This window comes from Thalassophryne amazonica, chromosome 17 (genome assembly GCF_902500255.1).
Source record: "Thalassophryne amazonica chromosome 17, fThaAma1.1, whole genome shotgun sequence".
Lineage (NCBI taxonomy): Eukaryota > Metazoa > Chordata > Actinopteri > Batrachoidiformes > Batrachoididae > Thalassophryne > Thalassophryne amazonica.
Genome location: NC_047119.1, coordinates 72,772,323 through 72,844,411, shown reverse-complemented (window position 1 = coordinate 72,844,411; position 72,089 = coordinate 72,772,323). Strand labels below are relative to the sequence as shown.

General features: G+C 41.2%; 2 long non-coding RNA genes across 2 annotated transcripts; one reads left to right on the top strand and one right to left on the bottom strand.

Annotated features, from left to right (window-relative positions):
• Nucleotides 1-21,384: 21,384 nt before the first annotated feature.
• LOC117530135 lies at nt 21,385-22,741 on the bottom strand. Its single transcript, XR_004566191.1, has 3 exons — nt 22,578-22,741; nt 22,163-22,269; nt 21,385-21,443 (listed from the first exon to the last, which is right to left on the bottom strand). It is a non-coding gene; the product is annotated as an uncharacterized LOC117530135 (long non-coding RNA).
• Nucleotides 22,742-37,332: 14,591 nt separating this feature from the next.
• Nucleotides 37,333-59,936, top strand: LOC117529671. Its single transcript, XR_004566069.1, has 3 exons — nt 37,333-37,343; nt 38,014-38,017; nt 59,862-59,936. It is a non-coding gene; the product is annotated as an uncharacterized LOC117529671 (long non-coding RNA).
• Nucleotides 59,937-72,089: the final 12,153 nt, after the last annotated feature.

Sequence of the window (72,089 nt, the reverse complement as noted above, 5' to 3'; positions counted from 1 at the left end):
GGGATCAAGTCTGGTGGGAAATAAACTAATAGTATAAGATAAATTAAATACACTTGTAAATACGGTCAATAGTATTTTCCTTGATAATGTGTAAAAAGATGAAATAAGAAATATTGTAAAAAAGTGTGTAAGCAAAAGATCATCTGACTATGAAGATTTAGACATGACTGTAAAAAGTATAATAGAAACTGTTATTGAACCATTCACTTACATTTGTAATCTGTCTCTGTCAACAGGAATTTTCCCAGACGAAATAAAAATTGCCAAGGTAGTCCATTATATAAAAATGGAGACAAACATAATTTTTCAAATTACAGGCCAGTGTCATTGCTTCCACAGTTTTCTAAAATTATGGAACAAAGTTTTTGTGACAAGGTTGGACAAATTCATTGAGAAACATCATATTTTAAATAATGCTCAGTATGGATTCAGAACAAAACATTCGACAGCTATGGCAATTATGGAATTAACAAAGAAAATATCAATAACAAATATCACACAAATTACACAAAAGGAAAAATAGCGAAAGCCATTGCTGTTTTGCATAAAGTAAAATTTTCGTTAAATAGTTATGGTTTATTAACATTGTACAATTCATTGATTGTCCCATATTTAACTTATTGTGTAGAAATCTGGGGATCAACATGTAAAACGTATACACAACCATTATTTATTCTGCAGAAAAGAGCTTTAAAAATGATTAGCAATAGTCGTTTTAGAGATCCATCTAATCCATTATTCATTAAGTATAGGGTACTTCAATTTCATGATTTAGTTGATTTGAAAATATTACAAACAATGCACCAAGTTAATAAAAATATCTTACCAATAAACATTCAAACTATGTTTGAACAAAGAGTAAGTAGTTATAATTTGAAAGGAATAGAAGTCTTTAAAAAAACAAGATTCAGAACCAAAGTAAAGGAACGGAGTATTGCAGTGAATGGTGTAAAATTATGGAACATCCTCAACAAAGAAATCAAAGAATCAAGGTCGCTTAAATTATTTAAAAAACGTATTAAACTAGATGTATTAAGTAAGTATGAAACTATGAAATAAGTCAGTGGGTTGTGATAAAGTCTAAAATGTAATCTGTTAATAATGTCTAAAATGTTTTAAGTCTAAAATGTAACCTGTTAAAAATGTAGTCTTTTAAATAATGGCTAAAATTATGAAATAAGTCAGTGGTATATGACAAAGTCAAAAAAATGTAATCTGTTAAATAATGTTGAATAATGATGCTTAAAATTGAAAGATTGTATTGTAAAAAGGGGCAGAAAATATAAGACTTGTTCTTCCCTCTGCTCCTTTTCATTCAATGTCTTGTAATATTCATTTCTGCTTTTTCTGTTTTTCTTTTAAATGAATGGAATAAATATTGAAAAAAATATGGCATTCAGCCATGCATTTATTCATAATATTTGATTATTTATCTATTGTCCTCAGTACTTGTATATGAAACATTAGAAATTTTCTAGCCCCACGGTCCATCAACAGACATAAATGGCCAGCACATATTTTATATATACGAGGGCTGTCAATAAAGTAACGGTCCTTTTTATTTTTTTCAAAAACTATATGGATTTCATTCATATGTTTTTACGTCAGACATGCTTGAACCCTCATGCGCATGCGTGAGTTTTTCCACGCCTGTCGGTGACGTCATTCACCTGTGAGCACTCCTTGTGGGAGGAGTCGTCCAGCCCCTCGTCGGAATTCGTTTGTCTGAGAAGTTGCTGAGAGACTGGCGCTTTGTTTGATCAAAATTTTTTCTAAACCTGTGAGACACATCGAAGTGGACACGGTTCGAAAAATTAAGATGGTTTTCAGTGAAAATTTTAACGGCTGATGAGAGATTTTGAGGTGATTCTGTCGCTTTGAGGACTTTTCACGGTGCGAGACGTCGCGCAGCGCTCCCAGGCGGCGTCATCAGCCTATTCAAGCTGAAAACCTCCACATTTCAGGCTCTATTGATCCAGGACGTTGTGAGAGAACAGAGAAGTTTCAGAAGAAGTTGGTTTCAGCATTTTATCCGGATATTCCACTGTTAAAGGAGATTTTTTTAATGAAAGACGTGCGGACGGGTCCGCGCGTCGGGATGCAGCCGCCGCGACGCTCCGCCACAGGAAAAACACCTTTGTTGAAAGCCTTAAGGACAAGTTGGAACATGTCCTGCCTGTTAAACAATTTCTCATATACTCACTCCACTGAAAGCCATCAAAAGCCGCCTGGATTTTACAAATGGTTATCAACACGGAGGTGTTTTTCCTGTGCCGCCGCACCGCGTCGGCTGCGTCCCGACGCGCGGATCCGTCCGCACGTCTTTCATTAAAAAAATCTCCTTTAACAGTGGAATATCCGGATAAAATGCTGAAACCGACTTCTTCTGAAACTTCTCTGTTCTCTCACGACGTCCTGGATCAATAGAGCCTGAAATGTGGAGGTTTTCAGCTTGAACAGGCTGATGACGCTGCCTGAGAGCGCAGCGCGACGTCTCGCACCGTGAAAAGTCCTTAAAGCGACAGAATCACCTCAAAATCTCTCATCAGCCGTTAAAATTTTCACTGAAAACCAGCTTAATTTTTCGAACCGTGTCCACTTCGATGTGTCTCACAGGTTTAGAAAAACTTTTGATCAAACAACGCGCCAGTCTCTCAGCAACTTCTCAGACAAAGGAATTCCGACGAGGGGCTGGATGACTCCTCCCACAAGGAGTGCTCACAGGCGAATGACGTCACCGACAGGCGTGGAAAAACTCACGCATGCGCACGAGGGTTCAAGCATGACTGACATAAAAACATATGAATGAAATCCATACAGTTTTTGAAAAAAATAAAAAGGACCGTTACTTTATTGACAGACCTCGTAGACCAAGCAGAGGAACAAAATATGGAATCACTCAATTATGAGGAAAAAATTATGGAATCATGAAAAACAAAAGAACACTCCAACACATCACTAGCATTTTGTTGCACCACCTCTGGCTTTTATAACAGCTTGCAGTCTGAGGCATGGACTTAATGAGTGACAAACAGTACTCTTCATCAATCTGGCTCCAACTTTCTCTGATTGCTGTTGCCAGATCAGCTTTGCAGGTTGGAGCCTTGTCATGGACAATTTTCTTCAACTTCCACCAAAGATTTTCAATTGGAATAAGATCCGGACTATTTGCAGGCCATGACATTGACCCTATGTGTCTTTTTGCTAGGAATGTTTTCACAGTTTTTGCTCTATGGCAAGATGCATTATCATCTTGAAAAATGATTTCATCATCCCCAAACATCCTTTCAATTGATGGGATAAGAAAAGTGTCCAAAATATCAATGTAAACTTGTGCATTTATTGATGATGTGGGGAGACATGAGGGAGACAGACACCCTCTCTACTTTTAAGATTAGGCTTAAAACTTTCCTTTTTGCTAAAGCTTATAGTTAGGGCTGGATCAGGTGACCCTGAACCATCCCTTAGTTATGCTGCTATAGACTTAGACTGCTGGGGGGTTCCCATGATGCACTGAGTGTTTCTTTCTCTTTTTGCTCTGTATGCACCACTCTGCATTTAATCATTAGTGATCGATCTCTGCTCCCCTCCACAGCATGTCTTTTTCCTGGTTCTCTCCCTCAGCCCCAACCAGTCCCAGCAGAAGACTGCCCCTCCCTGAGCCTGGTTCTGCTGGAGGTTTCTTCCTGTTAAAAGGGAGTTTTTCCTTCCCACTGTCGCCAAGTGCTTGCTCACAGGGGGTCGTTTTGACAGCTGGGGTTTTTCTATAATTATTGTATGGCTTTGCCTTGCAATATGAAGCGCCTTGGGGCAACTGTTTGTTGTGATTTGGCGCTATATAAATGAAATTGATTTTGATTTGATTTGATGTAATGACAGCCATCTCCCCAGTGCCTTTACCTGACATGCAGCCCCATATCATCAATGACTGTGGAAATTTACATGTTCTCTTCAGGCAGTCATCTTTATAAATCTCAATGGAACGGCACCAAACAAACGTTCCAGCATCATCACGTTGCCCAATGCAGATTCGAGATTCATCACTGAATATGACTTTCATCCAGTAATCCACAGTCCACGATTGCTTTTCCTTAGCCCATTGTAACCTTGTTTTTTTCTGTTTTGGTGTTAATGATGGCTTTCGTTTAGCTTTTCTGTATTAAATCCCATTTCCTTTAGGCGGTTTCTTACAGTTCGGTCACAGACGTTGACTCCAGTTTCCTCCCATTCGTTCCTCATTTGTTTTGTTGTGCATTTTCGATTTTTGAGACATATTGCTTTAAGTTTTCTGTCTTGACGCTTTGATGTCTTCCTTGGTCTACCAGTATGTTTGCCTTTAACAACCTTCCCATGTTGTTTGTATTTGGTCCAGAGGTTAGACACAGCTGACTGTGAACAACCAACATCTTTTGCAACATTGCGTGATGATTTACCCTCTTTTAAGAGTTTGATAATCCTTTCCTTTGTTTCAATCAATCAACCAATTTTTTTTATATAGCGCCAAATCACAACAAACAGTTGCCCCAAGGCGCTTTATATTGTAAGGCAAGGCCATACAATAATTATGTAAAACCCCAACGGTCAAAATGACCCCCTGTGAGCAAGCACTTGGCTACAGTGGGAAGGAAAAACTCCCTTTTAACAGGAAGAAACCTCCAGCAGAACCAGGCTCAGGGAGGGGCAGTCTTCTGCTGGGACTGGTTGGGGCTGAGGGAGAGAACCAGGAAAAAGACATGCTGTGGAGGGGAGCAGAGATCAATCACTAATGATTAAATGCAGAGTGGTGCATACAGAGCAAAAAGAGAAAGAAACAGTGCATCATGGGAACCCCCCAGCAGTCTACGTCTATAGCAGCATAACTAAGGGATGGTTCAGGGTCACCTGATCCAGCCCTAACTATAAGCTTTAACAAAAAGGAAAGTTTTAAGCCTAATCTTAAAAGTAGAGAGAGTGTCTGTCTCCCTGATCTGAATTGGGAGCTGGTTCCACAGGAGAGAAGCCTGAAAGCTGAAGGCTCTGCCTCCCATTCTACTCTTACAAACCCTAGGAACTACAAGTAAGCCTGCAGTCTGAGAGCGAAGCGCTCTATTGGGGTGATATGGTACTACGAGGTCCCTAAGATAAGATGGGACCTGATTATTCAAAACCTTATAAGTAAGAAGAAGAATTTTAAATTCTATTCTAGAATTAACAGGAAGCCAATGAAGAGAGGCCAATATGGGTGAGATATGCTCTCTCCTTCTAGTCCCCGTCAGTACTCTAGCTGCAGCATTTTGAATTAACTGAAGGCTTTTTAGGGAACTTTTAGGACAACCTGATAATGAATTACAATAGTCCAGCCTAGAGGAAATAAATGCATGAATTAGTTTTTCAGCATCACTCTGAGACAAGACCTTTCTGATTTTAGAGATATTGCGTAAATGCAAAAAAGCAGTCCTACATATTTGTTTAATATGCGCTTTGAATGACATATCCTGATCAAAAATGACTCCAAGATTTCTCACAGTATTACTAGAGGTCAGGGTAATGCCATCCAGAGTAAGGATCTGGTTAGACACCATGTTTCTAAGATTTGTGGGGCCAAGTACAATAACTTCAGTTTTATCTGAGTTTAAAAGCAGGAAATTAGAGGTCATCCATGTCTTTATGTCTGTAAGACAATCCTGCAGTTTAGCTAATTGGTGTGTGTCCTCTGGCTTCATGGATAGATAAAGATGGGTATCATCTGTGTACCAATGAAAATTTAAGCAATACCGTCTAATAATACTGCCTAAGGGAAGCATGTATAAAGTGAATAAAATTGGTCCTAGCACAGAACCTTGTGGAACTCCATAATTAACTTTAGTCTGTGAAGAAGATTCCCCATTTACATGAACAAATTGTAATCTATTAAACAAATATGATTCAAACCACCGCAGTGCAGTGCCTTTAATACCTATGGCATGCTCTAATCTCTGTAATAAAATTTTATGGTCAACAGTATCAAAAGCAGCACTGAGGTCTAACAGAACAAGCACAGAGATGAGTCCACTGTCCGAGGCCATAAGAAGATCATTTGTAACCTTCACTAATGCTGTTTCTGTACTATGATGAATTCTAAAACCTGACTGAAACTCTTCAAATAGACCATTCCTCTGCAGATGATCAGTTAGCTGTTTTACAACTACCCTTTCAAGAATTTTTGAGAGAAAAGGAAGGTTGGAGATTGGCCTATAATTAGCTAAGATAGCTGAGTCAAGTGATGGCTTTTTAAGTAATGGTTTAATTACTGCCACCTTAAAAGCCTGTGGTACATAGCCAACTAACAAAGATAGATTGATCATATTTAAGATCGAAGCATTAAATAATGGTAGGGCTTCCTTGAGCAGCCTGGTAGGAATGGGGTCTAATAAACATGTTGATGGTTTGGATGAAGTAACTAATGAAAATAACTCAGAACAATCGGAGAGAAAGAGTCTAACCAAATACCGGCATCACTGAAAGCAGCCAAAGATAACGATACGTCTTTGGGATGGTTATGAGTAATTTTTTCTCTAATAGTTAAAATTTTGTTAGCAAAGAAAGTCATGAAGTCATTACTAGTTAAAGTTAATGGAATACTCAGCTCAATAGAGCTCTGACTCTTTGTCAGCCTGGCTACAGTGCTGAAAAGAAACCTGGGGTTCTTATTTTCTTCAATTAGTGATGAGTAGAAAGATGTCCTAGCTTTACGGAGGGCTTTTTTATAGAGCAACAGACTTTTTCCAGGCTAAGTGAAGATCTTCTAAATTAGTGAGACGCCATTTCCTCTCCAATTTACGGGTTATCTGCTTTAAGCTACGAGTTTGAGTTATACCACAGAGTCAGGCACTTCTGATTTAAAGCTCTCTTTTTTAGAGGAGCTACAGCATCCAAAGTTGTCTTCAATGAGGATGTAAAACTATTGACGAGATACTCTATCTCACTTACAGAGTTTAGGTAGCTACTCTGCACTGTGTTGGTATATGGCATTAGAGAACATAAAGAAGGAATCATATCCTTAAACCTAGTTACAGCGCTTTCTGAAAGACTTCTAGTGTAATGAAACTTATTCCCACTGCTGGGTAGTCCATCAGAGTAAATGTAAATGTTATTAAGAAATGATCAGACAGAAGGGAGTTTTCAGGGAATACTGTTAAGTCTTCTATTTCCATACCATAAGTCAGAACAAGATCTAAGATATGATTAAAGTGGTGGGTGGACTCATTTACTTTTTGAGCAAAGCCAATAGAGTCTAATAATAGATTAAATGCAGTGTTGAGGCTGTCATTCTCAGCATCTGTGTGGATGTTAAAATCGCCCACTATAATTATCTTATCTGAGCTAAGCACTAAGTCAGACAAAAGGTCTGAAAATTCACAGAGAAACTCACAGTAACGACCAGGTGGACGATAGATAATAACAAATAAAACTGGTTTTTGGGACTTCCAATTTGGATGGACAAGACTAAGAGTCAAGCTTTCAAATGAATTAAAGCTCTGTCTGGGTTTTTGATTAATTAATAAGCTGGAATGGAAGATTGCTGCTAATCCTCCGCCTCGGCCCGTGCTACGAGCATTCTGACAGTTAGTGTGACTCGGGGGTGTTGACTCATTTAAACTAACATATTCATCCTGCTGTAACCAGGTTTCTGTAAGGCAGAATAAATCAATATGTTGATCAATTATTATATCATTTACCAACAGGGACTTAGAAGAGAGAGACCTAAGTTTTAATAGACCACATTTAACTGTTTTAGTCTGTGGTGCAGTTAAAGGTGCTATATTATTTTTTCTTTTTGAATTTTTATGCTTAAATAGATTTTTGCTGGTTATTGGTGGTCTGGGAGCAGGCACCGTCTCTACGGGGATGGGGTAATGAGGGGATGGCAGGGGGAGAGAAGCTGCAGAGAGGTGTGTAAGACTACAACTCTGCTTCCTGGTCCCAACCCTGGATAGTCACGGTTTGGAGGATTTAAGAAAATTGGCCAGATTTCTAGAAATGAGAGCTGCTCCATCCAAAGTGGGATGGATGCCGTCTCTCCTAACAAGACCAGGTTTTCCCCAGAAGCTTTGCCAATTATCTATGAAGCCCACCTCATTTTTGGACACCACTCAGACAGCCAGCAATTCAAGGAGAACATGCGGCTAAACATGTCACTCCCGGTCCGATTGGGGAGGGGCCCAGAGAAAACTACAGAGTCCGACATTGTTTTTGCAAAGTTACACACCGATTTAATGTTAATTTTAGTGACCTCCGATTGGCGTAACCGGGTGTCATTACTGCCGACGTGAATTACAATCTTACCAAATTTACGCTTAGCCTTAGCCAGCAGTTTCAAATTTCCTTCAATGTCGCCTGCTCTGGCCCCCGGAAGACAATTGACTATGGTTGCTGGTGTCGCTAACTTCACATTTCGCAAAACAGAGTCGCCAATAACCAGAGTTTGATCCTCGGTGGGTGTGTCGTCGAGTGGGGAAAAACGGTTAGAGATGTGCACGGGTTGGCGGTGTACACGGGGCTTCTGTTTAGGGCTACGCTTCCTCCTCACAGTCACCCAGTCAGCCTGCTTTCCCGGCTGCTCGGGATCTGCCAGGGGGTAACTAACGGCGGCTAAGCTACCTTGGTCCGCACCGACTACAGGGGCCTGGCTAGCTGTAGAATTTTCCACGGTGCGGAGCCGAGTCTCCAATTCGCCCAGCCTGGCCTCCAAAGCTACGAATAAGCTACACTTATTACAAGTACCGTTACTGCTAAAGGAGGCCGAGGAATAACTAAACATTTCACACCCAGAGCAGAAAAGTGCGGGAGAGACAGGAGAAGCCGCCATGCTAAATCGGCTAAGAGCTAGTAGCTACGCTAAGCTAGCGGATTCCTAAAAACACGCAAAGTGAATAATGTGTAAATAATTTAGAGGTGATTCAGCAGAAGGAGTGCTTTAGTTAAGGCACGTAAAGATTACACTGGGAAACAAATCGTAATCTAGATAACTAGATCAATCTAACTGCGCAGATTAAACAGCTAACAGATACAGAAAAACACCGCTGTGCTCCGGAACAGGAAGTGATACAATACCGCAGTGAGAGCCAACCACTGACTGAACATTCTCCGAGGCCGGTGATTCCACAATTATTGCCAGGGGTTGTATATATATATATATATATATATATATATATATATATGAAAATAAAGAAATAAACTATTCATATAATATGTCTACAACCCCTGGCAAAAATTATGGAATCACCGGCCTTGGAGGATGTTCATTCAGTTGTTTCATTTTGTAGAAAAAAAGCAGATCACAGACATGACACAAAACTAAAGTCATTTCAAATGGCAACTTTCTGGCTTTAAGAAACACTATAAGAAATCAAGAAAAAAAAGATTGTGGCAGTCAGTAACGGTTACTTTTTTAGACCAAGCAGAGGAAAAAAATATGGAATCACTCAATTCTGAGGAAAAAATTATGGAATCACCCTGTAAATTTTCATCCCCAAAACTAACACCTGCATCATATCAGATCTGCTCGTTAGTCTGCATCTAAAAAGGAGTGAACACACCTTGGAGAGCTGTTGCACCAAGTGGACTGACATGAATCATGGCTCCAACACGAGAGATGTCAATTGAAACAAAGGAGAGGATTATCAAACTCTTAAAAGAGAGTAAATCATCACGCAATGTTGCAAAAGATGTTGGTTGTTCACAGTCAGCTGTGTCTAAACTCTGGACTAAATACAAACAACATGGGATGGTTGTTAAAGGCAAACATACTGGTAGACCAAGGAAGACATCAAAGCATCAAGACAGAAAACTTAAAACAATATGTCTCAAAAATCGAAAAATGTACAACAAAACAAATGAGGAACGAATGGGAGGAAACTGGAGTCAACGTCTGTGACCGAACTGTAAGAAACCGCCTAAAGGAAATGGGATTTACATACAGAAAAGCTCAACGAAAGGTATCATTAACACCTAAACAGAAAAAAACAAGGTTATAATGGGCTAAGGAAAAGCAATTGTGGACTGTGGATGACTGGATGAAAGTCATATTCAGTGATGAATCTCGAATCTGCATTGGGCAAGGTGATGATGCTGGAACTTTTGTTTGGTGCCTTTCCAATGAGATTTATAAAGATGACTGCCTGAAGAGAACATGTAAATTTCCACAGTCATTGATGATATGGGGCTGCATGTCAGGTAAAGGCACTGGGGAGATGGCTGTCATTACATCATCAATAAATGCACAAGTTTACGTTGATATTTTGGACACTTTTCTTATCCCATCAATTGAAAGGATGTTTGGGGATGATGAAATCATTTTTCAAGATGATAATGCATCTTGCCAAAGAGCAAAAACTGCAAAAACATTCCTTGCAAAAAGACACATAGGGTCAATGTCAATGAGCAGATCTGATTTGATGCAGGTGTTAATTTGGGGGATGAAAATTTCCAGGGTGATTCCATAATTTTTTCCTCAGAATTGAGTGATTCCATATTTTTTTCCTCTGCTTGGTCTAAAAAAGTAACCGTTACTGACTGCCACAATCTTTTTTCTTGATTTCTTATAGTGTTTCTTAAAGCCAGAAAGTTGCCATTTGAAATGACTTTATTTTTGTGTCATGTCTGTGATCTGCTTTTTTTCTACAAAATTAAACAACTGAATGAACATCCTCTGAGGCTGGTGATTCCATAATTTTTGCCAGGGGTTGTATAATATCAATCATTATCAAACCGGTTTCAAATTAGTAGTTTCATCATGATTATATTTATTAATATCTCTGCAAACAAATAAAAGCTTATCATATTCTTATTCTATCATATATGTCTATTAGTGGACCCACAAATATATTCATAATTAATCTAGGAGCTCCATAAACAGTTCATATGTATACATACATTATTACTTTACATGCAATTTCCCTGGTATCATATGGCCATAACAATAACCAAAGAAACTTGCATACTATTCTACAAAATAACACTTCAGTGAATTATATTGATATTGATAATCAGTAACTGCATTTTCTAATCCTAATTTTTTCTGTTTTTTCTTTGATTCTCCTGCTTTTGCTTTTGTCTTTGTCACTAATTCGGTTGTTGGTTCGGGCGCCAATTTTCCTGTGAATTGGAATTTCTTTTTTTTCAAAGTTTTAAATGATTACTTGAACCAGGATGTTTTATCTCCAATCTTTATGTGTGGTATCCTCATCGTTTTTCTGGTTTGACCCACAACAGGAACAACAATTCCCCATTTTAGCCATTCGGGGGTTTATCTCCTAGGGAGATCTAAACGAACGGATTGTTGTCCTCACACATGTAACATTCACACCAGTTAATTTTCAATATTTCCCATGGATAATATTGAGGGTTTAACCATTCCCAGACTTTCACGGTCCGACCACCACTTTTACCGACCCGACAGTTAATTTATATAGCGCTTTTAGTACCTATAAGAGGTTCCCAGAACTTTATAGGGTTTTTCTACGCAGTAACCCTCAGTCACCCATAATTTTACAGAGAAAACAGTACTCACTCTTGGTCGTCCTCTTGAACGCAAAGTTCAGATGTCGTCACCCTGGTGATCGTCGACCCGTGAGGGAGGAGTCTGCCCCGGAAAGGGTATTTTGGGATTTTCCCAGCCGTGGCCACGGTCTTTACGGAGTCCTGTCCTCACCGGTCGACACTCCTCAGGTTTGTTGACATTCGGCTCGAATGGACCAATTTAATATCAGGTTTAGACCTATAACAGAGTCAGATAAACCATTAGACAACAAAGAAGACACCAAGGAGACACTGTTACTCTTTCTCATGAGGAGAGAGGGCATCAGGAACTCTGACAATAGCTTCTCCCTCTCTGCTGTTTACCCCCTCACCTCAGCTTTTTATTCACTTACATACACAGGCGTTCATTAAAAACAATAGCACACAGTCTCTGCAGGGGGCGCTTCCTCAAGGAAGGCTTGACTGATAAGCAAAACAATAGCAGAATCTCTCTGCAGACAGGTCACACAATCATAGATATGCAAACAGTTTTACAGAGAGTTTTCAGTGAGTATTTTAGTGGTTTATAAAGCCCCTTTCACACTGGGGGTGTTCCCGGTTGCTCCTAGTTGCGCCGTGCGTCATTATGACGACGCTGCGTGGAAGCAACTCAGTGCTGAGATGTTGCAGCTCGGTGCCACAACAGCGCGAGGGCGCAAAGGAGGAAGCAAGTCGGGCGCCAAAAAATTAAACCTGTTTAATTTTTTTGGCGTCCTGTGCTTGATGCAGAAAGGAAGTGGTTCCAGCACAAGTCGGGGCAAAGAGGCGTAATTCGGGGCAAAGAGGCATTACCCGGCGTGACTCAAAGCCAATTTATGATTCCTGCTGTGTTCCACTGTTCCTGCAGTACAAATCACGCAGGATTGTTTTTATACCGTGTACTTAATGCAGTAAAAACTACACACTGAAGAAAAAAAATGCAGACTGATTGCCAGAAATATCCAGTAAAATGTCCGGACATCTCTAGGCCACTCATGGACGTTCGTTCACACGCGCACATGTGAACAATTAAAAGAAAAAAAAGTCTGGCTGCAGGCATTAGTTCCTTGTTCTCTGCTGAAACTCTCATATCACAGTTAAAAAAAAAGAACAAAAAAGGACCCAAGTCCTGAGACAGGACATGTCAACATAAGTAGAACTCCAGATATCTCCACATTTGCTTGACGGTCCGTTCATACGCGGTCAAAGGAGGAAAGAAAAGAAAAAAAAAAACTGTCTGCAGGTAGTTAGTTCCTTTCTCTCCTCAGACTCTCTCATCATAGTTAAAAAAGGACATAAGTCCAGGACATGTCAACATCGAGTGGAACTCCACACATCTCCACATTTGCTCAAGGACGGTTCGTGTGCGCGCGTATCTCACGGTCAAGGGAGGAAAGATAAACTATAACAGAACTCAGAGCGCAGCCCTGCAGCTGAGCACAACAAGTAGAAGAGAAGTCAGCGTGCACAGTCTGCACGCTGACTTCTCTGTGCAGAGAACCTGCAGGCTGCGTTCTCACCTCCTCTCTGCCCCCTGCTGCGCGCACCTGACGCAGAAATTCCTGTCGTCATGACGCCACAGGGAGCAACTGGGAGCAGCCCCGGTGTGAAAGGGGCTTAATAAACTGAAACTTGCAGGCAATGCACCATAAATGATTATGTGTAAGGAAGGCATTATAAATGATAACATGTATGTACAATTTTTCCAACACCCTTCACTCCTACTGAGGAGCTCCATTGTCCATATCACTCCTACTGAGGAGTCCACCACCCCCTTCACTCCTACTGAGGAGCACCATTGTCCATATCACTCCTACTGAGGAGTCCACCACCCCCTTCACTCCTACTGAGGAGCTCCATTGTCCATATCACTCCTACTGAGGAGTCCACCACCCCCTTCACTCCTACTGAGGAGCTCCATTGTCCATATCACTCCTACTGAGGAGTCCACCACCCCCTTCACTCCTACTGAGGAGCTCCATTGTCCATATCACTCCTACTGAGGAGTCCACCACCCCCTTCACTCCTACTGCGAAGTTCCACCCCTCCCCTTCACGCCTTTTGATAAGCTTGCACCGAACCTCAACTATTTGTTTGCCATTATGGACAGGAGGGGGATATCTTCAGAGCTGGTGGTTCTGCTGTGTTGTGAAGGTGGTGAACTGCAGCATGAAAGCATGCGCCAAGACTGGACTTCCAAAGCAGATGGCCACTCCTGAGTCTAGTTTGCCTGGGCTTTCTTCCTAAAATTTCAAAACACCTGAGGGAGCTCCTCCTGACCATTGCTCCAATGCACTTGCTCAGTGGATGGGTAAGGTTTGAGCTTACCTTTGTAAACACATTGGAGTGATCTGGCACTGTGTAAATTAAATCAAAATCTTGTCAGACATCATTATTTTTGTGGGAGAAAACACTGCATTTCATGGAAAATTAATATATGGAGTTGACGTCTTTATTGCAAGGATCGGTGGATGTGATGAGCTGATGTGAGAATGCTTTGGATGCAGTCAACACATGGCTGTTTTTCAAATCCATACCCAAACTGGCAACCGCACCTAGTTTGAGTGAAGTGAACATGAACCAACAGAAAATTGTCTACTGTGATTCTGTAATACAAATACTTTATTTTGCCTTGGAAAAACATGGCAGTACTGCATTCTGTGACTTACTAATAGTCCGTGTGTAGTGATATAATGAATGTGAAATGTGAAAGATGTGGAAATGATTTATTGACGATGCTTGTCAAACATTTTGCTGTTTTGTGCTGTGTCTGTCAGGACGGGCGGGAGCCCATCACCAGGAGCAGCTGGACAGACTCCCAGACAAGACTTAGGTGAGGAGGAAATCATGGTCTTTATTCCAGCATCAGTCAATCAATCAGCGTGGCAGAGGTACAAGCAGAATCAGGCTGAGATGCGGTCGTAAACAAGCCAGTCCCTGAGGCACGAGCAAACACCGACATCTGGGATGAGGCAAGAGGCATGGTCGAACATGCCAAAACAAAATTAGGACTGTGAAAGGCGCTGGAAAGTGTACGAGACAACAATCTGGTGGGGAAGTTAAGGACTGTGGGGTTTAACCCTCTGGGGCCGATGCCGTCGTGTACGACTTCTTGGTACACGTTTTACTAAATTATAATTAACTTTTAAATGATATAAGATAGAAACATACTTTTTTTTTGTTTTGCTGAAAAGTTAACTCTGCAGAGTTTCGGCCAGCCATCCACCATCTGTGTACTCCTCATAGAAGCTGTGTGATGACGTGCACAATGCGAGTGTCCAATTCACTCACAATTCACTAAAACACCATTGGTTCACTGTCACATGGTTTTCCAATATCCAATCGTAGGGCAGAACAGTCTCACATGGTATCCCAAAGATCGTTTCCAGGTATAATGTGTTACTCTGTGGCATGTGAATGCTTTCTGAATAGCTCCCTGTCTGCTGGCTCCATGCGTAAGTGCAGCGTTGCGCATATGAATGAAGGAGATCAGTATAAGAGGGTCTCTTACAACCTCAAGTGGTCGAACGAAGATTGTCACAGAGAAATTAGTTGGCCAGGGAATATTGTTGAATAAGCCTCTCTCGCTCTCACTCGTGAAGTGCCAATTATGTATTTGAATGAAAGGAGGGGAGAGGGTTGTTAACAGGGCCTCAAACTGTGAAGAGAGGTTGTTTACATGCTGAAACACATTCCAAGAGAGAGTCAAACTCTATTTAGGTAAAAAGTTTGTGTTGTAAGCTTTGTGTAATAGCTGACAAAAATTGCTTTGAGATGTGGCATAAAGACAAACAAAACCCATGGACCATTTTGTATATATTGTTCAAAATGTGCAATTGAGTTTATTTTAGAATGTTTATTTTTGTACATTTTTTGTACAAGACCCCGACTTACTTTTATGTGTCAAAATAGTTGTTTATTATAGTTTGCTGTGTTTTGAATAAATGTGTGAAAATTATTTTTCGCTTTATTTTTTCTTTTCTTATTTCTGATTGTAAACCTTTATTACACTTATGAAACACTACAATGGCACATATATTCTGAAAATACAGGTTGTCCTAAAAAAAAAAAAAAAAAAAAAAAAAAAAAAAAAAAAAAAAAGATATATACCACTTGATTGTAGGATGCAGGGTGAGCTTTTAACAGCAATTATAAAAAATTTATGCCAGGCCAGTGAACTGTCCAAACATCAGACCCCAGAGGGTTAAATCCATGTGGACTAATAAGTGTGAAAGGAGGGACAGGTGGTGTCAAGGAGGCACACATGAGGAACAATCAGGAAAGGGGGCATGGCTAATGAACAAAGATAGTACATTGTGCAAGACAGTGAGGGAGGACAACATAAGGTGGAGTGAAGAAAAGACAAAGATATGAGAACAGGTGCACAGAGTGGGAGTGAAAGGAAACACAAAGCAGACAGAGTCACAGAGAGAGACAGGGACACATAGCAGGTGCAGTGAGAACATAATCAGAGGGGTGTGAGGAAAACAGAATGATGAACAGAGACGAGTGAGGGATGAAGACAAAATGGCAGGTGTAGGACGTGGAATGAAACCGAGGTCTATAAACAAAACAGAAGAATTAATCAGAGGATAATGAGAAAAATAAATCCAAGGACAAAATGAGACAGGAAATGATTAATGACTGAAGAATACTATAAATGAAAACCAGATAACAAAACAAGTAAGCAAAGACTAAATGGTCAACAGAAAGCAAAACCTGATACTAAAGAACAACGGATAATAACAGAAATGAGAACAGTCAAAAAATAAACAGACGATAAAACAGATCCATAACATGAACACAACCGGCTGGAGAAAACTAGAATGGAACTGACAATGACAGAAGTATGACAAGTAACAAGAAACAAAGTAACAAATCATAACAAGAACAGGAACTGACCACAAAAAGAAAATAACAATTAATAAAACAAAGCTGGGGCAGATGAAGATGAACTAAATAAAGATGCCAAATACAGATTAACACCTGGATCAGGGACAGGCATGACAGAACCCCCCCTCAAGGCAGCCAAACCCTGGAGGCAGCCAAACCCTGGAGGCTGCCAAACCCCCCCCCCCCCAAACAAACGGCAGATTAGTGGGGGACCAAGGACGGAGGGCAAACAGTGACAGGACAATATATAGATGGCTTAAAAGACCGGAAACCCCATGGGCAACAGACAACATGACCAACGGCTGGGAAGGGAACCACAAACCAATAAACCATAAAACACCAGTAGGTGGCCGGACACCTGGTGGGATGCTGGCATAACCTGTAGTTATGCCATCATCCAAACCTACCAAGTTGGGATGCTGGCATAACTACAGGTCTGGGGGTGGCCATGAGGCTTCTCAAAACTCGTGACAGAATCTGGAACGAGATTACGGGGAGTACTGGACCCACAAGCAGAGTCTAAGGAACCTAAGGGAATGGACCCAGGGCTGAAACACCTGGGACCCCAATGGGAGAAAACCACATGCGAAAAGTTGGAACCGATTCAATGGAGAAACGAAAACAGTTGATAAAGTAAGAGAACCCAGAACATTAAATCTATTCAATAAGTGGAAAGAACATAATCAGCTTCCAAAATCTAATTCCAGACTTTGATCCAGTCCAACGAGCATGGAAACCAGTGATGTAAGGAATGCAGGACAGATCGAAACCATTTAAGCAAAGCACTAGGAAAAGCAGCAAAAATTAGCTTAAAAGAGGCATACAGGTGCATACTCCAAAGACCTAAGAGGTTCCATAGCCAATTGCATGACGTAGTACACATCTTAAGTAAAGAAATCTCAGCTGAGAATGAATTATTCCTGAACACCCTCTCCCTCAAAAAAATACAAAGCATAAACAGAGTCCTCCAGAAAAATCCAAAACATGATCTGAGCAGGAAAAATAATTTGGGAACCAATAAAAGGACTCGGAAACTGCCTTAGAGGTATTAAAACTCACTGGACGACACCACATTCCAGGAGAGGACCCAACAAATGAAATAATTCTGAAGCTCATCAGTATACATACGGCAATCAAAATTTTCACATCAACGTTACATGAAAACCGTCTCAGGCGCTGACGTGGCACTTTCAGCAGAAAACCGACAGATTCATAGGCATGAGAACAAATCAGCATAATCCAGATATAAAAAGAAAAATTACTGACCGTCCCCTTAATACTGTCCTCAGTAGTCGTCTTTGGGGAAAACTCAGACAGTGGGACTGGCTGAGGAGGCTCTGGGATGGCTGGACTACTTGTCTGTGTGCATATGATGCACATCCACAGGAGCTGCTGCTGGCAGAGAAGCACAGAGTACGGAGACGCTTCCTGCGGCTGCTGAGGGTGGATCTGCGGCAGAGAATGCAGAGACAGAGTCGACCCCACCCGGAAACTGAACATTCTTTGAATGTTCATTGAATGTTTGCATGAGAACATTTGCAAACATGGCATGAACATCGGATGAACATCATATGAACAAAGAATGAGGACAGGTAATGTTCTCATGCAAACATTCAATGAACATTATACAAACATTCACAAACATATGAACAGTTGAACCAGAACATTAAATGAACATTTGTAGAATGTTTGCATGCAAACATTACTTGTCCTCATTCTTTGTTCATATGATGTTCGTGGAATGTTCCTGCTCAATATATCTACAATTTTTTTGTGATTTTTCCTATTGAGAACTAAAAATGACGTAAAACAAACTTTATAAATGTTTTAAAATTCAACAGGTTTTATTCAAATACTAACTTGCAATGTATTCATGGAATTCACATATAAAATCAATAATGCAGAAACTTTTGAAATCACTTACAGATTTAATGATGGAATTCATCTTTACAGAATTAAACATCATGCTCAAAAATAAAGCACATAAAATGAAAAATGTTCAACTTTACAGAAGATTTCTTACATGGCATACCACCGACACTACTCCAAAAGATGTTCAGACAAAAGAATAAATCTTCGAGAAATAATAATGAAACCTAAAAAAAAAAATTAATCTATTGATCTACAACCAACTACACATTTTAGGAACAAAAATAAATTCAGCTTACATCTACATACAGTTAATAATACTTTGATATTTAAGAGCAAAACTGTGGACAGTTTTAAAACAAACAATAAATTTCCTGAGAAAATTCTTATGAAAAAATATTAATAGAGTTTTTAATCACAGATTTGAAGACTCAGTATGACAGTCAGATACGACAATGCAACTTGCTGAACACACATTTTTAAGAGCGAAACTGAACAGTTTAACACAAACACATTACAATCAATAAATTTCCTGAGGAAATTCACATGACAAAACACTAAGTTTTTATCACATAGAAGTACAGTCAGATACAATATAATTGAACAATTTTTAAAGCAAAATTGAACAGTTTTAACACAAACACATTCCAATAAAATTTCCTGAGGAAATTCATGATAAAAAATATACAAAAATAATAAAAAGTTATTAATTTAAATTAATGTTTGATCACCAGAGAAAAAGTTTATCCGGAAGTAAAATTAAATTTTATCAAAAATATTCCATGTACAAGGCAAATTAAATGCTGCTGCTAATCTGCTCATAATCTTTGATATTATGAAATATAAACACAATGCTAAAATACCCTCAACCATAGGAGGACTGTCTTCTTAATAATTACTTAATTGGTATCGCAGTGCAAAGTGTGTATGTATGTATGTATATACATACATACATACATACATACCATAGACTGCAGGATGTGTGCACACTGATGTCTGCGAGATGTCTTGTGTTATCAGGTTGTGAAAATAGCGTTTTCCGTTTTCGAAGTGTTTTTCAGTAGCTTTACATAATATATGATAGACATGTTAGAGTTACACGGAAATTAATCTGTTTCGTAGCAGATTCTGCCATGTTGCATTAGCAGCCAGAGAGAGACCAGACGTCACGGTGCCTCTCTACTGTGACTGAGTGTCAGAAGAAGTCGGCATGAGGAGTTTATTCGGACATTCCATTGTTAACGGACATTTTGTAATGAAAGAACGTGCGGGCAGAGTCGCATGTCGGGATGGACCCGACCGCGGGGGGTCGCGACAGGAAAAACACCTCCGTTGGAAACCTTAACGGGCAAGTTGGAACATGCCCAAGCTGTTAATTTCTCAGTTACTCACTTGTTGAAAGCCATCAAAAGCCGCCTGAATTTTACAAATGGTTTTCAACACGGAGGTGTTTTTCCTGTCGCGGCGCACACAGATTCGCCGAGTCCTCACGGAAACGACTCGGCGAATTTGCACGCACGTCTTTCATTAAAAAATGTCCTTAAACAGTGGAATGTCCGCATAAAGTACTCATGCCGGCCTCTTCTGAATCTTCTCTGTTCTCTCACGACGTCCTGGGTGAATTAAGCCTTAAATTAGGATGTTTTCAGGTCGAAAGAGGCCGACGACGGCGCCTGGAAGCGCTGCGCGATGTCCCGCTCCATGGGAAGTCCATACAGCGACAGAAACACCCCATAATCTCTCATCAGCCGTTAAACTTTTCACCAAAAACCAGCTAAATTTCTCAAAGAGTGTCCACTCGGATATTCCTCACAGGTCCAGAAAAAATTTTGATAAAGCAACGCGCGCCGTCTCGAGCAGCGTGTGAAACAAAGGAATTCAGCTGAGAGGGCTGAACCACATCTCACTCAAGGCCTGCCCACAGGGAAATGACGTCACCGACACGTGTGAAAAAACTCACGCATGCGCACAAGGGTTCAAGCATGACTGGTGTAATCGCACGTCATTCAAATCCATATAGTTAAAAAAAATAAATAAGTGTCAGTTTCTTATCTAATAAACCTCGTATTTGCTTGCAGAATTTTTCTCAGGTTAGTTATCAGCGAGGTATACCACACAGGTGAAAGCAGATCAGACAAAAATGATTAATCCTCTGTACCCAACGCTATTTGTGTAAAGGGCCTTTCACACCGCATGCTTTGGAAGTGTCAGAGGCATCACAAATCGGTCTAAAAAGCATTATTTTCAATGAAACACGTAGCTTTTTACAGGCGTTAGAAGTGTTGCGTCAAAAGCTGAGCTAAACAGATGCTTCTACCAGGAGTGTGCGCATTCCTGCTTGTCAACAGAATGACATTCAAAGTTCAACCCAATCCAACTTTTGGCGCTCTGAACTGTGACAAAGCTTCGCACTGTCCAATAGAAACGTGTTGGGTCCAAACATGGAAGACTCCTGGCAGAAACCACTGATATCTACAAAACAGAAACATGTCACAGGACTGCTCATTTATACAGAGCAGTTTTCTGAAGAAAAATCCTTGCAAATGTTTAACCCCAAAATTAATTTGATTGTGAAATCAAATTGCTATATTAAAGCTTTTTCTTGGTTCATCGACACATATACAACATGGCGATCATTCAGCTTTCCTCTGGGGGAAAAAAATAAATAAATAAATCAGAGTGAAAATCTCAGCCCCCCTGCTGCATGCGTCGCGTCAGGGCGTAGGGAGGCATTGACACAACATGACTGACGACACATTGGGAGTTGTTGCCTGACGCGTATAAAGCATGCAATGTGAAAGGCCCTTTAGTTGCTAGTTTCCATAAATACAGAATGTTTATAATACACTGTGTAAAAAAAAAAGAAAAAAAAAAGGCAAAACTTTATTGAAGTGAAGAGGACCTAACAAACAGAAAACATTAACTCACTTCTTTGAGTGACTTTACTGGAAGCCCCATTACTTCCAGGCACTGCTTGTAATTGGTTCAAGCCCACACTTCTGGTTTAGCTGGCCAACCTTCGGATAATCGTGTCAGCAGCGTCCACATTGTTCTCTCTCCTGGTATGTCTGGGAACCGACACTTTCAGGGATGGTCCAAGGATGTAGTGCATCAACTCTGTCATTCAGCTGTTCGATACTGTGAATGATGTCATTCTGCTTCTCCTGGAACACAAAATGTATATAGATCCACATGTTACAACCTTAATACAGAAGTTCCCACTTTTTTTTATTAAATCCTATGCTTCATAAATGATTAAGCCAATGCTGTTGACCTTTCATCATGAGCACGGACAAATCTGTGAATGAACCGAGTGATGAAAGTGAGCTATGGAAAAAAAAAAAAACTTGAAAGATCTTGACAAGGCCCTGGCGGGGTCTGGTGGTTGTCCCCCAGAAAAATGTGAAATCTCAAATGCATTCTGGTGCTTACTCAGGTCTATTCCAAAAGAATCTCCAAAAATTAATTTTTTTGTTGGCACAGGTCAGTTTTTCCACCCCAGATAAGGTGGTAAACCTCAGTAGTACAGCATAGAAGTCCTTATGTTTCAAGTGTATGGTACCATAGACAGTATGCACACACTATGCAAATGAAAGATTATGCAAGGGACACAATTTTTTATATAAGAAATTCTGAAACTTTATATTAGCAATAAATAAATGTTTATTGAGTAACAGGGCCTGTAAATTATTTCTTTAAGGAAGGAAAGTTAGCATATACAACTTCATTACTGACATAATTTGAAAATAGAGTAAAATCTATCCCAAATAGAACAGAGTATTTCTTGCCAGAAATGTTTGAATATTTTGCTTGCTGAACATGAATTTTAGAATCTACTGGCACAAGACACTATACAATCTTATTTAACCATTATAGTACAAACCTCTGCATAATCGGGCTGGTGCGAATCAACTGCAGGCAAACACTCAACCCACTGATCAGATGGAGGATTCACTGATTCAACAACTCTTATGGCAGCCGGCGTGGTTGCTGTTGGGGGGAAAACAAGCATTCAAAAATATTATCACAAGCTTATCTTCATAAAGTCTCTTTCTGGGCACTGACATGACTTAAACTTCAAATGCGTCAACATCTAATAAAACAGAGTATATATTTTAGTCATGTTTTAGTCAAAATATTAATTAGGCCTGTGCCTCTCTGTGGCTAACGTTAGCTCCATGCTAGTCAAAAATGTGTTGGTTTGGTTCCTATTAATCTATGGCTGGCATAATCAAGCTTCAAGGAAGTTTTGTTATTTCTGGCTAAAACGAATTTGTGCTCACATCAGGTTCTGTTACCTTCTTTTGATAGTCACAGCGTCGATATCACGGAACAAAGGCCCCGCCATTTGAAGCTAGCTGCTAACTCTTGGGTAGCTATGTGATGCTTCTTTGTGAGGAATCCCAGTCAACAAGCATCCAGCGTTAGTCTCCTCTTCTGCTCTCAGTGGTCTCTTAATCACAGTATAGAGACTGAACAGGCGAATTAACTTGTGGAACACAAACTTCTATTTGCTAAAACAGAACGGAGTTGAGTGCTATAACTCAGTCTTCTTCTTCTGCTCTGTTAAACAGCGGGTTTTAACCCAACTCAGTGCACTACTGCCACCAACTGGTTCGTGAGCAGCACTGCAAGCAACTGTGAAGCAGCAAGCATATTGTTAACAAAATAATTTAATAGTAAATAGATCTATGTACACAAACTACTTGAAATCAAATGAATTCATTTGAATTGTATCCTCTGATAATGTTGGTCAAACATGTTTTAAAATAAAGCACTACAGTGTTTCAGACGTTCTGACCCAATTATTACAGTAGTTTTGTGAGACAGCATTTCTCTGAGCTGATAAACCTGCTCTGACTTTATCTTTAACCACGAAGGAACCAAACACTTCTGCTAGAAATTTGTTAACTTAATTGGCAATATATGAATGTATAATGTGATTACAGGAAATTATACACAATGATCACTGTTGCTTTTTTATTTATTTTTTTATTTTTACCAGAATGAGTATGTTACATTTTACATACAGAAATGATTGTATCCAGGTCTTATAATTATATTGTGTACAATGTACATGTTTTACCCTGGATAATTATAATATCAAGCCTCACTGCAAACATGAATTAAGCAGCTGATATTAAAGGAATCAGAAAGCAAGAAATATGTTGTAACAATTATGTGGTAACAGTTTAAACCAAACACTGTTCGACTGTGATATGAAGTCATCCTCAAATGAGGCCTGAGTGAAACAGTAAATCGTGGACAAATGTTCATTCTGGAAATGTGAAATCGAGTTGATTTCTGCCACTGTAACGTGTGTGACTATTCATCTCATGTTCAGTGTGTTTGTTTAAAAACATGTTTGAACTGCAAGTTGTGAAGTGACCAGTAAAAAATATTATTTGTCTGTGAGCCGTTTTATTTAAATGTCAATGCTTCCTGCTCATGCATGTTGAAAACATTATTTTGTAAATCAATTTTTTTTAACTTTAATGTTTTTTTTTCCTTATTTTCAAAAATGCTAGAGATAGGGTTTTTTTTTTTTTTTTTAATTTGGCAAAATGTATGTAACTCAGGTCTGTGGGACGTCTGGATAATAAGCTGCTATTGCAATCTGTTTCCATAAAAAACATATTTTTGGTAGCTGACAATCACAGTCTGTAGTGATGTAAATTATTTTGCAAAAATTAATATTCCAATTAACAGAGTGCATGTTTATGCAAGTTGCACCAAGACATGTTTCGGAGTTAGCTCTGTCAGTTTATTACAGTAATTTTGAAATTATACAGTATATTCATTAGGCCTGAATAAATCATAAATCGACAAATTCTTGGTGACCATGGTAGAGTGCTTAAATTATTTCCTATTGTTCATTCTACCTATGTTTGCACACATAATTTAAATGGAGTCCAACATTAACTTTCTGTATGCTGTAAATAATATTTAATGTTTTCCTATAATGTGAAATTTTACACACACACACACACACACACATATATATATATGTATATATACATATATACACATATATATACATATATATATACATATATACATATATACACATATATATACATATATATATATATATACACATATATATACATATATATATACATATATATATATACACATATATATACATATATATACATATATACATATATATATACATATATACATATATATATACATATATATACATACATATATATATACATATATACATATATATATACATATATATATATATATATATATATATATATATATATATATATACACATATATACATATATATACATATACATACATATATATACATATATACATATATATATACATATATATATACATATATACATATATATATACATATATATATACATATATACATATATATATACATATATGTATATATATATATATATATATATATATATATATATATACATATATATATATATATATATACATATATACATATATGTATATATATATATACATATATATATATATATATATATATATATATATATATATATATATACATATATATACATATATGTATATATATATATATATATATATATATATATATATATATATATATATATATATATATATATATATATACACACACTTTTATTTAGAGGCAAGCTTTACACATACAACATGAACATTATGTGAATGTTGAACATTAAGCATACATTCTATGAACATTTGATTGATTTTTGCAAATGTTTCCTTACATGTTTGTCTAATGTTTGCGTCCATGCAAACATTAGACAAACATCACAAACGTTATATGAACATTTGCAAACTTGCTGAACAGTAAATGAACATTCTATGAATGTTCAGTTGATGTTCGCAAATTTTCGCCTCCATGCAAACATTAGACAAACATCACAAACATTACATGAACGTTCACAAACTTGCTGAACAGTAAACAAACATTCTATGAACATTTGTTTGATGTTTGCAAATGTTCCCTTCCGGGTGGGACTGCAAGTGATGATGAGGCAGAGCGTGCCGGTAATGACACAACTGACATTGCAGAAGCAGCTTTGAGTGACGTCACCAGTGAGGCGGCCGTGATGCATGCGGAAGCAGGATCAGTTGCTGGTTACGAAGTGGCTGGGCAAGCTGAGGACGACGGCGGTGATCGTGGGAAACACCGGGATGGAGTCAGCTGACGCCGCCAGGGTGTCCACCACTGTGCGTGAGGAGGCAGGGCTGGCTGTTGCCGTTGTGAAAGCAGCTGGACCGGCCGGGCTGATCGGCGGCACGTGTCATGTCTGCAGGTGCCGTTGCTTGTAGAGAAGAGACTCTTTCAGCAGCTGCTGTGGCTGGATCCACGGCAGAGCTGGTCTCGAACACAGGCTGAGAAAAGGCAGGAGTTTTGCGTGACGTCATCAGTGAGGTGGCCGCGATGCATACGGAAGCAGTGTCTGAGCAGACTGCAGGTGGCAGAAAGGCTGGACAGGAGAAAGTAGCTGCTGCTGGCCTTTGCGGCACTGCGCCGAATACTGCCGCAAATGCTGAGGAGTGCGCCGTGGCAATTTCAACTTCAGGAGGCAGGGCGCATGCCGCGGCTGCAGCAGGACCCACAGGAGACATGGGCGGCTTGACTTGGTCAGGGGACATGGACATCTCTGGGTTCCTGGGTGATGTGATCTCTGTGGCTGGAGCTCGTGACTCTGACTGTGGCATTCGCCATCTCAAAGGCACGGGGACTGGGGCTACATGGAGTGGCCGCACTGTGGAACCAGCAACCAGAAAGTACAGCGTGACTGGATCTTGCCGCGATGCCTCAGGCACCGCTTTTCATTCTACGTGGTGCTGGCTTTGGGGTTAGGGTTCTGGAACGTGGCTGGATCTTCTGACTGCTTTACCGGAACAAAGGGCAGAAGGTAAGCAGCTTTCTTCAGTGTTATTTCATGTCTGGGTGGAGTGAGGATGGCGTGTGAGAGGGTTATGACGCGCGGTTCCTCACAACAGGAGGCAGTGAGCTCAGACTCAAACAAAAAGTCCATGAGGTCTTCAATGCAGGAAGGGACCCAACCCTGCTTAAACTGTGTCTTTATATCTCTGAGCTTAGGGAATCTGGTTAACAGCTCTGGTTCGGCTAAAATGATCTTGTCGAGTGCCAAAAAATATGCACTGCTTGCCTTGCTTACTGTAGCAGTGCTGATAATCAAAAAATAAGTCCTGTATCTTAAATAAGGATGAAGCCATGTCCTGTAGAGCTAACTGCTCAGACTCCGTTCTTCATCTTCATCCAAATCCGTCCAGTCACACTCATCATCTGACGGCAGGTAGGCCTCAGGGTGCCTCATCCAATCTGGGAGCTTCTGTTCACAAAACAGATCAAACAAGCCCAGAAGCTCTGGGAAATAGTCATAAAGCCATGGGTTCGTATTAACAAGATCCCAGGATTGATCCAAAAAATCAAATTTCTCTTTGGGAGCGTAACAGTCATGAAAACAAATGAAGAAAAAGGAGAGGCCTGCAAAAATCTCAATCACCTCTAAATCGGGGAGAGTCCATGGCAGGAGTGGAGCCTGCGGAGTCCATGTTCTGGCCAGATTGTACTGTCAGGATGGGCAGGAGCCCATCACCAGGAGCGGCTGGACCTGCAATACAGACTCCCAGGCAAGACTTAGGTGAGGAGGAAATCCATCCATCCATTTTCTTCCGCTTTATCCGGAGTTGGGTCACGGGGGCAGCAGCTCAAGCAAAGCCGCCCAGACCTCCCAATCCACACACACCTCCCCCAGCTCCTCCGGGGGAACCCCAAGGCGTTCCCAAGCCAGCCGAGAGATGTAGTCCCTCCAGCGTGTCCTGGGTCTTCCCCGGGGCCTCCTCCCAATGGGACGTGCCCGGAACACCTCTCCAGCGAGGCATCCAGGGGGCATCCGGAAAAGATGCCCAAGCCACCTCAACTGACTTCTTTCGACGTGGAGGAGCAGCAGCTCAACTCCGAGCTCCTCCTGAGTGACCGAGCTCCTCACCCTATCTCTAAGGGAGCGTCCAGCCACCCTGCGGAGGAAACTCATCTCGGCCACTTGTACTCGCGATCTCGTTCTTTCGGTCATGAGCCAAATCTCATGACCATAGGTGAGCGTCGGAACGTAGATCGATCGGTAAATCGAGAGCTTTGCCCCCCTACTCAGTTCTCTCTTCACCACGACGGTCCGATACAGCGACCGCATCACTGCAGATGCTACACTGATCCATCTATCGATCTCACGCTCCATCCGTCCCTCACTAGTGAACAAGACCCCGAGATACTTAAACTCCTCCACTTGAGGCAAGGACACTCCACCAACCTGAAGAGGGCAAAGCACCTTTTTCCGGTTGAGAACCATGGCCTCGGATTTGGAGGTGCTGATTTTCATCCTGGACGCTTCACACTCAGCTGCAAACCACCCCAGTGCACACTGAAGGTCCTGATTTGACGAAGCCAACAGAACCACATTGTCCGCAAACAGCAGAGATGCGATTCTGTGGTTCCCAAACTAGACCCCCTCTACACCCTGGCTGCGCTTAGAAATTCTGTCCATAAAAACAATGAACAGAACTGGTGACAAAGGGCAGCCCTGGCGGAGGAGGAAATCATGGTCTTTATTCCAGAATAAGGTTTGGTACACATGTAATCAGTCAGCATGGCAGAGGTACAAGCAGGGTCAGGCTGAGACGCAGTCATAAACAAGCAGGGTTCTGAGGCACGAGCAAACACCAACATCTAGGATGAGGCAAGAGGTATGGTCGAAGACAACAGAGCAGGATTCGGAACACGGCAAAACAAAATCAGGACTGTGAAAGGCACTGGAAAGTGTATGAGACAACAATCTGGCGGGGAAGTGAAGGACTGTGGGGTTTAAATGCATGTGGACTAAGTATGACACGAGGGACAGGTAGTGTCAACAAGGTGCATGTGAGGAACAATCAGGAAAGAGGGCGTGGCTAGTGAACAAAGATACTACATTGTGCAAGACAGTGAGGGAGGACAACACAAGGTGGAGTTAAGAAAAGACAAAGATATGTGAACAGGTGCACAGAGCGTGAGTGAAAGGAAACACAAAGCAGACAGAGTCACAGAGAGAGACAGGGACACATAGCAGGTGCAGTGAGAACATAATCAGAGGGGTGTAAGGAAAACAGAATGATGAACAGAGATGAGTGAGGGATGAAGACAAAATGGCAGGTGCAGGATGTGGAATGAAACCGAGGTCTATAAACAGAACAGAAGAATTAATCAGAGGATAATGAGAAAAATAAACCCAAGGACAAAACAAGACTGGAACTGACTAACGACTGAAGAATACTACACTCAACAAAAATATAAACGCAACACTTTTGGTTTTGCTCCCATTTTGTATGAGATGAACTCAAAGATCTAAAACTTTTTCCACATACACAATATCACCATTTCCCTCAAATATTGTTCACAAACCAGTCTAAATCTGTGATAGTGAGCACTTCTCCTTTGCTGAGATAATCCATCCCACCTCACAGGTGTGCCATACCAAGATGCTGATTAGACACCATGATTAGTGCACAGGTGTGCCTTAGACTGCCCTCAATAAAAGGCCACTCTGAAAGGTGCAGTTTTATCACACAGCACAATGCCACAGATGTCACAAGATTTGAGGGAGCGTGCAATTGGCATGCTGACAGCAGGAATGTCAACCAGAGCTGTTGCTCGTGTATTGAATGTTCATTTCTCTACCATAAGCGGTCTCCAAAGGCGTTTCAGAGAATTTGGCAGTACATCCAACCAACCTCACAACCGCAGACCACGTGTAACCACACCAGCCCAGGACCTCCACATCCAGCATGTTCACCTCCAAGATCATCTGAGACCAGCCACTCGGACAGCTGCTGAAACAATCGGTTTGCATAACCAAAGAATTTCTGCACAAACTGTCAGAAACCATCTCAGGGAAGCTCATCTGCATGCTCGTCGTCCTCATCGGGGTCTCGACCTGACTCCAGTTCGTCGTCGTAACCGACTTGAGTGGCAAATGCTCACATTCGCTGGCGTTTGGCACGTTGGAGAGGTGTTCTCTTCACGGATGAATCCCGGTTCACACTGTTCAGTGCAGATGGCAAACAGCATGTGTGGCATCGTGTGGGTGAGCGGTTTTCTGATGTCAATGTTGTGGATCGAGTGGCCCATGGTGGCGGTGGGGTTATGGTATGGGCAGACGTCTGTTATGGACGAAGAACACAGGTGCATTTTATTGATGGCATTTTGAATGCACAGAGATACCGTGACAAGATCCTGAGTTCCATTGTTGTGCCATACATCCAAGAACATCACCTCATGTTGCAGCAGGATAATGCACGGCCCCATGTTGCAAGGATCTGTACACAATTCTTGGAAGCTGAAAATGTCCCAGTTCTTGCATGGCCGGCATACTCACCAGACATGTCACCCATTGAGCATGTTTGGGATGCTCTGGACCGGCGTATACAACAGCGTGTACCAGTTCCTGCCAATATCCAGCAACTTTGCACAGCCATTGAAGAGGAGTGGACCAACATTCCACAGGCCACAATTGACAACCTGATCAACTCTATGCAAAGGAGATGTGTTGCACTGCATGAGGCAAATGGTGGTCACACCAGATACTGACTGGTATCCCCCCCAATAAAACAAAACTGCACCTTTCAGAGTGGCCTTTTATTGTGGGCAGTCTAAGGCACACCTGTGCACTAATCATGGTGTCTAATCAGCATCTTGATATGGCACACCTGTGAGGTGGGATGGATTATCTCAGCAAAGGAGAAGTGCTCACTATCACAGATTTAGACTGGTTTGTGAACAGTATTTGAGGGAAATGGTGATATTGTGTATGTGGAAAAAGTTTTAGATCTTTGAGTTAATCTCATACAAAATGGGAGCAAAACCAAAAGTGTTGCGTTTATATTTTTGTTGAGTGTATAAATGACAAGCAGATAACAAAACAAGCAAGTAAAGACTAAATGATGAACAGAAAGCAAAACCTGATACTAAAGAACAATGATAATAACACAAATGAGAACAGTCAAATAATACACAGATGGTAAATAAATGATCCATAACATGAACACAACCGGCTGGAGAAAACTAGAATGGAACTGACAATGGTGGAAGTATGACAAGTAACAAGAAACAAAGTAACAAAGCAAAACAAGAGCAGAAACTGACCACAAAAATAAAATAACAGTTAACCCTTTTGGATCCGAGGGCATTTTTTGGACAGTTCACTCGCCTGGCATAAATGTTTTATTATTACTGTTAGCTCTCCTTGCATCCCACAATCAAATTTTATGTCTCTTTTTTCAGGAAAACTTGTGCTTTCATAATATATATACTTTTGTTGTGTTTTATAAGTGTAATAAAGGTTTACAATTAGAAATAAGAAATGAAAAAGTAAAGTGGAAATAATTTTCCACACACATTTATTCAAAACACACAGCAAACTATAATAAACAACTGTTTTGACACTTTATAAAGGTAATTTGAGGTCTTGTGTGAAAGACCGTACAACAAAAAGGTTCAAACAATAAGCACAAATGCACATTTCGAACAATATATACAAAATGGTCCATGCATTTTGTTTGTCTTCATCTCAAAGCAATTTCTGTCTGCTATTTCTCAAAGGTTACATCACAAACTTCTACTTCTACTGTGTTTTGGAGTGTTCTGTGCTGCTCCTAAAGCAGCTTTCATTCACACTTTGGCCCACTTTGGCTCCTTACAGTCTGAGGAGCGGCCTCCCCTCACTCCATTGATATGGTAAACAGTGCTTTACGCAGAGAAAGCAACAGAGTTATCCAGTAACATTCACATGCAAACTAGTGGAGCAATCCTGATAGTTACACACTCTTTGATTGAGCACGTGAGATTGTCATCAGAGGTGATCCTGCTTTCACTGATCGCTGTGCATAATGGCAAAGGGTGCATTGGAGCTCAATAGTTTGTACTCATTGGAGCACCCAGGGGGCCAACTAGTAACATATCACTCCTGAAAACGATCTTTGGCTTTTCACGTGAGGTAAATCTGCCCTACAATTGGATTTTGGAAAACCATGTGACGGTGAACCAATTCCGATTGGACACTCACATTGTGCACATCATCACACAGCTTCTATGAGGAGTACAAAGATGGCCGATGGCTGGCTCGAAAGTCAGCAGAGTTAGCTTTTCAGCAAAAAAAGTATGTTTCTGTCTCATATCATTAAAAGGTTATTTATAATTTAGTAAAGCTTGGTCTTAGCCATCGTATACGATGGCATCAGCCCCAGAGGGTTAATAAAACAAAGATGGGGCAGATGAAGATGAACTAAATAATGATGAGGAATACGGATTAAGACCTGGATCAGGGACAGGCATGACAGTGTCTTTCTTTGTGGACTCTGTGTGCATCAGTATGAGCCTGGAGCTGCACTTCCTGACCCTCAAACCCATTTGCATATGGCCGGGATGCTGCTGCAGCCCTCTCCATCAGCATGCGCTGACTCCTCCACTCCTTAATGCACTGCTCCACTTTATAAATGCCTACTGCATGAGTCCAACACGCCCCCACTGGAATGCTGAAAGGACACTGACAATAATAGGAGCTGTGACCTGTTAACTCCACCCACTGGTTGAGTTTAGGTGAAGTTAATGGTTACAGATAGGTAGCTCATATGTGACAAAATGTCACATGTCATACACATACACACGCAAATGAACATGCCCATAAACACATGCATATCCACACATGCACATGCACACATACACACAAAAACACACATACATACATTAGCCATCCATTGTACTCAGTGTTGACAGTGTGACTAGAAGGTGTAGGAACATGTGGGCCACACCTTCCACATCAGGGATCAAGTGACATTTGATTCCCAGAATTTGCCTAATGCTGTGTTTACACATAGGCAGGACATGTTACGAATGCCATATTTATGTCATTCTTGGCACATTCCTGACATTCTTAATGTGATTTAATGCATCTGAATAGGGTTCTTAACCCTAGGTGTGTGACATTCGTGATAATTGTGGAGAATGTTTTTGGCTGTCACAAAATCTTCCACGAATGTCACGCACCACCCTCATTTTGCCTGATGTTGTGGAGGTTGCAACTGAGCATGTTGATCCATCTTGATTAGTGGTGATCCTTAATAGAGTGGGACAGTGTTCGTAGTGGTTCCTGTGATGGTTTTTGGAGCCCATACTGTCATATGTTGTTACAAATTGACATGGAAACTGTCAAGTTTTGACCCGAAGTGTAACACAGCATCACATTTCACTGTGCGCCACAATGATAATTCACCAGCAACACGTGCAATTAATCCTAAAGCTTCTTAAAAGGTCCCGACAGTTCCTGGGGGCACTTGACACCTTTGCACCGAATCATAACATTCGTGATCAACAGCCAAGAATGTATACTTCATGGCATTCATGACTCCTCGTTGTTATGTGTAAACACAGCATAACATGCCTCACTTGTAATCTGGCTGTACACAAAGATAATCAGACACAAGATAAAGTTATTATTTTTATGGGCTCTGATTGCTGATTTTTGGTGTTGCTTCTTGTGTATTTTATTCTGAAGGAGTGATTGTTGGTGGATGGTATAACCTCAAAACAGAAAACCAGTCAGTGTCTTGTGTGACCACCATTTGCCTCATGCAGTGCAACCCATGTCCTTCACATAGACTTGATCAGCAGCCAGACACCATCAAATGTGAGCATTTTCCCACTCAAGTCGGTTATGACAATGAACTGCAGTCAGGTCGAGACCCCGATGAGGATGACGAGCATGCAGATGAGCTTCCCTGAGACTGTTTCTGACAGTTTGTGAAGAAATGCTGGATGTGGAGATCCTGGACTGGTGTGGTTACACATGGTCTGCAGTTGTGAGGCTAGTTGGATGTATTACCAATTTCTCTGAAATGCCTTTGGAGACAGCATTCAATTCATATTCAGTTCACAGACAACAGCTCTAGTGGATATTCCTGCAGTCAGCATGTCAATTGCACAGTCCCTCAAAATGTGTTACATCTGTGGCATTGTGCTGTGTAATAAAATTGTACATTTCAGAGTTGCCTTTTATTGTGGCCAGCCTAAGGCACATCTGTGCAATAATCATGCTGTCTAATCAGCATCTTGATATGCCACACCTATGAGGTGTGGCATAGGTTAGCACTGTTGCCTCACAGTGAGAAGGTCATGGGTTCGATTGCCACCTGTGGCCTTTCTCTGTGGAATTTGCATGTTCTCCCACATTTGTGTGGGTTCTCTCCGGGTGCTCCAGCTTCCTCCCACATCCGTAGGTGTGCGTGTGGGTGTAAATGTGTTTGATGTCTATATGCGGCCCTGCAACAGACTGGTGTTCTGTCCAGGGTGCACCCTGCCTCGCGCTCTATGACTGCTGGGATGGGCTCCAGCCTCCCACAACCCTTAATTGGAGTAAGCAGTTGAAGATGATTGAGTATATCATGGATAGCATGATATGGCACAGCCCTAGCACTTACCTTTGTTTTGGAACCACAAGGGAATCATCCTCCATGTTACTGTTTCATGACACCCTGTTATTCTGATTGATTACCCTTGTGTGTTTATTGGATTTATTTCCTGTGTCATGGGCAACTCCAGTTTCCAGTTTCATGTGCATACTCATTTCCTTGTCGGTTAGTTTCATTACATGACATAACCATCCACAGTCGATCATACTGGTGCCAGATTGTCTCATTCCTGTGCTTGCTCTCTTGTATTGGTTCTTCATGATTAATCATCTGTTACTCGCCCACTCTGCCTTACAGTGTTTCTTCAGCCTTGCCTGCTGTTTTTTGTAACTGTTGCCCAGTATCTCCTGTTGTGGTGATTAACAGTGCTTTTGCCCTCAACCTGAGTTTATAGTTGATCTGTTTCCAAACTCCCTCATGGATACTGCAATTTTTCATGCTTTTCTAATGCTGGTACTTTAGCTCACATCCAGTTAACCCAGCTCTGTTTTTCTACCTGGAAACTTTTTGTGAACAGACTGCTTCTCCTGTGTGCCTTTTCCTGCCTTTTTGTGAGAGCAGCAAATGAAGACTGTTTGCTATCAGTGTGGAACTCTGCCACATGGGGTGTCGAGCCAGTAGATTCTGACTGCCAGTCCCAAGCCTGAATGAATGAAGATGGTAGAAGGAGGCAGGGTGCTCAATCTTACATTTTGAGATATCTTAGCCACATGGAGTGTGCAGCCACTACACTCTGAGGGCCAGTCCCACGCTCAGATAAATAAGTAGGGATATGTCAGGAAGTCGATCCAGGGTAAGAAAAGCCTAGGCTAAACTGTGACCAGTGTTGTTGCCTAACAGGATGCTTCAGAGATTAGACTACTGTTGGGCAAAGAAGAAGATGAAAAGGTGGAGACTGTGTCTGAAGGATATGAGAGATAAGGAAAGTTAGAATGGTTGAAGTGATACTTAGGTCTTTGATGTTGACAGTATGACTGCTAAAGAGAGACAATAGGCTGATATGATGTAGTAGAGAAAGGGATTGTGTGACATATTGTGTGTACAACAAAACAAGTGGAAGGGAAGTAACACCAAGAGCATAGGATGTGGGTTCAAAATGTTCAATTATGATGTAGATAGAAGGAGAAATGGATTTGGGGTCATTTTCAAGGATGAGAATATTAAGATTGTGTTAGGGGAAAAGTGAGTGCCTGACTGGGTGGTGAGTGTTGGAAATTGAAGGGGTGGTGATGAATCCCATCAGTGCATATGCACCACAAGTACTGTAGGTTGCGAGATAAAGAAGAAAAAAGATTTATGGAGTGAGTTGGATGAGGTAGCGGAGATTAAACCCAAACATGAAAGAGTGCTGATTGGAGTAGACTTCAATGGGCATGATGGTGAATGGAACTGAGGTGATGAGGGAGCAATGGGTAGAACCTATGGTATCAAGGACAGGAATGTGGAAGGGCAGATAAGAGTAGATGTTCCATAAAGCATAGGAATGGCTATTGTGAATACTTACTTTTAGAAGGAGGAGCAAGTGGAGGAAGGTGCACACAGGTAGACTACATTCTTTTATATGTCACCTTAAAGAAATTGGAGACTGTAAGGTGGCAGCAGGAAAGGGTGTAGCTAGACAGCATAGGATGGTGGTTTGTAGGATGACTGCAGAGGCGAAGAAGAGGAAGATAGCCAGAGCTTTTCTTCTGCAGGCCTCCCATCTCGTGCACCAGCATGGACTCCCAAAATCTCCCAAAAGTTCCTGTATAATTTCCTGTATTGTCAGTTTTGTTGGTACCATGATCCAAGCAGAGGGTCACCTCTTTGAGTCTGGTCTGCTCAAATCATCAGAGAGAGTTTTTCCTTACCACTGTCACCTGTGTTCTTGCTCTAGGGGTTGGTAAGGTTAGACTTTACTTGTATGAAGCACCTTGAGGCAACTTTGTTGTGATTTGGTGCTATATATATAAAAAAAATTGATCCTCAACAAAGGACCAGATGGTGGAAGCTGAAGAAGGAAGACTTTTGGGGGAAAAAAATCAGTGAGCAGGTGAGACAGGCAGCTGAGGGGAAATGATTTTGGACAACTGGAAAATAAGTGGTTAGACAAAGGGGCTAGAAAGGATGTGTAGCAGGTTAGTGTTGTAAAAGATGCAGATGGAAATGTGCTGAAAATTGAAGAGAGTGTATTGAGAAGGTGGAGGGAATATGAGGTGCTGATAAATGAAAAAATAGATAAAGAAAAGTGTAGATGATGTGGAGGGAGTAAATCATGAAGTGCCGGGCATTGATAAGGATGAAGTAAGGGCAGCTATGAAGAGGATGAAGAGTGGAAAGGCAGTCTGTCTAGTTGACATTACAGAGGAGGCATGGAAATGTTTGGGAGAGATAGCAGTGGAGTTTCTAACCAGATTGTTTGATAAAATCTTGCCAAGTGAGAGAATGCCTGAGGAGCAAAGAATAAGCATGCTGGTTCCATTTGAAGTGCAGAGCTGCAGTAACTTTAGAGGCATAAAGTTGATCAGACACAGTATGACGTTATGGGAAAGAGTAATAGAAGCTTAGCTATATGGTTTTATGCTGAGAAAGAGCACTCCAGATGCAATGTTTGCTCTGAGAATACTGATAGAGAAGTATAGAGAAGGCCAGAAGGAGTTACATTGTGTGTGTGTGGATTTGGAGAAAGCTTATGACAGGGTGCAGCTGGGCTGCAGAGAATAACAGATGCCTTTGTAGAAGCCTACAGGTCTATCACTGAACTGCACTAAAACGGAGGTTCTTTATCGATCTCCCTCTGATACCATCTCCCCACCCATCACTCAGCTTGAAGTAACTGTTGACGGAACCATTGTCAAGGTAATTTCACACTTTAAGTATCTTGGTAGCTACATGGCAAGTGATGTTTCCCTTGATTGTGAGGTAAACAACAGGATCAGCTCTGCCACAACAGCTTTCAGCAAGCTATGCAAGTGTGTCTTTGACAACCACGATCTTGAGTTGGAAACCAAAATACGAGTCTATCAAGCCATCATTTCACCAACACTTCTGTATGGCTCTGAAACGTGGACTACCTATCATTATCAAGTGAAACAACTTGAGAAATTCCACCAAAGATTTCTTCGGACAATCATGAATGTAAAATGGTATGATCATGTCACCAATGCTGTAGTACTTGACCGAGCTTGCCTGACAAGTATTGACACTATGTTACAGCAAAACAGACTGACATAGTGTTGTGTGTTGGGGGGGTTTGGCTGGACGTTTTGGTGTTCTTTTCTTTTCTTTGCTCTCCAGGTGGTATGCAAACTGGTTTTTGTCTGTGGAGAAGGTGCTGGCAGAAGAATCCTTCACCCTCATCAGCATGATTTGCAGCACCTGTGGATGATGCTCACGTGCAAACTTAAAGACTTTCAGCTGAAGCAGATAATGAGATGGCGTTCTGCATTTAAGCCATGAGTGATTCAAGCAGAATTGCCGGGAACTCGACCTTGTGACGTTCGTTTGTGAGACGCTGAGGACCGCGCCTGGGTTTGACACATCGTGCCTGTGAAGGAGGACGGGTGAGGGACACATGCTGTCAGCACACATCAGAGGTGATTGATTGTCTGAATAAGTGTTAATAGTAATTTGGTATTTTGTTACGCAGTATATTTGAACATTGATGAGAATTGTGCAGCTCGCTTCTCACGGCCGTGGCGTGCGGACTGATGATCCTCCACCTGTTGTGAGAAGCTGCTCATTTACATAAAGCTTAAATTCAGACCTGAATGTGTTGCTAATAGTGTGTGCCTTTGAAGGATATTAGCTGTAGCTGCTGACTTACCTCACCTTTTCTATCCTTCACAGAGTCAGTTTGTCGTGTCCACCTGGGGGGTGTTTGGCGGTGAACGTGAGTCCAGAAGCGCCGGGCTTCGATCCCTTTGGGTGCTGGAAAGTGCGCCGTCCTTCACTCCGCCAGACAAATGCGCTTTTATGTTTGTACACTGAGTATTGCACAAGAGGGGGAAAATAAACTTGTTTTCTTTTTTGGAACCGCTTTCTGGTTATTTAGCGCTGGGTTCAGTCAGACGCAGGTCCGCTCCTCAACCCGCGTTGGCACATAACACATAGTATGGACATGTGGTTAGAATGGATGCATAACATCTTCCAAAAGAACTTCTCTTCAGCCAACTTTCTATTGGATCACTTTGTGTTGGCGCTCCTAAGAAGAGGTACAAGGATGTCCTTAAGGGAAGTTAAATACTGCAAGATTGCTGACTGGGCTACAGCCCCAGAAGATAGATTGGTTTGGAGGAGAACAGTTTGTGATGACATCGAGACCTTTGAGACCAATAGACGGAAAGCTGAAGAGGAAAGACGCGCAAGACGGATAGCTGTTGAAGCTCTGAAACAATTGACAGCCTCCTAGTTAGATGCCTGGATGAATTTCTTCTAGACCGCCATGCTCGTGTTGAGTGGCAGTGATGATGATGATGACAAGGTGCCAAGAGAAGAGTTGTGGTATTGTATGAGGAAGTCTGGAGTGGCACTGATGTGAGGGTAGTGCAGGACATGTACAAGGAAAATGTGACAGCGGTGAGATGTGCAGTAGGAATGACAGACTCATTCAAGGTAGAGGTGGGATTACACCAAGGATCAGCTCTGAGTCCTTTCTTGTTTGCAATGTTGATGGACAGGTTGACTGATGAGATCAGACAGGAGTCTCCATGAACTATGATCTTTGCAGATGCCATTGTGATTTGTAGGGAGAGTAGATAGCAGGTTGAGTCTAGCCTGGAGAGGTGGAGATATGGTCTGGAGTGAAGGTGAATGAAAGTCAGCAGAAGCAAGACTGAGTCCATGTGTGTGAATGAGAGTGAGCCCGGCGGAATTTTGCAGTTACAAGGAATAGAAGTGGTGAAAGTAGATGCGATACTTTAAATACTTGGTCATCTGTCCAAAGTAATGGAGAGTGTGGTAGAGAGGTGAAGAAAAGAGTACAGGCAGGGTGGAGTGGGTGGAGAAAGGTGGCAGGAGTGATTTGTGACCAAAGAATATCAGCAATTGTGAAGCAGAAAGTTTACAAGACAGTAGTGAGACCAGCTATGTTGGACGGCTTAGAGATGGTGGCACTCACAAAAAGACAGGAGACAGAGCTGAGGATGCTGTGATCTTCTTTGGGAGTGACAAGGCTGGACAGAATTATGAATTAACCTATCAGGGTATAGCGCAGGTAGGATGGTTTGGAGACAAAGTCAGAGAGGTGAGACTGAGATGGTTTGGACATGTGCAGAGGAGGGACCCAGGGTATATAGTGAGAAGGATGCTGAGGATGGAGCCACCAGGCAGGAAGAGAAGAGGGAGGCCAAAGAGGAGGTTAATGGATGTGCTGAGGGATGACATAAAGGTGGTTGGTGTGTCAAGGAAAGATGCAGAGGACAGGGTGAGATGGAAACAACTGATCTGTTGTGGCGACCCTTAATGGGAGCAGTTGAAATAACAAGCAGTGGTCTTGCTTGTTATTAACTTTCACATCCATAAATTAAAAGCCAAGAGGATTCTCTGTGCATGCATGCATGCGTGCATGTGTATGACTTCGATCCCGGAAAAACTGGGGAGAGCTGACATTTTCCGTTTGGTATGTTTGTGTATTTTGAGTCAAGGATAAACGCTGTGAAAATGGAAAGTTAACAGGACTAATATTTTTGGAGAAATTAAGGATATTAGCTAACAACAGTGAACAATGGATGTTGATAATTATTATTATTAACCTTCATTTAACCAGATAAAAACCCGTTGAGATCAAGACCTCTTTTACAAGGTCAACCTGGCCAAGAAAGACAGCAGCACACATCATAATAGACAAAATAAACAACAAGAAAATGATTTTAAAAATATAAAATACAAGTAATTAACAAATAAAGCACAGTAATTTTGTCACAGTATCAATATATAAGTTAATAAAATTAAATTATGTGCTCAGACACAGGGTGGCAGCCCTCAAACACTTTGGTGGACACTGGTGGTCAGGGAAGCCGTCTGATTGAAGATGGAATCCTTCTGGGATACAACTCTGGAAGCAGTTGCAAGGTCCTGACAGGACTGAAGGGTGGCAGCCACTGTTGTAGAACCATGCAGGAGGATTTTCGAATGGTGCCATTTGAAAATCTGACACACCTCAGGAGAGGAAAACGGGGAACCATCCAAGCTGTCTACAGCAAGCATGGGACTCTGTTGACCTGAATTGAGGAGGTAATCTGGTGCTGGAAGGAACACTTTGAGGAACTCCTGCATCAGACTTAAAAAATGCTGGGTCAGGGTGTGGAGGGACTGTTTTGCATGAGACCTCTCTTCAACATTGTGCTGGGACAGTGCCTTAGGAGTCACAAGTTGGGCTGTACTCCCCATTTGTAAAATGGGACTAGAAAATGTGTGCCAATTACAGGGGCATCACACTACTCAGCCTCTCTGGTAAAGTCTACTCCAGGGTTCTGGAAAGGCTAATAGTCAAACCTCAGACTGAAAATGAACAATGCAGGTTCCATCCTCTTTGTGGAACAACTGACCAGCTGTTCACTCTCACAAGAATCCTGGAGGATGCCTGGAAATATGCCCATCCAGCCTACATGTGTTTTTTTTTTTTATTTGAAGAAGGTATATGATCGGGTACCCCAGGAGATACTGTCAGAGTTGCTGTAGGTGTATGGAATGAAGGGGTCACTTCTAAGGGCCATCCAATCTTGGTACTCACAAAGCTAGACCTGTGTTAGGGTTCTTGGCAGTAAGTCAGACTTGTTTCCAGTGGGGGTTGACCTCCAACAGTCTGCGCCTTGTTACCTATCCTGTTTGTGATATTCATGGATGGGATATTAAGGCATAGTCCAGAGAAGAGGGTTTTGAGATTGGTGGGCTCATGGTCTTATTACTGCTTTTTGCAGATGATGTGATCCTGTTGGCTTAATTAAACTGTGATCTCCAGCACTCACTAGGTTGGTTCACAGCCAAGTGTGGAGTGGCTGGGACTAGGATCAGCACCTTTAAATCTGAGGCCATGGTTCTCAGCAGGAAACCGATGGATTGCCTACACCAGGAAGGGAATGATATCTTGCTCCAAGTGAAGGAATTAAAGTACCTTGGGGGTTTTGTTCAACAGTGACTGGACAATGGACCATGAGCTTGGCTGGAGAGTCAGCGCAGCAGGGATGGTATTGCATTTGCTCTGCTGTGATGAAAAGGTAGTTGAACCAAAAGGCGAAGATCTCGATCCACTGGTAAATCTACATTCCTACTCTCCCCTAAGGTCATGAGGGTTGGGTCATGACCGAAAGAACTAGATTGTGGTTACAAGCAGGCAAAATCAGTTTCCTCAGGAGAGTGGGTGGTGGTTCCCTTAGAGACAGGGCGGGAGGTTTGGCCATTCGTGAGGAGCCCGGAGTAGAGCCACTCCTCCTTCACATTGAAAGGAGCCAGCTGCGGTAGTTTGGCCATCATGATGCCTCCTGGGCACCTACCTAGGGAGGTGTTCCAGGCACATCCAGCTGGGAGACCTCGAGGAAGACCCAGGACAAGGTGGAAAGATTTTATCTCCACACTGACCTAGGAATGCCTCGGATCCCTCAGTCAGTGGTAGTTAATGTGGCCCAGGAAAGGGAAGTTCTCATGGTTGGGCTGGTGGGTTTTGTTTGTCGGGATTTTATTGTTTGTTTTTGGTTGTTGGTTTTATGTTCCTTACATTCTCTTGTCCTTTTTTTGGGGTGTTTGGTGTGTCTTACCTGTTGTTGTCCACTTCCCACGCCCCATTTCTGCTCTTTCTCACTTGTTTCCCATTACCTCTGATCACCACCTGTATTTAAGCCTCGCGTTTCCCTCCTGTCATTGCTAGATTGTTTGTGCTTTATGGGTGCATTTCCAGCCTGTCCGCCTGTTTTTTTTTACCTCACCTACCATCTCATCTTTTGGACACTTTGCTGGTTTTTGTTTGCTGTCCAATGTACTGAACTCTGCCTGGTAACCAAGTAAAGTCTTTTGAACTTCCCCCTTTGAGTCTGAGTCTTGCATTTGTCCCCTGCCTTTTCATGTCTGAATTCCTGGCAGAGGTTTGGGGTCCCCTGCTGGAGTTGTTGCCCCCACAACTTGATCTCAGATGTGTGACAAAATTATTTCAAAGTTTCAAAACAATTTGAAAGACAGGTTGGAAGAGATTCAGGTATTTCTTCCTCCACAGTGCAAAATATCATGTGATCCGAGGAATCTGCAGGAATTTCAGTGCATAAATTGCAAGCACACATGCCTAAGCTGTACACTGGTAACCTTTTTTCACTCAGACAGCACTGCTTCAAGAACCGTCATTCATCAATAGCTGATATAACCACAAGGGCATGGGATTACTTTGGGAAACTTTTGTTGAGCACTGAAGTTATTGTACTTGGCCCCACAAATCTTAGAAACATGGTGTCTAACCAGATCCTTACTCTGGATGGCATTACCCTGACCTCTAGTAATACTGTGAGAAATCTTGGAGTCATTTTTGATCAGGATATGTCATTCAAAGCGCATATTAAACAAATATGTAGGACTGCTTTTTTGCATTTACGCAATATCTCTAAAATTAGAAAGGTTTTGTCTCAGAGTGATGCTGAAAAACTAATTCATGCATTTATTTCCTCTAGGCTGGACTATTGTAATTCATTATTATCAGGTTGTCCTAAAAGTTCCCTGAAAAGCCTTCAGTTAATTCAAAATGCTGCAGCTAGAGTACTGACGGGGACTAGAAGGAGAGAGCATATCTCACCCATATTGGCCTCTCTTCATTGGCTTGCTGTTAATTCTAGAATAGAATTTAAAATTCTTCTTCTTACTTATAAGGTTTTGAATAATCAGGTCCCATCTTATCTTAGGGACCTCATAGTACCATATCACCCCAATAGAGCGCTTCGCTCTCAGACTGCAGGCTTACTTGTAGTTCCTAGGGTTTTTAAGAGTAGAATGGGAGGCAGAGCCTTCAGCTTTCAGGCTCCTCTCCTGTGGAACCAGCTCCCAATTCGGATCAGGGAGACAGACACCCTCTCTACTTTTAAGATTAGGCTTAAAACTTTCCTTTTTGCTAAAGCTTATAGTCAGGGCTGGATCAGGTGACCCTGAACCATCCTTTAGTTATGCTGCTATAGACTTAGACTGCTGGGGGGTTCCCATGATGCACTGAATGTTTCTTTCTCTTTTTGCTCTGTATGCACCACTCTGCATTTAATCATTAGTGACTGATCTCTGCTCCCCTCCACAGCATGTATTTTTCCTGGTTCTCTCCCTCAGCCCCAATCAGTCCCAGCAGAAGACTGCCCCTCCCTGAGCCTGGTTCTGCTGGAGGTTTCTTCCTGTTAAAAGGGAGTTTTTCCTTCCCACTGTCGCCAAGTGCTTGCTCACAGGGGGTCGTTTTGACCGTTGGGGTTTTACATAATTATTGTATGGCCTTGCCTTACAATATAAAGCGCCTTGGGGCAACTGTTTGTTGTGATTTGGCGCTATATAAATAAAATTGATGATGATGATGAAATGCAACTTAAATATTTACTGTGTGAAAAACAAGCCTTTTGTTCAAGTTGTCTAGAAGCAGCACTGATGTCTGTGTTGGACCATCACATAGTGGAAATCTGCATTGTGGTCAAACAAAGCAGCATTCCAGATTTTTTTTTATGGAAGAAATGGAGAGTGTGTGGTCTGGATCAAAGACCAAATGGTCCATCCAGCCTGGTATCAATTTCAAGTCCAAAAAATAGGGTCTGTCATGATATGGGATTGTGTGGGACTTTGGCATAGTTCATTTACGCTCTGTGATGGTAGAATGACTACAGAAAAGTACACTGACATTTTACAGCAACATATACTGCCTTCAATACAAAATCTTTTCCACGGATGTCTGTGCAGTTTTCAACAACACAATACAAAATCAGGGCAGCACAATTTCTTCAAGTTTAGCATTTTCAGTGAGAAGGTTCCAGGTTTGAGTTGGACCTGGGTGGTTTTTGTGTGGAGTATGCAAGTTCTCCCAGTACTTGCATGGGATCCCTCCAGGTACTCTGTCTTCCTCCCACTTCTAAAGACAGGAAGGTTAGGTGAACTGGTTACTGTAAGTTGACCGTAGGTATGACCAGGAGTGGAAATGTGTTTGTCTATATGTGTGTGTCGGCCCTGAGATAGATTGGCATCCTGCCCAGGGTGTCCCACGCCTGTTGCCCTGTGTCTGCTGGGATAGGCTTCAGCTCCCCTATGAGGGTTGCCCAGCAACCATCCTGACAAAGTTGAAGAAATCACAAATGTGTGTGACATCTCACACCAGAGCATGTCCACATATAATAGTAGCAAACCTATCACAAACACATACACACACACATGCACCCACCCACAAGAGCTTCAGTCTTTTAAGATGCTCTGGCCATTGTCCAGCTATCACTATTCGGACCTTGTCAAAGTTACTCACTTTGTTATTCACTTCAGCTGTCAGTGGCCACATACTTCAGGCTGATCGGTCACCTGTATGTCGCCTGTCCCTGAAGAGGGGTTGGGGGTTGAGAGAGGAGATAGGCTGCCCTGTCATGTTAACATTTTGCTGGACAATATATTGCCTCTGAAAATATTTAGATGGATGATAATATTTCAATAACATTATATTGTCAATGTTGTTTTAAGACCAATGTTTTCCACTGATATGAAAATAATCACTCACTCACTCACTCATCTTCAACTGTTTACTGTTGTGTGGGCCGCCAGAAGAGGAGGTACTGCTGGCCCACCACCAGAGGGCGCCCTGCCTGAAGTGCGGGCTTCAGGCACGAGAGGGCGCTGGCCACGGACACAGCCGGGGGTGACAGCTGTCACTCATTATATCATGACAGCTGTCATCCATCTACACTTCATCATTCCACTCCATAAAAACCGGACGTCATCTCCACCTCGTTGCCGAAATATCTACCTGTGAAGGTAATATTCTCAGCCTTAACACTAAACTGTGTCTTAGTCTGAACTCTTTTTGCAGCCGCTTTCCTGTGGTGTTCCCTATCTGAGAGATTGGCGTTTGGTGTGATCAGCGACGGCTTCGCTTCACACCCCAACCAGATAAGTGGTTAGACAGGAGCTGCACGAGTGTGTGTTAGAGGTGGAATTCCCACCATTGTTGTTACTGGGTGTGCACGCACCCACATATGGCTGTTTTTGCTCCTCGCCAGCAGTACCAGATCCGACACTCGGAGACGGTGGCCACCTGGGGACTCGGAACTTGGTGGCTCCAGTATTCTCCAGGTTCGGTGGCGGAGGAAATCGTGTGGTTCCGGTTCTTCTCAGGACAGACATCTTCTATCCTCGAGCCTGCCCACACGTCACCTTTGTGGATTGACTGTTTGCTCAAATTCTGTAATCCTCTGTGTTTTTGTTGTGCTCTTTCACAACAGTAAAGTGTTCATATTCGACTCTTTCATTGTCCGATCATTTGCGCCCCCTGTTGTGGGTCCGTGTCACTACACTTTCCCAACATTTACTCCAGTTAAGGGTCATGGGGGTGGAGCCTATCCCAGCAGTCAGAGGGGATAAGGCAGGATACACCTGGGACATTTTCTCATTTTAATTTCCTGCACTTTCAATTCATATCATTATAGAAACTTTGCAAGTCAAATGTGCTACATGTCATGCTGCCTATCAGTGTGTGTGCTATGTGCATTCTCTAGTCCGTCGCAAACGCGATATGTTTTTTTTATGTATTTCCACATGAGGACAGCAAGCACACACACGCGCATGTCCGTGAAAACAAGGTACATGTTCTGCAGCTGTGATGTCCAGGACCAGAGCTGTCAACACCCGCTGCTGTTGGCAGCCAGCCACACCCCTGTCCATTCAGCACACAGACCAAGGTGTCACTCTGTGATCAGATGAGAGGCACCTCACCGGTGCAGGGGTGTGCAAACCACACGCATGCACATGTTGTGGGGGGAGCCAACATTCTGGCATGCCACATGCATACTTCACAGTCGTGGGAGCACTTAGACACATTTCTCCACCAACTCAAAAGTGATTGTCTGCTGACTGTTTTCGTGCTAATAGTGTGAATGGGCACACATTTTCTAAGTGCCAAGCGGCGGTGTTAGATGTTCATGTGTATTACCTGGCCGACACCTGCTGCGAGAGGTATCAAATGGGCTCTCACAGGGCACACTCTGTCTTTCAGCTGCTGGTGTGCGCAGACAGTTGTAGTAACAGGTGTACGAGGCATTGGAGGCAGCTACAATTTTACACGTATTGCATACAATACTTGTTTCATTGCCAATTCAATCACATTCTTACTATCTGTGAAAGGGTCCTAAAAGTGACAAAATATTGAGGACAGTCTGGTGCAACACATATAAGGGCCCCTTCACACATATTATGCATAAGTACAACTCAGGGCGACTCATGGTGGAACAGCTTGTATGAGGGAACAATGAAAACATTGAGTCGATGGACAGGTGTGCACGATGCCGCTGCGATGGATTGTGCATGCGGGAACACAGTAGCTGCTGTAAAGAAACATAAAAAATACATGCTGCAACAGTTTCATGCACGTGGGAACACAGTGTAACCATATTGCACAGCCGCTGTGAAAATAAAAAAAATCACATGCAACCAACAGGATTCGAACCTGCACTTTCCAAAAGCTCTGACTGCCAGTCAGAAACTTTACCACTGAGCTACTATCACTGTCCTGTGAAAGGTGCAGGAAAATGTGTGATATCAAGAAGGACATAGATGTATTTAAAAAAACATGAAACCACACACCATATAAAAACACTCTGTAGATGACCTATGCTTACAGAGGTACAGTCATGAAATGACATAAATGAGAAGCAGTTCACTCTTATCATGTCCACATCTACTGGTCTGATGTGTCCAACCAGCCCTGCGTGCATGTCCTGCGCGACACGTGTTTTGTGGACAGTGTGCCGCAGGACTGACAATGCGTCATGCTCACGTGGGTGATGTGACATTCAGATTGCCCGCTGCATGCATCCATCTGACAGTCTGGATCACCTGGGGCAGCTTGTCAATGTACGTGGTGTATGCACACTCGCTGCAGCCCATTGCAACAGCAATATATGTTTTTATGCATGTCCACGTGATGACAGCAAGCAGACACATGCATGTCACAGTGGACAGTTGTCCGTCCAAACACGGTACGTGTTCTCCAGCTGTGATGTCCAGAACCACAGATCTCCACATATCCCCTGTGAGTTCAATGCACACACCAACATGTCACTGTGTCTGTTTGCAAAGCCACACTTGTGGGGCACTTAGACAAATTTCACATCCAGCTCGACAGTGATTGTCTGCTGACTGTTGTTGTGTTAATAGCATGAATGGCCACAAATTTTCTTAGTGCCTTGTGAGCAGTGTAAGATGTGCAAGCGTGTCACCTAGAATTTGGCCGACACATGCTGCAGGAGGGTTCGATGGGCTTTCACAGTGCACACTCATTCAGCCGCTGGTGTGCACAAATAGTTCTAGCAACACGTGTACGAGGCATTGGAGGCAGCTCTGATTTTACACGTATTGCACACGATTTCTGCTTCATTGCATGGAGCTGTATATAAGAACTAGAGATTGCAGTAGTGCTGAGACATGTGCCGACAAGGAGGCGTGATCGCCATTTTAATTCTGAGCAAGTTAGTGATTTGCGTGCATAGAAGTTCAAGAAACAGGTGGAATATGCCAGAAAGCTGCACATGTTGGCAAAGCCACAAACGGAGGAACAAGGGAGACAATATTTCCTTCCATAAGTAAGTGCTTTTGGTTATTCTTGTCACTTTGTCCATGATATTTGGGTGATAAACAGCTGTATGTTTCCTGCCGTACCTGTGTTGCCCGATGACACGGACCATTAACTCTTCACTTATGTCAATAAGTGATATTTTTTCACTGCTAGACCAATGTCTAGTTAAAATACTTATCGTTAATGATTAAAATTGTTTGACAATATTGGGGATTTTTCTTTAATTTGCACCTTAAAATAATGAGATTATAATGACCCGCACTGTGCCGCTCACAGTCCCACCCACACACAGAGATGTGTACACACACCACTGACTTCATGAATGAAACTCGGTCAATAAAAGATAATTGTGTAAAAACATATATATATATATATATATATATATATATATATATATATATATATATATATATATATATATATATATATATATATATATATATATATATATATATCAATCAATTTTATTTATATAGCGCCAAATCACAACAAACAGTTGCCCCAAGGCGCTTTATATTGTAAGGCAAGGCCATACAATAATTATGTAAAACCACAACGGTCAAAACGACACCCTGTGAGCAAGCACTTGGCTACAGTGGGAAGGAAAAACTCCCTTTTAACAGGAAGAAACCTCCAGCAGAACCAGGCTCAGGGAGGGGCAGTCTTCTGCTGGGACTGGTTGGGGCTGAGGGAGAGAACCAGGAAAAAGACATGCTGTGGAGGGGAGCAGAGATCGATCACTAATGATTAAATGCAGAGTGGTGCATACAGAGCAAAAAGAGAAAGAAACAGTGCATCATGGGAACCCCCCAGCAGTCTACGTCTATAGCAGCATAACTAAGGGATGGTTCAGGGTCACCTGATCCAGCCCTAACTATAAGCTTTAGCAAAAAGGAAAGTTTTAAGCCTAATCTTAAAAGTAGAGAGGGTGTCTGTCTCCCTGATCTGAATTGGGAGCTGGTTCCACAGGAGAGGAGCCTGAAAGCTGAAGGCTCTGCCTCCCATTCTACTCTTACAAACCCTAGGAACTACAAGTAAGCCTGCAGTCTGAGAGCGAAGCGCTCTATTGGGGTGATATGGTACTACGAGGTCCCTAAGATAAGATGGGACCTGATTATTCAAAACCTTATAAGTAAGAAGAAGAATTTTAAATTCTATTCTAGAATTAACAGGAAGCCAATGAAGAGAGGCCAATATGGGTGAGATATGCTCTCTCCTTCTAGTCCCCGTCAGTACTCTAGCTGCAGCATTTTGAATTAACTGAAGGCTTTTTAGGGAACTTTTAGGACAACCTGATAATAATGAATTACAATAGTCCAGCCTAGAGGAAATAAATGCATAAATTAGTTTTTCAGCATCACTCTGAGACAAGACCTTTCTGATTTTAGAGATATTGCGTAAATGCAAAAAAGCAGTCCTACATATTTGTTTAATATGCGCTTTGAATGACATATCCTGATCAAAAATGACTCCAAGATTTCTCACAGTATTACTAGAGGTCAGGGTAATGCCATCCAGAGTAAGGATCTGGTTAGACACCATGTTTCTAAGATTTGTGGGGCCAAGTACAATAACTTCAGTTTTATCTGAGTTTAAAAGCAGGAAATTAGAGGTCATCCATGTCTTTATGTCTGTAAGACAATCCTGCAGTTTAGCTAATTGGTGTGTGTCCTCTGGCTTCATGGATAGATAAAGCTGGGTATCATCTGCGTAACAATGAAAATTTAAGCAATACCGTCTAATAATACTGCCTAAGGGAAGCATGTATAAAGTGAATAAAATTGGTCCTAGCACAGAACCTTGTGGAACTCCATAATTAACTTTAGTCTGTGAAGAAGATTCCCCATTTACATGAACAAATTGTAATCTATTAGACAAATATGATTCAAACCACCGCAGCGCAGTGCCTTTAATACCTATGGCATGCTCTAATCTCTGTAATAAAATTTTATGGTCAACAGTATCAAAAGCAGCACTGAGGTCTAACAGAACAAGCACAGAGATGAGTCCACTGTCCGAGGCCATAAGAAGATCATTTGTAACCTTCACTAATGCTGTTTCTGTACTATGATGAATTCTAAAACCTGACTGAAACTCTTCAAATAGACCATTCCTCTGCAGATGATCAGTTAGCTGTTTTACAACTACCCTTTCAAGAATTTTTGAGAGAAAAGGAAGGTTGGAGATTGGCCTATAATTAGCTAAGATAGCTGGGTCAAGTGATGGCTTTTTAAGTAATGGTTTAATTACTGCCACCTTAAAAGCCTGTGGTACATAGCCAACTAACAAAGATAGATTGATCATATTTAAGATTGAAGCATTAAATAATGATAGGGCTTCCTTGAGCAGCCTGGTAGCAATGGAGTCTAATAGACATGTTGATGGTTTGGATAAAGTAACTAATGAAAATAACTCAGACAGAACAATCGGAGAGAAAGAGTCTAACCAAATACCGGCATCACTGAAAGCAGCCAAAGATAACGATACATCTTTGGGATGGTTATGAGTAATTTTTTCTCTAATAGTTAAAATTTTGTTAGCAGAGAAAGTCATGAAGTCATTACTAGTTAAAGTTAATGGAATACTCAGCTCAATAGAGCTCTGACTCTTTGTCAGCCTGGCTACAGTGCTGAAAAGAAACCTGGGGTTGTTCTTATTTTCTTCAATTAGTGATGAGTAGAAAGATGTCCTAGCTTTACAGATGGCTTTTTTTATAGAGCAACAGACTCTTTTTCCAGGCTAAGTGAAGATCTTCTAAATTAGTGAGACGCCATTTCCTCTCCAACTTACGGGTTATCTGCTTTAAGCTACGAGTTTGTGAGTTATACCACGGAGTCAGGCACTTCTGATTTAAAGCTCTCTTTTTCAGAGGAGCTACAGCATCCAAAGTTGTCTGCAATGAGGATGTAAAACTATTGACGAGATACTCTATCTCACTTACAGAGTTTAGGTAGCTACTCTGCTCTGTGTTGGTATATGGCATTAGAGAACATAAAGAAGGAATCATATCCTTAAACCTAGTTACAGCGCTTTCTGAAAGACTTCTAGTGTAATGAAACTTATTCCTCACTGCTGGGTAGTCCATCAGAGTAAATGTAAATGTTATTAAGAAATGATCAGACAGAAGGGAGTTTTCAGGGAATACTGTTAAGTCTTCTATTTCCATACCATAAGTCAGAACAAGATCTAAGATATGATTAAAGTGGTGGGTGGACTCATTTACTTTTTGAGCAAAGCCAATAGAGTCTAATAATAGATTAAATGCAGTGTTGAGGCTGTCATTCTCAGCATCTGTGTGGATGTTAAAATCGCCCACTATAATTATCTTATCTGAGCTAAGCACTAAGTCAGACAAAAGTTCTGAAAATTCACAGAGAAACTCACAGTAACGACCAGGTGGATGATAGATAATAACAAATAAAACTGGTTTTTGGGACTTCCAATTTGGATGGACAAGACTAAGAGTCAAGCTTTCAAATGAATTAAAGCTCTGTCTGGGTTTTTGATTAATTAATAAGCTGGAATGGAAGACTGCTGCTAATCCTCCGCCTCGGCCCGTGCTACGAGCATTCTGACAGTTAGTGTGACTCGGGGGTGTTGACTCATTTAAACTAACATATTCATCCTGCTGTAACCAGGTTTCTGTTAGGCAGAATAAATCAATATGTTGATCAATTATTATATCATTTACCAACAGGGACTTAGAAGAGAGAGACCTAATGTTTAATAGACCACATTTAACTGTTTTAGTCTGTGGTGCAGTTGAAGGTGCTATATTATTTTTTCTTTTTGAATTTTTATGCTTAAATAGATTTTTTGCTGGTTATTGGTGGTCTGGGAGCAGGCACCGTCTCTACGGGGATGGGGTAATGAGGGGATGGCAGGGGGAGAGAAGCTGCAGAGAGGTGTGTAAGACTACAACTCTGCTTCCTGGTCCCAACCCTGGATAGTCACGGCTTGGAGGATTTAAGAAAATTGGCCAGATTTCTAGAAATGAGAGCTGCTCCATCCAAAGTGGGATGGATGCCGTCTCTCCTAACAAGACCAGGTTTTCCCCAGAAGCTTTGCCAATTATCTATGAAGCCCACCTCATTTTTTGGACACCACTCAGACAGCCAGCAATTCAAGGAGAACATGCGGCTAAACATGTCACTCCCGGTCCGATTGGGGAGGGGCCCAGAGAAAACTACAGAGTCCGACATTGTTTTTGCAAAGTTACACACCGATTCAATGTTAATATATATATATATATATATATATATATATATATATATATATATAATGGCCCAGTCACACGGCACACAACAATTCCTGAACGAAGGGAAAAAGTAAAAAAAGTTACAATTCGTTGAGAAAAGGTGGACGAAAGAGCTTTATCACTGAACAACCTGTGAAACAAGAGTGCAAAAGGGATGAAAGAGGAACTTAACAAAACTGAAGCTAATGATCTCTACGCTTTAAATGAAATGTGCCTGGAGCCACAGCTGGAGCAGTGTGTGCCTGCATCTCTGCGTTCCAGGACTTGGCGCTGGGACGGAGCTCATAGTGCCGAGTCCTGGAGAAACGGCAAACAGAAGCTGTGGAGATCTGTGTGCACGTCAGATGACCACCTGCTCTGGTTCCTCGTCCAGAACAAAAGAGGGATCATGTTCATCATCAGAATCCACACTGGCTGTGGACACGCTGCACGCTCCATCTCGCTCCAATTAAAAAACAAAACAAAACAAAAAACAACTCTGGTGTGCTGTGGTCACTGCTGTATCACTGTATTACGTTACTAAGACATATATATTGATTTATAACAGAAAACTGTCAAAAGGGAGAATAAATATAAATATAAGTGTAAAGATGATTGAATATATCAGAGTAGTAAATTAATCAGTGCGTGTGAACGTGCACATTGACTCACATGTGCTGGTGGTGATGGTGTTATTTCCACCAGCTGATCACTGATCCACAACGTGAATTCTTCCTTCCAGAACAACTCTTTATGTCATCATTTTGATTCATCTGCCTGTTGCCACATGTACAGAAGGGCTGGATTATCATTCCTACACTCACATTGTTATAGTTAATACAAAATAATAAGCGCATGCAGGAGCTGCTGCGGCTAATGCTGCATTCAAGTACCGTCGGAAATTACACAACTTTTTGTTGTTTCAAATTCAGCAGTTGCTTGTGGCAAAATAATTAATTATATCCACAAAAAAGATTAATTCTGGCCTATGTAAGGTGCCTGAGCCCAGTGAAGCTGCCCCCCCCCCCCCCCAGATTTAAAAAAAAATCCAAGCAAGCAGGCTGAGTTTGCCCTGTAATTTCTGATGGTACATGAACGCAGAAGCAGCCTCAGCGCTCAGAAACCGACTTCTGCACTGTGTGAAAACATTCAGCTGCTCCAACGAAGTCAAATTAAACAATAATGTTACAAAAACTAAACAAACAATTAAAAAACGTCCAGAACGACAGCAAAACGAAACAGATGAATTGAGGTTTTCGTTGCCCTTCGTTCAAATTTTTCAACAGTTTAAAAATCCTGACAAAGTGCCAGCTGCAGGAACGAGGCTGCGCGAAGGTTAAACAATGCCAAAGAAAGTCAGCGAAAGTCCAGATTTCTTGTTTTGTCAGGGCTTCGTTGCCCTTGGTTAGGTACCATGTGACTGGACCACAAATGTATTGTAATGGTTTTAGGAGCCGCGCTGCGTTGAACAGCAGCTGCAGCAGGACGCCTCAGTTTAGCAGCTTGAACAGCGCAGATCCGTGTAACTTTCAACCAGGGCCGTAGGTTTGCATATGGACCATAGGGACAAGTCACAACCATTATTTTGGGATGGCAAAATAGTCCCTACCAATATTTAGCATTTTTGTTTATATAACAAAATCATTCACTATTTTTTTTGCGAACTCGATACTATAATTTTAGTCGTCACGTTTTGTGTTTTCGACGTGTCAGAGTGACACGGTTACCCATGTTGCAATTTCATTGGCTCACGTTCTTCTCACATGGACGTAAACAAAGCGCATCTCGTGGCAGGCAGCGCTTCATTTGTAAAGTGGGAGGTCCCGGAGCGCAGAGGATGGGTGGCTCCGGTGCAGTGTTGCCAGATGTACGATAATTATCGTATTTATACGATAGTTTTGCCATCTGTACGATGTACGATCAATAATGGGAAAAAATCCAATATGTACGATAATTTCAGTTGGTTGCCCAAACACACATCTCTCTCTGACACCCAAGAATCATTTTGCAGGTGTTGCACTCAGGCGGCATCAAAGACACAACACACACAGCTTTGGCCGCCCGGGACAACGTCATTTGAAAGCCCGCCCCCTCTCCATACAAAGTAATGAGTTCCATCCAATCTGTGCCGTGACAGGAAGATTCCCCAACCAACATCTTTTTTTTTTTAAACTTTATTTCAACAAATGCAACAGCAAACGAACAAAACACAAGAGCAAAGAGATATACAAGAAAAATAAAAAAAGTTAAAGTTCCTTATGGAGGTGTCAACATTTTTTCTGTGTTCAACAAAATCTGCACAAGTGGCATCAGATGACGACAGCGACCTCAAGGTTGAATTCGACTCTTTCTAGTCTGGTAATTAACACGTTTGTGTCCCTTCACAGAAAAAAAAAATCTTTCTAGTAGTGCGTTCTAGTTTCCCCATTACTATAATTACTGTTTAAAAATGTGACATAAAATTCTTTGGAAATTAAAAAAACAAAACAAAATGCTAAAATAGCTACGTTGTATGCGTTTTGTTTGTGTACGATAATTTCTCCCAAAATACGATAATTTTGAGGTTTTGGTACGATAGTTTCATATTTCATATCTGGCAACACTGCTCCGGTGCAGAAAAACAAGAAGGGCGGGGCTTGCGAACAATGCTGTGCGCCACACTTAAAATAAACTGCACACACCTTCACAAATGACACTAACACCCTGCCTTTTCCTCAAAAATTACTACATTTATGTTTGCTGTCTGTCTCTGTACTTTTCTGTCACTTTTGCGCTCTTTTTCATACTTTTCCCTCGTTTCAAAAGTCACCGAACGCACTTTACCGTAATATATGCAACATATAGCATACTGTTGGAAAGCACGGGTTCTTGGCTTGCTGTCAGTGTTGAAATTTTTCAGAGTGAGGGCTTACATGAGAACTTACGGTAATGAGAATCAGCGGCGCACTAGTGTGAAACGTCCGTGTTTTTCCTCTGCGTTATGACATCACAGGCTTCGTTTACCGTAATACACCATATATATCATTGGAAATCCCTTTTTTTTTAAAATTAGGTTGCCAGATACCTACAACTGCATTATTGATGAAGAGAATAGATTATACATCTTGGTTGCAAAAACTTTTTTTTTTTTTGTTAGCTCCACAAGTATTTTTTTTGTTGTCTTGTTCTCTCAGGTGTAGGCCTATAGAATAGATTAGTGATTTTGGGTGCAATTTTGTTATTTAAGCTATTTGTTTGTCTGCCTACACACTTAATAATGTAAATAAAGTGTTAAATTATTCAGCATTATGTTGTCATATGTTATGTATTATGCTGTACTTGTGCGTCTAATGGTATGAGTGGGTTAGGGGGTGGTGGTGGGCAGGGGGGCCGGGGGGTGGTATTGTCCCTACCAAAGCTGAGACCAAACCTACGCCCTTGCTTTCAACACTAATATTTGGGAATGTGTGTGTGTCAGAGTAAGTTTAATACTTTCCTGACATAATTTAATGTAATTTAATTTTACAGGCTCATGTATTAACACGTATTTTGCGAGCATTTTTCTGAGTGTGTTCAGTCATGAATCTCCATTCAAAATGCATTAACATCCGGGAACTTCATCAATATTTTGCCCGGTTAGGAGACGTCATGTCGCTGTCCATGAAGGGATGTTTTCGTTTAGTGTGCAGCATTGGGAGTGTGCTCTCCATGCTTCATGGACACTTCATGCACAATTTGACCAAATTCACAGTATGTGTGAAGGTGCCCTTAAATTTCTTTCATTTTGGTACAAATGACAGAAACTCATAAAATGTCACTCTGTACAAATTTAAAAATTTCAGGTCCAGGCGGCAGCATCAATATTCAGCAAATATCCATGAAATTTTACACTAATTTATGTCATATGTTAACTTTTGTGATAAGATGGCACAGTTGTTCTCCTAAACCTGCGCACAGCGCTCTGATCTCATATGGGGACTGTAAGAGTCAATTCCTGAATTGTCAAAAAATGTCTTAAAGGGTTTATTTATTTGTTATTTTTTACAATTCATAATGAAGTCATATGATGACTTTACAGACAGATGTATGTTTGCTTGCACGTTTGCGTCTCGGTGTGCAGATGTGTGCATCAGCCCTCTGATGACTGACGTGTTGGTTCTGTGTTTGTTTTTGGAATATGGTCGTGTTTTTATGGACTCTGCAGAAGGCCGGCGTTAGTCACAGACACTGAGGGTGTAAAATAAGTTTCAGTCTCACGTCAGTGGCTGCATTGTTTCCAGTAGGTGGCGAATCATCAAGATTCATGTTTCACAAATCCACTATATTTAATTCTGAACCATCTCATGTTCGTGGGAACAGGAAACACTGATCAGTCTCCTTGGAAAGCCGTGACACCATGACGTGGGTTTCACTGTCACTCCAACAATCTAATCGCCAACAGTCCTCATCATGTGCCAGGAGGTGTTTCACATTCACCTTTTGTACGACAGAACAAACACCAAATGAAGACACAATGTATTGCCATGCCGACATGCTTAAAAATGGACGGCTTAAAGTCCTCACTGTTTGCCTACTTTCAATGAAGATGTCCATCTGGAGCAGACAGAGGTGCACGAAGATTAATTGAATCTGGGATGCTTCCTGCTCACCGTGGTGTCCGGCGGGCCACAGGGCTGAGCCAAGGCCTGAACCAGCCAAAGTAAAGAGACCATCTCATTAATATATGATTAATAGCAGCCGCTATGGTGATTAATTAGTGTTGGTGACAGTAAACTTTTAACAGGACCCTATGTCATTCCCTGGAATGCCAATTTATCTCCTTAAAGCCTGGTTCCTCGCTCTGGCCATTCACAAAGAGCTAATACGTTTGCATATTCTGTTCTTGTCCGTTTTCATTCAGCCGTGCTTTGGAAGGACTCACCAGGACTGAGGGCTCTCCGACATGATTTATTGCTTTGCTTTTATTATTTGCAGGTTGGAATCTGGAGGTTTTTTGCTTTTCTCTGGCTCTTTGCTACACAGATGTCTCCTGGTTGTGCTTCAGTCTGAGGTTATATGATTTTCTCACAGACATTGATCTGTAAGAAGTCAGTCCTTTGCATACATAACCTGACATGTCGTGTTGGTTGTGCACAGGCGCTGGCGGGCACGCTGGCATGCAGACATATAGCTGTTAACTGTTATTTTTTCCACCACAGGGAACGTCACAGATGGTACCCCCATTCCACAAAGCTGCCAATTTCACAACTTCCCTCATAAAAAGTGACCCGAAAATACAGTTGTCCTCCTCCACATTTAAATGAGCCACTTTGATGGTCGATTACACTGAACATAAGCAGAAATGCAGGAAGTGGAACAAGAAGAAGCAGCTGGAATCTTTGAATGATTTGTTGGTGCTCAAATTGACACTGGCTGTTTAAAGCGCTGCCTCCTCCGTCAGTTCACAAAGAGCAGAAATAATCAGAATATATGGCTTTTAACAGAAAAGCCCATCGTGCTGTCTGTGTGTTTTATTAGGTTTATGGAGGCGGGTGGCGCTCGTGCCGTCTCACCCTCAGCACACTTATACAAATAAAAAGCCTTTTGGGGGAATTTATTGAAAAACTGCAGAGTTTTCATGGTGGCTGTGGAGTAAGTTTTCTTTCGATTATCTTCATTGTTGATAATCTCTTTATCTGTGAGCAGCTACACCTGAAGGTCTGCATCCAAGCCCCTCTGCACTAATCCCATCAGGCCATCCAGGACCTGGCTTCTGCCCTCTCTCTTCCTCTCTCTTATTGAAACACGGCAGAAAAAAAAAACAAATTTACAGCACATCCATTTCATTTCAATAGCTCACATTTTCCCAGCATCCTCTCAGAAGACCAGGGTCTGGGATTCAGAGTTCAGAGTTCAGGTCCAGGCGGACCCACTGTCCAGCACTGCTGTGGACACACACAGGAAACACAGACTAAACAGGCACAGAGACAATCTAGAATAAACATATAACTACAACCCCAATTCCAATGAAGTTGGGACGTTGTGTAAAATATAAATAAAAACAGAACACAAAGATTTGCAAATCCTCTTCAAACTATATTCAATTGAATACACCACAAAGACAAGATATTTAATGTTCAAACTAATAAACTTTATTGTTTTTGTGCAAATATTTGCTCATTTTGAAATGATTGCCTGGAACACATTTCAAAAAAGCTGGGACAGTGGTACGTTTCCCACTGTGTTACATCACCTTTCCTTCTTTTTTTTAATGAACTTTTTATTTACAATTTTTTTTCAAACCAGAACATTCCCTGAGACAAGTACTAAAAACGTACAATAATAATTAAATAACATCAAATAAAAATAGAAATAAAAGTACACTGTATATATATCCATTGCTGCATATGGTACATAGGCACATACGTACATCAATAGATATTACATATTATATAGTACAATAATAAAGATAACACGGCCACACACACACACACACACACACACACACACACACACACACACACACACACACACACACACACACACACACACACACACACACACACACACACACACACACACAAACTACCAGCGAGACAGGAAAGAACAGATTAACTTCATGTCAGAATCAATTCCCAAAACTTTTTACACCCCTATACTTTAATGACGAAAATACTCTTTGACCATAAACCATCTCTGGTTAAAAAGATCCATTTTCATTTGTAATGATGCAGTCCTTTTTTCCATCATATATACTTGTTTTAACCTATGTTTCCATTCAGTTACCGTTAGTGACTTTACATTTTTCCAATTAACAGTAATGAATTTCTTGGCAATCAACAGCAAAATGCATAAAATATATCAACCAATGTAACACAGAATAAAAAAAACCAGTATTAGAGGGGACTTCTCTTTGAAGCATAAAGCTGCTAAGGCTTTACAAAATGTGAAATAACCAAGGGTGCATAGAAATATCAGATGTTAATTTTCAAACTCCTTCCACTGTTGACCATTGATTCCCTTATGACAGCTGTCACTAAGTTTATCCCACATTACGTCTTCTATTATCATATTAGATTCTAATTCCCATTTTCACTTGACATTGTACGTGCTCTGAAATAAATCTATCAAAAGTCTTTTACAGAGATGGGAAATATGTTTGTTTACCGGAAGACTGTTTTCTAAAATTGTTATAAAATATTGCTCTATACCATTTGGGATTTTGCCAATTCTCTCTTTTTCTTTATGATTTGTAACGTATTGCCTAATTTGCAAATATCTATAGAAATCCTTTGAAGGGAGGTCGAACTGTTCTTGATGTTGTGTGAAAGACTTTAAGTGTGCTTCTTCAAATAATTGATTAAAGATAATTATGTAGACCTTTAGCTGCCCATCTCTTAAAACCATAATCCCACATTGAAGGTGGAAAATCTACATTGCCCACTATGGGCATAGCTCGAGAAATTGATCCATTGTCCTTTAACATTCTTTTCACTTCCATCCAAACCTTTATAGTGGGTTTTATCCATTTCTTTCCAATCTTCATTTTGTTGATATGTTTTATATCCATAAAGGGTAGGGTGGATAACTGTACACCTTTAATTTCACCCTGTTCTATTTGAACCCATTTTGCCTCCTCATTTCTGCTAATCCAAGTCACAATTGCTGTGAACTGAGCTGCCCAATAATGCAATTTAAAATTTGGTAGGGCCAAACCTCCTTTATTTTTAGCCAAATGAAGTGTTTTAAGTTTAATTCTGGGTCTCTTGTGTTGCCATATAAATTGAGAGATTAACTTATTTAGCATGTTAAAAATGGAAATTGGAACTCTTACAGGCAGGGACTGGAATAAAAACAGGAGATGAGGAAGCAAGTCCATCCTTACTGTTTCAACTTTGCCAAACAGAGATAAGAGGAGAACTTCCCAGCGAGTTAAATGACTCCTTATTTGTTTAATTAACTTATACTTTGCCTCAAAAAGTTTTGTAGTTTCAGGTGTTATAATAATTCCAGAGTACCTAAATCCCTGTTTAGCCCAGTGAAATGACACCATGCTCAATCCCCTCAATTTGAACGTCTTGTCGTATTGCCTCCGCCAGGGGCTCGATGGGTGAGAGAGAGTCACCTTGTCTCACTCCTCTCTTTATTTCAAAAAAGTCAGAGCAATGTCCATTTAGTCTAATTTTTGATTTGGGGTTCTTGTACAACAGTCTAAACCAACTACTATTTTTTTTTTTTTTTTTTTTTTTTTTTTACCAAAACCCATCTCAATTAATGTTTGTTCTAGAAATTGCCAATCTACCCGATCGAATGCTTTCTCAGCATCTAAACTGAGAAGCATTGATGTTTGTACATCCTTAGCCATCAGTGACTGCAGGTTTAGTGCTCTCCTTATATTATTTGTCCCTTGGCGACCTGAAATAAACCCTGTCTGATCTGGTTTTATTAATTTCTTAATATATTTTTGTACTCTAGTTGCTAAAATAAATGTTAATATTTTATAGTCCACACACAAGAGGCTAATAGGATGATAACTAGAATACTGCAATGGATCTTTACCTTCTTTATGCAGGACTTTGATGATAGCCTCTGACCATGATTTTGGGGGGTTCCCTGAATTTAACACATAATTATATAGTTTACATATATAATGTAACTACAGGTCTCTACTGGCCTCTACTGGTGGTTGGCTCTCACTGCGGTATTGTATCACTTCCTGTTCCGGAGCACAGCGGTGTTTTGCTGTATGTGTTAGCTGTTTAGGCATAATACCTATGCCATAGGTATTAAAGGCACTGCGCTGCGGTGGTTTGAATCATATTTGTCTAATAGATTACAATTTGTTCATGTAAATGGGGAATCTTCATCACAGACTAAAGTTAATTATGGAGTTCCACAAGGTTCTGTGCTAGGACCAATTTTTATTCACTCTCTCCTGTGGAACCAGCTCCCAATTCAGATCAGGGAGACAGACACCCTCTCTACTTTTAAGATTAGGCTTAAAACTTTCCTTTTTGCTAAAGCTTATAGTTAGGGCTGGATCAGGTGACCCTGAACCATCCCTTAGTTATGCTGCTATAGACGTAGACTGCTGGGGGGTTCCCATGATGCACTGTTTCTTTCTCTTTTTGCTCTGTATGCACCACTCTGCATTTAATCATTAGTGATCGATCTCTGCTCCCCTCCACAGCATGTCTTTTTCCTGGTTCTCTCCCTCAGCCCCAACCAGTCCCAGCAGAAGACTGCCCCTCCCTGAGCCTGGTTCTGCTGGAGGTTTCTTCCTGTTAAAAGGGAGTTTTTCCTTCCCACTGTAGCCAAGTGCTTGCTCACAGGGGGTCGTTTTGACCGTTGGGGTTTTACATAATTATTGTATGGCCTTGCCTTACAATATAAAGCGCCTTGGGGCAACTGTTTGTTGTGATTTGGCGCTATATAAAAAAATTGATTGATTGATTGTTTAATCTGCGTATTTACACTCAACAAAAATATAAACGCAACACTTTTGGTTTTGCTCCCATTTTGTATGAGATGAACTCAAAGATCCAAAACCTTTTCCACATACACAATATCACCATTTCCCTCAAATATTGTTCACAAACCAGTCTAAATCTGTGATAGTGAGCACTTCTCCTTTGCTGAGATAATCCATCCCACCTCACAGGTGTGCCATATCAAGATGCTGATTAGACACCATGATTAGTGCACAGGTGTGCCTTAGACTGCCCACAATAAAAGGCCACTCTGAAAGGTGCAGTTTTATCACACAGCACAATGCCACAGATGTTGCAAGATTTGAGGGAGCGTGCAATTGGCATGCTGACAGCAGGAATGTCAACCAGAGCTGTTGTTCATGTATTGAATGTTCATTTCTCTACCATAAGCCGTCTCCAAAGGTGTTTCAGAGAATTTGGCAGTACATCCAACCAGCCTCACAACCGCAGACCACGTGTAACCACACCAGCCCAGGACCTCCACATCTAGCATGTTCACCTCCAAGATCGTCTGAGACCAGCTGCTGAAACAATCGGTTTGCATAACCAAAGAATTTCTGCACAAACTGTCAGAAACCGTCTCAGGGAAGCTCATCTGCATGCTCGTCGTCCTCATTGGGGTCTCGACCTGACTCCAGTTCGTCATCGCAACTTCGCACAGCCATTGAAGAGGAGTGGACCAACATTCCACAGGCCACAATTGACAACCTGATCAATCAATCAATCAATTTTTTTTTTTATATAGCGCCAAATCACAACAAACAGTTGCCCCAAGGCGCTTTACACTGTAAGGCAAGGCCATACAATAATGATGTAAAACCCCAACGGTCAAAACGACCCCCTGTGAGCAAGCACTTGGCTACAGTGGGAAGGAAAAACTCCCTTTTAACAGGAAGAAACCTCCAGCAGAACCAGGCTCAGGGAGGGGCAGTCTTCTGCTGGGACTGGTTGGGGCTGAGGGAGAGAACCAGGAAAAAGACATGCTGTGGAGGGGAGCAGAGATCGATCACTAATGATTAAATGCAGAGTGGTGCATACAGAGCAAAAAGAGAAAGAAACACTCAGTGCATCATGGGAACCCCCCAGCAGTCTACGTCTATAGCAGCATAACTAAGGGATGGTTCAGGGTCACCTGATCCAGCCCTAACTATAAGCTTTAGCAAAAAGGAAAGTTTTAAGCCTAATCTTAAAAGTAGAGAGGGTGTCTGTCTCCCTGATCTGAATTGGGAGCTGGTTCCACAGGAGAGGAGCCTGAAAGCTGAAGGCTCTGCCTCCCATTCTACTCTTACAAACCCTAGGAACTACAAGTAAGCCTGCAGTCTGAGAGCGAAGCGCTCTATTGGGGTGATATGGTACTACGAGGTCCCTAAGATAAGATGGGACCTGATTATTCAAAACCTTATAAGTAAGAAGAAGAATTTTAAATTCTATTCTAGAATTAACAGGAAGCCAATGAAGAGAGGCCAATATGGGTGAGATATGCTCTCTCCTTCTAGTCCCCGTCAGTACTCTAGCTGCAGCATTTTGAATTAACTGAAGGCTTTTTAGGGAACTTTTAGGACAGCCTGATAATAATGAATTACAATAGTCCAGCCTAGAGGAAATAAATGCATGAATTAGTTTTTCAGCATCACTCTGAGACAAGACCTTTCTGATTTTAGAGATATTGCGTAAATGCAAAAAAGCAGTCCTACATATTTGTTTAATATGCGCTTTGAATGACATATCCTGATCAAAAATGACTCCAAGATTTCTCACAGTATTACTAGAGGTCAGGGTAATGCCATCCAGAGTAAGGATCTGGTTAGACACCATGTTTCTAAGATTTGTGGGGCCAAGTACAATAACTTCAGTTTTATCTGAGTTTAAAAGCAGGAAATTAGAGGTCATCCATGTCTTTATGTCTGTAAGACAATCCTGCAGTTTAGCTAATTGGTGTGTGTCCTCTGGCTTCATGGATAGATAAAGCTGGGTATCATCTGCGTAACAATGAAAATTTAAGCAATACCGTCTAATAATACTGCCTAAGGGAAGCATATATAAAGTGAATAAAATTGGTCCTAGCACAGAACCTTGTGGAACTCCATAATTAACTTTAGTCTGTGAAGAAGATTCCCCATTTACATGAACAAATTGTAATCTATTAGACAAATATGATTCAAACCACCACAGCGCAGTGCCTTTAATACCTATGGCATGCTCTAATCTCTGTAATAAAATTTTATGGTCAACAGTATCAAAAGCAGCACTGAGGTCTAACAGAACAAGCACAGAGATGAGTCCACTGTCCGAGGCCATAAGAAGATCATTTGTAACCTTCACTAATGCTGTTTCTGTACTATGATGAATTCTAAAACCTGACTGAAACTCTTCAAATAGACCATTCCTCTGCAGATGATCAGTTAGCTGTTTTACAACTACCCTTTCAAGAATTTTTGAGAGAAAAGGAAGGTTGGAGATTGGCCTATAATTAGCTAAGATAGCTGGGTCAAGTGATGGCTTTTTAAGTAATGGTTTAATTACTGCCACCTTAAAAGCCTGTGGTACATAGCCAACTAACAAAGATAGATTGATCATATTTAAGATCGAAGCATTAAATAATGGTAATAACCTGATCAACTCTATGCGAAGGAGATGTGTTGCACTGCATGAGGCAAATGGTGGTCACACCAGATACTGACTGGTATCCCCCCCAATAAAACAAAACTGCACCTTTCAGAGTGGCCTTTTATTGTGGGCAGTCTAAGGCACACCTGTGCACTAATCATGGTGTCTAATCAGCATCTTGATATGGCACACCTGTGAGGTGGGATGGATTATCTCAGCAAAGGAGAAGTGCTCACTATCACAGATTTAGACTGGTTTGTGAACAATATTTGAGGGAAATGGTGATATTGTGTATGTGGAAAAAGTTTTAGATCTTTGAGTTCATCTCATACAAAATGAGAGCAAATCCAAAAGTGTTACGTTTATATTTTTGTTGAGTATAGATTGATCTAGATAACTAGATAACGATTTATTTCACAGTATAATCTTCACGTGCCTTAATTAAAGCACTCTCTCTGCTGAATCACCTCTAAATTAGTCACACATTATTTAATTTGTGTGTTTTTAGGAATCCACTAGCTTAGCGCAGCTATTAGCTCTTAGTCGGTTTAGTATGGCGGCTTCTCCTGTCTCTCCCCCACTTTCCTGCGCTGGGTGTGAAATGTTTAGTTATTCCTCGGCCTCCTTTAGCAGTAACAGCACTTGTAATAAGTGTAGCTTGTTCGTAGCTTTGGAGGCCAGGCTGGGCGAATTGGAGACTCGGCTCCGCACCTTGGAAAATCCTACAGCTATCCAGGCCCCTGTAGTTGGTGCGGACCAAGGTAGCTTAGCCGCCGTTAGCTGTCCCCCAGCAGATCCCGAGCAGCCGGGAAAGCAGGCCGGCTGGGTGAGTGTGAGGAAAAAGCATAGTCCTAAACAGAAGCCCCCTGTACACCACCAACCTGTTCACATCTCTAACTGTTTTTCCCCACTCGGTGACAGACCCGCCGAGGAACAAATTCTGGTTATTGGCAACTCTGTTTTGAGAAATGTGACGTTAGCAACACCAGCAACCATAGTCAATTGTCTTCCGGGGGCCAGAGCAGGCAACACTGAAGGAAATTTGAAATTGCTGGCTAAGGCTAAGCGTAAATTTGGTAAGATTGTAATTCACATCGGCAGTAATGACACTCGGTTATGCCAATCGGACGTCACTAAAATTAACATTGAATCGGTGTGTAACTTTGCAAAAACAATGTCGGACTCTGTAGTTTTCTCTGGGCCCCTCCCCAATCGGCCCGGGAGTGACATGTTTAGCCACATGTTCTCCTTGAATTGCTGGCTGTCTGAGTGGTGTCCAAAAAATGAGGTGGGCTTCATAGATAATTGGCAAAGCTTCTGGGGAAAACCTGGTCTTGTTAGGAGAGACGGCATCCATCCCACTTTGGATGGAGCAGCTCTCATCTCTAGAAATCTGGCCAATTTTATTAAACCCTCCAAATCATGACTATCCAGGGTTGGGACCAGGAAGCAGAGTTGTAGTCTTACACACCTCTCTGCAGCTTCTGCCTGCCATCCCCCCAATACCCCATCCCCGTAGAGACGGTGCCTGCTCCCAGACCACCAATAACCAGTAAAAATCTATTTAAGCATAAAAATTCAAAAAAAAAAAAAAATAATATAGCACCTTCAACTGCACCACAGACTAAAACAGTTAAATGTGGTCTATTAAACATTAGGTCTCTCTCTTCTAAGTCCCTAACATCCACATAGATGCTGAGAATGACAGCCTCAACACTGCATTTAATCTATTATTAGACTCTATTGACTTCACTGAAAATGTAAATGAGTCCACCCACCATTTTAACCATACTTTAGATCTTGTTCTGACATATGGCATAGAAATTGAAGACTTAACAGTATTCCCTGAAACTCCCTGTTGTCTGATCATTTCTTAATAACATTTACATTTACTTTAATGGACTACCCAGCAGTGGGGAATAAGTTTCATTACAGTAGAAGTCTTTCTGAAAGCGCTGTAACTAGGTTTAAGGATATGATTCCTTCTTTATGTTCTCCATTGCCATATACCAACACAGTGCAGAGTAGCTACCTAAACTCTGTGAGTGAGATAGATTATCTCATTAGTAGCTTTACATCCTCATTGAGCACAACTTTGGATGCTGTAGCTCCTCTAAAAAAGAGAGCCTTAAATCAGAAGTGCTTGACTCCGTGATATAACTCACAAACTCGTAGCTTAAAGCAGATAACCCGTAAGCTGGAGAGGAAATGGCGTCTCACTAATTTAGAAGATCTTCACTTAGCCTGGAAAAAGTGTCTTTACTTTAACTTTAACTAGTAATGACTTTAGAGAAAAAATTATTCATAACCATCCCAAAGACATATCTTTATGTTCGGCTGCCTTCAGTAATGCTGGTACTCTGGACTCTTTCTCTCAGATTGTTCTGTCTGAGTTATTTTCATTAGTTACTTCCTCCAAACCATCAACATGTCTATTAGACCCCATTCCTACCAGGCTGCTCAAGGAAGCCCTACCATTAATTAATGCTTCGATCTTAAATATGATCAATCTATCTTTATTAGTTGGCTATGTACCACAGGCTTTTAAGGTGGCAGTAATTAAACCATTACTTAAAAAGCCATCACTTGACCCAGCTATCTTAGCTAATTATAGGCCAATCTCCAACCTTCATTTTCTCTCAAAAATTCTTGAAAGGGTAGTTGTAAAACAGCTAACTGATCATCTGCAGAGGAATGGTCTATTTGAAGAGTTTCAGTCAGGTTTTAGAATTCATCATAGTACAGAAACAGCATTAGTGAAGGTTACAAATGATCTTCTTATGGCCTCAGACAGTGGACTCATCTCTGTGCTTGTGCTGTTAGACCTCAGTGCAGCTCCCCTCAGCCCCAACCAGTCCCAGCAGAAGACTGCCCCTCCCTGAGCCTGGTTCTGCTGGAGGTTTCTTCCTGTTAAAAGGGAGTTTTTCCTTCCCACTGTCGCCAAGTGCTTACTCATAGGGGGTCGTTTTGACCGTTGTGGTTTTTCTGTAATTATTGTATGGCTTTTGCCTTACAATATAAAGCGCCTTGGGGCGACTGTTTGTTGTGATTTGGCGCTATATAAATAAAATTGATTTGATTTGATTTGATTTACATAATATTGGAGTGAGGTCATTAACAAACACTTTATAATATTCTCCTGCGAACCCATCTATCCCTGGCGACGTATTATTTCTTAGTTGAACAATTGTTTCATTCACCTCTTTTTCCGTAATTGGTTTTACTAACATGGGGCTTCATCAGCTGTCAATTTATCTAATTTAAGGTTTTTAAAGAAGTTATGTATTTTATCCTCTTTTGATTCCTGAAGTTAACCCTTATATAATTCAATCAATCAATCAACTTTTTTCTTATATAGCGCCAAATCACAACAAACAGTTGCCCCAAGGCGCTTGTTCGTAATACTTAGCAAAGGTGTCTGATATTGTTTTTGGGCAGGTTTCAACATTATTTGAGTGAAGTTGTTTAATTTTAGGAACTATACGACTGGCTTGTGCCTTTTGTAGTTGAAATGTTAATAATCTGCTGGCTTTATTTCCTAATTCGTAGTATTTCCTATCAATGAACCACCCTCTGCTTTGTATGTCAATAGCTCATCTAATTTGGTTCTGTTTTCTTTAAGCTTATCAAGTACTTCTTGTGTTCCACATTATGTTCATTTTCTAATCTCTTGATTTCATTTTCTTATTCTAATTGTTTTTTAAGTATATTTTTCTTTAATTTTGATCTAATAAATATTATTTTTCCCCTTATCGTTGCTTTTCCTGCATCCCACAACACAGAGGGTGAAACCATTCCATTATCATTCAAAGCAAAATATTCAAGTATACAGTAGGTGACCAACATCTGCCAATAATGAGACATTAACTCTCCAATACTTCATACACTGCTGCAATCCCAAGTCGAGTGCCATTGTAACTGGATTATGGTCTGAGATAGTCATTGGTTCAAGCACACATTTTTTAACCCAGTATACATCTTTTTTTGAAACTAAAAGGGGATCCAATCGCGAGTAATTCCAATGCACTTGTGACATAAAGGTGAAATCTCTCTCATTTGGATAAAGGTGGCGCCATGCATCTATCAGTCCTAACTCCTCCATCATATTCAACAGACTCTTGGACATTCTGGTTTGGGGTTTAGAGGACATTGGTAATTTATCTAATCTACTATTCAGTACACAATTCAAGTCTCCATCCATAAAAAAATACCTTCGCAGTTATCTGCGACCAAATGTGCAGCTTTTTGAAAACTTGTGGACAATCTTCATTCGGAGCATAAACATTCAGAATAGTAATTTTAAGTCCAGCAATCGTCCCTATGACCATAATATACTGACCCTCTGCATCCTGGTAAATCTTTTCACATTAAAAATATATAGATCTACTAAAGAGTATAGCTACTCCTCTCTTTTTACATTTCATGTATGAGCTACTATAAACCTGATCCACCCAGTCTCTTTTTAATTTCTGCTGTTCTATTTCTGTAAGGTGCGTTTCTTGAAGTAAAGCTATGGAACACTGCATTTTCTTCAACTGTTCCAATATCTTTTTTCTTTTAATTGGGTTGTTTATTCCTTTTATATTATAGGTAATTAAGTTGAGTAATGTCATCCCTGTATTTATATTGTTTCATGTAACATAGTGCTGTCCACTCATTAGAAAATAATAAAAAAAAAATAGACAATTAACTCCAGATGTATAAGCCTAAACAAAATGAAACTAATTACTTGCCTCAGGTAGAACAAAGCAAGAACATTATGAACATAAAACAGACAGACAGAGGCTGGACACAAATGCAGGCTCACAACAGGACGTATGATTAAAGGATGGTTTAATTCAGGCCTGGGTTCGGTAACAGGAAGGCAGTCCGTGGAGCAAAAGTACCAGGCAGGGACAAGACAGAGGACGTGGTCAAAAACAAGCAGGGTCAGTACACGAGCGAACAGAGTTATCAGGGCTGAGACAAAAAGCAGGATCCGGTACACAGAGCAAAGTCAAAAAACACGGCTTGGCAAAAACAGGACGAGAACAAAGTGCCGGTAAGTGAGTGAATCAACAAACAAGCAGGGAGGAAGTGAACTGAAGCAGTTTAAATAGGAACAGGTGGTAATAGGATAATGAGGTGCATGTGGTGGAGGACGGGCCTGGAAGGGGGCGTGGTCAGGTGTAAACTAAGCGGCAAAAGAGATGCAGAAAGGCGGTGACAAATGAGCAAGGAAAAGACAGACAAATGAGGCGTGGTCAACAGTGATGAGAAAGTGCAGGTGCAGAGAGTGCCGTGATCAGAAAAGGACAGTGATAACAGTAGCTGCAGTTACATGGACCAAAAGTAATCTGATTGAACAATCAGATCAAAATCACACCATGTAAACAGCTCCATCTGATTAGAATAGCCCAATCCGATCGAAATTACGATCAGGTTAGAGGAGGTGGTGTAACCCTGTTTTTAACCTGATCGCGTTCCAAGTAAACGGCACGTCGGATTGTCCCCCTGTGTGGAGCTTTGTTGCGCATGTCTGTTACGTCACATCTCCACATGACACTTCCTGCTTCCTGCTTCCTGCTCCTCATTTGGAAAAATGGCGGCAGCAAAGCAGAACTGGAGTTTTCAGGAGACGACGCTCCTCCTCAACATTTTAAAAGAATTTAAAATAGTTGAAAGATTAGACGGACGCAAGGTTCAGAATGCAGACTTATTTAATCAAGTCTGTGAAAAACTGTCAGAGTCCGGAGTAACGAGGTCAATCGACCAAATCAAAAACCGCTGGAAAGCTATGAAGAGCACTTTCTATTGAGAGAGGCTGCAAAAGAGCAAAAGTGGCGCTGCTCCAACCTCGTTCCCCTATTATGAGTTAATGGAAGAAATAATAGGAGGATGACCACTCTCTAATCTGGAGGACAATGGAGTAGATGTTGGTTTTCCAACGGAGGACAGCTCTCCAGCGACATCGGAAAGCCTGCGAGGTAAGTCCGTTTAAAATTACGCTAATGCACCGCTGCTCTTTTTGTATGGGAGGTGTATGTACTATTAGACAAATGTGTGTATTAGTTGAAGTTAATGTCGGGGATTAAAGGTTAACCCAAGTGTTTAGTAGCGGAGTTCATGGAAAAAGGCTCCCTCGGCGGTTAAAATAACATAGGATACGGAGTGAGTGAAAGGAGGACTAATAATTACGAAATGGGGTCAAATGTAAATAATTATAGAGAAAATGTATGAAACTGGGCCCAGTATTTACACAAATGGAGGGAAAAATGTAACAAAATGGAGCAACATGCAAAATCTAATCGCATGTGCTGCCACCTAGTGTCGGCTACCATTAATGGATGAATATGTGGCATTTACTTCTGATTAATTCTATTCATGTTTCTATTTTAATGTGGCGCCAGCTGTCTGCTGCAAAACAAGTTTTTTGCATACTACTGCCAGGTGAAGGAAAACTAAGAGTAAAAAATAAATAAATAAATATTAAGGCATGAACACAGTGTAATTGTCCTTGACTTGGTGAACTTCCTTTTTCCTTGACCAATTCAGCACATCACATTTACTGCTCTGATATTTAGATGATGCCAGCAGCACGGCTGACAGGATTGAAGACCTAAGCACTCTACAACCCGAGGACGACATAGGGGAGGACAGCTTTTCTGAGGCTCCAACCCGAAAAAGTAAGTTTTACACTGATAAACAAAGCCATGTTGATTTCTTGACACTTCCTGTTGAGCTTGCTGAAAATCCAATATCTTTATTTATGTGGTTTGCTGTTGTTGTTGTTTGTTTGTTTTTGAAGCGTCACTAGTACAAAGTACCAGCAGAATAAGACATTTAATTGTCCTTTATAAAATCAAAAAGCAAAGTGGATGGGTGACAACATATTTGAATGAAGAAGTAGGATGTTTCTTTGGTATCATACATGACTGACTGATCCACACACAGAAAAACATTAACCTTTTTTCTTTGGTAACTGAAATTATTCATTCTTTCCAGAGCGAAAGCAATTATCTGGCTATGGGAAGCTATTAAATGACTGGTCAACACAGCAGAGGGCATTCCTAGAAACCATCCAACAGCAGCACGAACAAAATTTGGAGAGAGAAGAGCGGCTGCTTTCCAGATCCATGTAAGAAAGTAACCGCTTGACAGAACGGGTAATCGGGCAACTATTTGAAGGACTTCGGGCTCTGCTCCCTCAAGCCACCACAAGACCACCGCATGCACACGAACAAAGTCCAGTGTGTCATTACCAGACACAGCGAGCCACTCAACCATCCAACCCAAGCTACCACATGCCAAATCTCCAAATGGCGGGTGATCACAATAGCAGTGGAAACTTGGATTATAGCTTACACAGTCTATAGAACATAAGTATGGCAATCTTGCTTGGATTATTGATGTCTTCCATTTTTTTAATTTAAAAACCATTTTCTCATTCGGACAAAAACAGCCACTTTCATTTTTTTTTTTAACCTTTTTTATTTATGTCTGTTGTAATATCATAGTAATGACAGTTAGACATAGGCCAAGCTGTGAGGAAAATGTAAAAAAAATAATAATAATAATAATTTTTGGGTTATTGATTGTGATTGTTGTGTTTCATCTAGTTTTCTTGTAAAAAGTTGTATTTGCTTCCAATAAAAAATAAAATCATATAAAAAAAAAAAACAAGGAGAAAATGTCTTTGGAAGGTTGTTTTGTTGTTGTTAACGGAGATGACCATTTCGTAGAGGATAGTTATTTGCCATGTATGTCTTCAATGCCACCCTTGTCCTGCTACCACCAGAACTGCTCTGCACCGAGGCTTGTGGTCTGAGCTGCGGAAAGACACCATCTCATTTTGACAGAAATTGTGAAGAGCACAACAGGTTGCTATCACAACAGGTGTAAATGTAAAGTGAAAATCACTTCTCTTAAGTCACACTCTCCACCTAGATTTCAGAATCCCAAAAGTGTTTTCAACAGTTACACAGAGTGAGCTGAGGTGCACATTAAAAGATTGCTCCTCTGGGGTTAGATTTGTAGAATTTATGTAGCCTTTCAGCAACCAGTCTAGGAGTGGATATGCAGGGTCACCAATTATTTGGAGTCACACATCTTGTCCCTCAATGTTCCTCATTCCCTGAAACATAAAAATAGTTTTTTGTTGTTGTTGTTGTTGTTTGGTTTAATATCTATATAAAGTAGGTCATTACATCTTTAAGAATAATTGGGTGAGAAAAAAGGTGTAGTGGTATGAGGAAAAGTTTGAAAG